The sequence below is a fragment of the Adiantum capillus-veneris genome, chromosome 7 (assembly GCF_014529385.1).
Source record: "Adiantum capillus-veneris isolate H3 chromosome 7, ASM1452938v2, whole genome shotgun sequence".
Classification (NCBI taxonomy): domain Eukaryota; kingdom Viridiplantae; phylum Streptophyta; class Polypodiopsida; order Polypodiales; family Pteridaceae; genus Adiantum; species Adiantum capillus-veneris.
In genome coordinates, this window is record NC_140937.1 from 167,130,740 (window position 1) to 167,191,687 (window position 60,948).

At 40.9% G+C, this 60,948-nt stretch overlaps 1 protein-coding gene across 1 annotated transcript; it reads right to left on the minus strand.

Annotated features, from left to right (window-relative positions):
* Positions 1-38,617: 38,617 nt before the first annotated feature.
* Positions 38,618-40,238, minus strand: LOC147455001 (cysteine protease XCP2-like). Its single transcript, XM_086516858.1, has 3 exons — positions 39,407-40,238; positions 39,163-39,294; positions 38,618-38,995 (listed from the first exon to the last, which is right to left on the minus strand). The coding sequence occupies exons 1-3, from the start codon at positions 40,187-40,189 to the stop codon at positions 38,747-38,749; spliced, it is 1,164 nt and encodes a 387-aa protein (XP_086372984.1). The 5' UTR covers positions 40,190-40,238; the 3' UTR covers positions 38,618-38,746.
* Between the last annotated feature and the right edge of the window lie 20,710 nt (positions 40,239-60,948).

Below are 60,948 nucleotides of genomic sequence, written 5' to 3' on the forward strand. Positions count from 1 at the left end.
TACCTACTTTAGTAGAATAGATCTCAAAAGTGGTTATCATCTGATAAGTATTAAGACTAAAGATATTTATAAAACGGAACAACTTTTGGCGTATATGAATTCTCGGTACTCCCTTTTGGGCTTACCAATGTGCCATATACCTTTAAAAAAATGGTGGAGAGGCTCTTTAGACCTCATCAAAGGATGACATTATCATCTATTCCAACTCTATTGGGGAACATAAGAAGCATCGTTAGGTAATATTTCAAGTTTTGAGAGATAATAGGCTTTATATTAATCAAGAGAAAAGTGAGCTTTTCTTGAAAAGATCAATATTTAGGTCATATTATCTCCCAAGCAGGGATCCAAATGGAAGCTGAAAAGCTGGAGATAAAAAAAGGATGTCCTATACCAATGAATCTACATGAATTAAGAAGTTTTATAGGAATTTGTTCATACTATAGATGCTTCATAGAAAATTCTCATTCATAGCAACGCTATTGTATGATCTAGCTAAAAAGAAAGTTAAATTTGTATGGAGTGCAATGAGAATGAATCTTTTGAAAATTTAAAGGCAAATCTTACCTCTCAATCAGTGTTATTATTACTAAACCTTTCAAAGCCTTGTGAAGTCCAATGTGATACTTGTGGACAATGCCTTGGAGTCTTTTTGCTTCAAGAAAGGCATTCCATAGTATACAAAAGCAGGAGATTTGATGACCAAGAAAATAATCTAGGAATATATGAAAAAGACTTGCTAGCTATTTTACATGTTGTAAAAGTGCATGGAAGCTTATGTCCTAGGCACTCCATTTATTTTGCCCAAATATCATCAAAGTCTTAAGTACTTTTTGACGTAAACTAATTAAGTGATAAAAAAAATGAGGTGGATTTCACATTTTAATTTTCATATTGCTCACATACCTAGTAAGCACAACCAAGTGGCAGATGTTCTTTCATGAAGACGAAGGGTGAAAGTTGTAACAATATTTACTCACAATAATTTATCCTCTATGATAGATGAGCATGCTATGGATGTAAACTTAAAAGATATATTGTCAACTAGTGCACTAGGAAAGAAAGAGGAACCATACAATGTGTAAGATGGTTATCTTCTCTATGGCAATAGGTTATGCGTTACACATAGTTTACATGAAAAGGTTATGTACGAATCTCATGTTTCACCTTATTTGGGACATAGGGGGATTCAAGCTACTTCAAGGGAGTAGAATTGTACTTTTATTGACCAACAATGAAGGCAGACATATTGGAAAATGTTGCCAAATGCATTGTATGTCAAAAGGAAAAATATGATAGAGAAATGCAGCCTGGCTTGCTTCAACCATTGCCTATACCAAATTTCCCATAGGAAAGTATATCCATGCATTTCATCTTTGGATTTCCAAGATCCATTTATGGAAATACCAGAATATGGGCAAATTTGGCAAGCAAGCACATTTTATGTCGGTCAAAAAGACTATTAAAGCACACCATATGGAAATCCTCTTTATCTCACAAGTCTTTAAGTATTATGGCTTACCAAGAATGACTAGCAATTTTTGGAAGGATCTCTTTGAGGATCTTGGTACCAAGTTGAATTTCTCCTTGGCCTTTTACCCACCACAAATGGATAGCCAAAGTCAAATAGAAAATTCAATTATCATTGATCTACTTAAAGCCTATGTTACAAAAGTAGATCAAAGAGATCAATGGAAAAATTATTTACCCTTAGTAGAGTATCCATACTTCTACAAAAAAGGCACCCTTCGAAGTAGAAGGAAAACCCAAGCTTCCATTGATAGTGAAGATACTTGGGAAGATATTTGATGTAGATGAGTATAGTAGGGACCTTAAAGCATATTTTAAGAAGATTAATGAAGCTATATCCATCAAGCAACAGAAACAAAAGGTTGTTGTTAGCTCGCCCTGTAAGGTTTCAAAAGGCTCACATGAAAGGCATTATGAGCGAGCCAACTGCTAGGTAACCTTAACTTGTAAGTTGATTCATCGATAGGCTTAAGAATTTGAAATGGGCCATAAATTTTTTTTTCTCACTTATCATAATATATATAGTGACCCATTGTGCATCCTTGTGTTGTCTTGCCTGTAGTATGGCTTAGGCATGCTTTGGAAAACTTGAGCAATACTACCCAATCAGTTTCTTTAAAGGTTAAGCATATTCTATGCTTATCACCCTGAGAGATACCCCTCCCCATAGGTTTATGCACAAAATACATAATTTTACACTTTTATACAATTTTCCATATACAATTTTCATTACATCATTTCCAATATATATTAGAGTTGCGAAAGCATTTGCATTGGGGAGGAGTTCTCAGCTTCTGACCTTCATCTAAATGAAATAGGAAACCATGTATTAATGCAATAACAATATCTGGGTATACCATAACATCAAAAAGTATAACAAAAGAACTAGAAGAGCACTGGACCTTGTGTAGGGATTGACATGTCCACCCATCCACTTTCACTCTACTATGGACGGTGAGAATTTCAATTTTCTGGGAGCAAGCTAGAACACCTCCAACCTACCTAAGCCAGACATAGGATGAGGAAACTTTGCCTCCCTCCATGAACCCGAGCTCTGAAAGGATCCCAAATACCAGCAGCAGATGGTAGGGTATCAACACCAACCTTACCAGTTTAGGTGCCACGCCTCTTTGATGCCTAGCATTGGGTGTTTAGGCAAAGCCAAGGCAAGATCCCCGATGCGTTAGCCGTGTAGGTCGTTTGACCCCCGACACACTAACCATGTAGCTGAGCCTAATAATAAATAAACATACACAACACCCCCGATCCAACAAATCCCCAGGTCAACGATCCTTTTAATTAAGGCTTAGCAATGTAGTTGATCCTAGTCTTTTAGTGACGCTACCAGGAGAAACATAACACATGAGTCCAATCACAATAGCATCTTCCATATGCACAAACAATCTTTTCCAAGAAGTCAAATTGTAGAGAGTCTCTAACCTTACATGTCTACCATAAGCCATCCAAATCGCTTCATGATCCAATCCCAAAACCATAAACCATAATCCAAACACATCACATGGGTGAGCACTCAACCCAACTCAAGGTGATGCACAACCAACCCGGCAGCATAACCATATGTAGAAAAAAAATCTAAGATCCACTTCGGCATCCACAATCAAAATCACAACCATAATCCATGAGGGATCTCAACCCTTAACCATAAATCAGATTCACACTGAACCAACTCCCACACTTGGAGTTTGACATATCCACTGTAATCAAACTGAGCTCACACACATTGCCCTTAAGACATAAACCTTTTATGCATAAAATAAGTTTGACCAGCAACTAAAAATGATATCAAAATCCAAATTTTGATAATATCTAATCATGCATAAGTGATGTACCATATCTGCACTTCATCCTTCTAGCAGATAGAGCTAGTTTTGACCTAGAAAGGTGGAAAGCAATCATACACATGCACATGAGGCATCCACATCTTTTGTGAGGTTCCATACATCATATGATATCATTCCATCACCATAAACATGAGACAAAACAGCTCCAATACTTAGGTCGACTATAAACCATAACTTCACATATATGCAAAAAACAACTTTTTGTCATTTTTGGGTGCATACATGACATGCAAATGAAAGTGTTTGAGCCCAAACCAATGCATCAAGCTCAAATCCATAATATAGACTAACACCTTATCACATCACTTTGCCCATATAATTTTCATGCAACAAACGGTAACGCAGTACTTAGCACAAAAAGGAAAAAAAAAATCTAAAACTGAACCACGTGTTCCCCTCATTCATTGGAATAAGAAAGCAGATTCGATGTTCTAAAAAGCACTAAAAATCATAAAAAGCTAAAAATAGCATGAAAACCACTCGAAAAGCAGATTTTTACAAAATTGAACCGTAGCTTCTCCAGAACTCGTAGATTAAGGATCCGGCCCTGCTTTTTGCAAGAAAGCATCGAAAAGCATAAAAAGCATGAAAAAACTTTAAAAAAGTGTTTTTTTCCAAAACTAATTCAAACGTGCGTCTGACCTACTGGAACATGAAACAACCTTGCTTTTCACTTTAGGACCTTACAAATTTCCAAACAAGCATTTTAAACCAAAATCTGGTAAAACAGATATTAGAATCCATTTTTCTTAATTTTAAAAGAGACACAAAAATTGGAGATCTTATGTCCTCCCACACTCGAAAAATTCAAGTTGTCCTCTTGACATGAATTCTAGGTAATTTAGTCTCATTATATCATCACATTCCCAAGTAGCATCTTCCTCCAGATATATAGATCATTTAACAAGGTATTCAATAATGATCCTGTTACAAAGAGGCTTAGTTCTACTTTAAAGAATCGCTTTAGGATATACTTCAAAAGTTCCATCGATAGAGGTAGTTAATACAAAATCATCAAGAATGTGAAGTGGATCATTTACATATCTCTTGAGCAAGATGACATGAAAAGCAACATGTACCTTTATGTATGGTGGTAACAAGAGCTTGTAAGCTTAATCATAGATCTTCTTATGATTACAAAAGGTCCACAATATCTGGCACTGAGCTTCTTACATTTACCCGTTGATAAAGAGCTGCGTTTGGGTTTCACTCTCAAAAATACCATATCTCCTTCTTTAAGGAGTCTAGTAGATCGTTTAGGGTTAGCATAACTTTTCTGTCTATCTTGAGTAGTCTTAATATTTTGTCGTATAAGGTCGGTATGTAGTTACATTTCATCCAACATTTCTTTGGATGCTTGAACCCGTATGAGAGGGTGTGTTCATTTTAGTGGAGTAAGACACTCTTGTCCATACAACGCTTGAAAAGGAGACATCCCAATTGAGCGTTGAAATGAAGAATTATATGCAAATTCAATCAAATACAAATATCTGGTCCATTTATCCTGCTTATGCATACAATAATCTCTTAACATGTCTTCAATGATTTGATTGGTTCTTTCTGTCTGCCCTTCATTTTGTGGGTGATAAGCAGTACTAAACGCCAACTGGATTCTTGTAGCTGAGAATAAAGCTTTCCAAAAAATTGAGGTGAACTTTGCATCATGATCAGAAATTATACGATGAGGTAAACCATGATACATGAAGAAACCTTTCACGAAGACTTAAGCTATATCCTTAGCGATAAACGTTGTCTTGACTGGAAACAAATGGGTCATTTTTGTAAAGCATATCAACAAACAAAAAAATAGAGCCATATCCCAGACATGTAGGAAATCCTGTAATGATATGCATTCCCATTTTATTTGTGGTGCATCAATAAATTGAAGCTTACAAGGGTATCGAACTCGTTCAACTTTAATACGTTGACATGTTAAACATCTTGTAGCATAGTTCAACACATCACGCTTTAGTCCAAGGCCAAAAGAGTCTTTTTATTATATTAGTGTAAGTCTTAATGTATCATGTATGTCCTGCAATAGGTATATCGTGAGCTTCCTATAGTATTTGAAGCTTGATCCCACCTTGATTTGGGATACAAAGATGTTTATTGAAGAAAATATCACTGTCTTCAACATGGAAGCCTTTGGTTTGACTTTCTTTCTTCTCCGTGCAATCATTCAAGTTCATTAAGTACTGAATCTTTATGTGCAATATATAGCTTCTCGAATGAGGTCATTTAAGGAGGTAGTAGAGGTTGTGACAACCACTACATTGCTCTTTCTACTTAAAGTATCGACCACAAGGTTTCCCTTTTTAGGATTATATTCAATTCCAAAATCATATTTGCATAATAACTCCATCCACCATCATTGCCACATATTAAGATCAGGTTGAGTGTAGATCCACTTCAGGATTTTATGATATGTATGTAATTCAAATCTCCTTCCAAGAAGATAATGTTGCCATACTTTAATAGCATGACCACTAGCCAATAATTCCAAGTCATGCGTAGGATAATTCAACTCATGCGTACATAACTTACAAGATTCATAAGCTATTGGCCTTCCTTCTCGAGATAGAACGCCACCAATTGCTTGTCCACTTGCATCAGTGAGCACAATGAATATCTTTGAGAAGTCTGGAAGTTGTAATATTGGAGCATTCACCAAAGATTCTTTGAGTTTCTCAAAAGTAGCTTGAGCACATTCATTACAAGTAAACACTTTAGCCTTCTTAAGTGTATTAGTCAATGAAGAGGCAATCTTAGCATAGCCTTCAATAAAATTACGATACCATCCTGTTAAACCAACAAAGCCACATACTTCTTTTATTGATTTTGGTGTAGGCCAAGCTACAATAGCTTTGATATTACTTGGATCAATAGAAACACCATCCTTGGGCACAATGAATCCCAAATAATCCAACTTATTAGTGAAGAAGGTGCATTTACTATGCTTAGCATAAACTTGATTATGATGCAGAAGTTTAAGTACTCGTCGCACATGTTGTTCATGTTCTTCTCTATTTCTTGAGTAAACTAGGATATCATCGAAGAAGAAAAGAACAAAATCATCAAGATGCTCTCTAAACACATCATTCATAAGATGATTAAAAGTGGCAGGAGCATTTGTAAGTCCAAAAGGCATGACTGTAAATTCATAATGTCCAAAACAAGTGTTGAATCCTGTCTTTGGTATATTCTTCTCCTTCATTAGGCTTTGGTAATACCCTGACTTAAGATCAATTTTTGTGAAGATAGAAGCTCCATCCTTGATATTGCATACTTATTCTTGATTGTTACTTGATTCAATCCAGGATAATCAATACAAAGACATTGAATAACATCCTTATTTTGATTAAAGAGAGCATGAGTACTCCATGGAGAAACACTGGGTTGAATGAATCCTTGTTCAAGAAGCTGAGTAAGTTGCTCTTTGAGTTCTACAGACTCAAATACTACCATTTTTTATGGTCTACAAGCAACTAGTTGAGCTCCTGGAGTAAGCTATATTAACTTCATGATTAGGTGGTAACTGTGAAAGTTCTTTGAAAAATAAATCATCAAATTTAGTTAGCCATTTGGGTTCAAGCGTGTCTGGATTCTTCCCTTTAGGGTTAAGCTTTACTGCATAAATTATTTCATTCTTTTTGTAACTCTTCATAAGTCTGGTAAAGTTCACTAGTTTAACTTTAGGTTTCCCCCGTTTGCCAGTAACTGTAATTCTAGAGTTTTGGTTATTTACAAAAGTCAGTGAAGCATCTTTACAATGTATGGGAGCATCATTGGCCTTAAGCCAATCCATTTCTAGGATTCCATCATAGACTCCTATGGGTAAGACTCTGAAGTTTGCAGAAGTGTTGTGACCATCCAAAATAAAATTTATGTTACCCATTGAAGTAGAAGATTTAAACTTCCTACCCATAGCCAGTTCCATTGTAAGGTCTGAATCAAGGTGTTCAAGAAAAATGAGGTTTCTAATGCACCTAGGAGATATGAAAGAATGTGTACCCCTAGAATCAATCAGTAAGGTAAAATGGTTACCTTCTTGATACTCTATTGAGGTTTGAATTACCAGAAGTTATTCGTTCACTCCCTGATGTTCAATTGCAACATAAAAATAAGCATTTTCTTAATTCCCTTTCCCTATAGCACCTTGAACTTTGTTATCTTGAGGTCCTCCTTGAGGTCTTTGATTTCCTCCTCCTCCTAGATGAGGTTGATGGTTGAAGTTATTCCCATTGTTGTTGTTGGCGGGTGGTCTGTTTCGGACAAAAGGTGGATTGTCTGGTCTAAAGTTCCCCTGGTTTTGAGGTTGTCTCTGATTTTAGTTAAAGCTGTGCTGATTAAAGATCCACTGAACTATAGGTGGTCTATGTCTAAATTTTTTGAAGTTCCGATTTGGGTTGAAGTTTCTGGGTTCATAATTGTCCACCAATCCTATGAAGCTTGAATTGATTAATAGACAATATATGGTATGATGGTCAGGATCAAGACAAGTATAACATAGATAATCTTGTATGGCCTTCATATGCAATAAGTTATCTCTTATTTATTGTGAATTTCTAGACCTTTGTTCCTCCTTGGGATGAGGTCTTTTGACTTCACGAACAAGAGTAGGTTTTGGTTTTCTCTTTCCACTATTGGATAACTCTATCTCAATAGGTTTACCTGCATTAAGGAACTTTGCAAAGTCGGTAAGACAGACTCTGGAATCTATTCTTCATAGGATTATGTAATCCTGACACAAATCAAGCTACCTTGACCTCTTGAGTCATCCTTGTTGGAGCACACTTAACAACGGTCAAGAAATGTTGATAGTATGATTCCAAATCTTTGGTTTCTTCAATACAATCAAGAAACTCATTCATACAATCCAAATGATATACTTTGTTTTGATGGTTCTTCTTGAGTTGATTCTTGAGATAATCCCAAGTTGTTGGATTAGGGGTCAACATCATTCTCTGTGCAATGGTCTCTCCACCAATGCTTAGCTGTCTTTTCTAATTTGAACTTAGCAATAATAACTTTATTCTCTACAGATGAATGAGCCAAATCAAAGTAATCATCCATACACTCAATCCAATCTTCAAAAACTTTGCCCACTTCTTTGCCTTCCCCGCTAATGTTTTTAGGTTGAGACTTGCAAACCTAGCATAACCCAAAATTTTGGGATCTTACACGCCCAAAGAACCAGTGATTGAAGAAATACCCGAGTTTGAAGGTCAAAAAGAGATCTTGAAGATAGAGAGTATTCTATGACATGAAGATAAGTTTTTAAGAACTGGTAGGACTATCCAACGATATCTTGTCAAATTTAAGACTATCCTTGCAAAGATGCAAGGTGGATACAAGACATCTAGCTAAAGGATAATGTAAACCTTGTAAATCCTTGCAATGACTTCTATCAAAGGTAGGAACTAGGTATAAACAAGTATGGTTTATAAAGAATTTTTTCTTGTTTTGACTCTAAGATTTCTTTTAAGTGTTCAAAAGTTTTAAGGGTATGTGTACCATGAAGCATGCTTGTGATAGCTTAGTCTCTCAAGCACCTAGTAGACCTTGCCAATTTAATATGAAAGATGATTAGGGCTAAGTAAGGAAGTGCTTGTAACAACTAAGTCCTCAAAGCACTAAGTGGATTTAGTCACCATTGTGGAAGAATGTTGACGAGTTAAAGGGATCCTCTACCCACTATTGAAGAATGTCACGGGTTAAAAGGGATCCTCTACCTAAAGTGACAGGACTAGCTATGAATTTATTTTCACTCCATAGTCAAGGACAACCATGATTTCAAAGGAGAGGTAATGTCATGAAAATTAATTTCTAATCTTCTAGAAATATTTTCCATCTTAATTTGGCCACTTAAGTCAGGGGAAAATAAACAAGAACAAGAAGTGTTGATTCAAGTGCTTATGGACCAGCTCAGTCAAAGACTTGGGACCAAAAGGAGAGTTTTATTTTTATCAAAGTCCATCCTTATTTAAAGGGTCTTATATTAGCAAGTAGGTTGTAGAGTGGTCAGCTTCATTAAGCCTCCAACGTGTTTACAAAGGTCTTGTACCCGAGCTAGTTAAAGTAAAGGGTAAGTTTATGGTTTTTAAAAAGTGAAAGGAAAAATCTAAATTCTAAGGTTAGATCAGACCTTATTTATTTAGAAAGTTGACTCTAGTCCTTCTTTTCTAAGCTTGACTAGACCCCATGTCCAAAGTAGCATATACTTGCTTTATGTGAAGATAGCAGGTGTGTGTGAGTGTGTGTGGTGTGTACACTTGCCAAGAAAAGTCCAAGGAAGGAGGGGCCAATTTTTCTAAGTATAGAAAGCATGGACAAGGATGTGAGCATGCATGAGTTGAATTATGGAGTGTTTACTTCTCATCGGTCAAGTTGTTTGCATTCCATTTGAAGACTACGTTCACGTTTGCATGAATATATAAGCAATGGCTCGTTAAATTTTCTCTCTCTTCTTCCTCATTCACACATTCTCAAGTGCAAAGAGTGTACAAAAAAACTCTCTCTCTCTCTCTCTCTCTTTCACACACACACACACACACTCTCTCTCTCTCTCTCTCACACACACACACACACACACACACACACACACACACACACACACTTATGGGGGCTCTAGAGATAGACTCTATTCTCAAGAGCTTGGCTATGGATGCAAATCCAAGAAAGTGAAATATTTATCTTTTTCTTCATCATCTCCTACTAATTTATTATGCTAAATTATGCTAAGAGCTTGCCCATGGAGTAAGCATATAAAGAGTACAAAATCTCTTGCTTGAAAAGTACTTCTTTCACCCTCATCTACCTCTTACCTCGTATCTCTTTCTCCTCGTTGGGGTGCTTAGGGCTTGGGAAGGAGGGTAACACCAAGTAATCTTGAGTAAAACCATCTTCTTGGTTCAAGGAAATCTCCACAACACCACAAGTTGTGTTGTAATTGAAGCTCTCTTTGAGAAAAATAATAATACAAAGACCTTTTGGAGGGGGGACCAGCTCCAAGAAAATCTAGTCCTCATCAAGTTGTCAATTTTGATTGTGGCTTTCACTTTAAATTATGTGTATGGTTTTAATGTTCTAATGTGTAAATGTGCAATGAAATTAGCCCGACACAACCTCTAGTCTCCTTTAAATAATTGTATTAAGGAAAATTATCCTCTAGTGTCCACTTAATCTAGAGTAAGTATTAGATTTTGTGATACTAGTATCCACTTCAACAAGGAAAGAAAGAACCAAGGGAATCAGATGATAGTTCATCAAAGAATTTCAAAGAAGTAAGGTAATCAATTGATAGTTCATCCAAGAGTTCAGAAGAAGCAAGGGAATCAATCATCAAATAATTTCAATGATTCAAATTGAGGTGCCAATGGACAGGGAAGGTCAGGGCTACCAACAGGTCACAAGGCACAAGAAAAGAACATAAACGTAAGCTAGGTCCATCGGAGAATTTGGTCAAGGATACTTTTTGGCTCTCGATGGATAGTGGATGGGGGAAGAGATGTTTTTGAGCTATACCTTGAGGCTTTTTTATTATGAGCAATGTCTATTTTGAAAGTTTCTTATGAATCAATTGGTTGAATTAGGTGCAGTGCAGATTGCACAAGAGGGGAGCCACTCCTTTGTTACAAATTGCCTAGATTGAATAAAGTCACTAATTTCTCCTTGACATTTTAGGAATATTGAGAGGCTGATAATATTTTGCAGAATGATTTTCTAAAATTATGTACATGGAATTGGAAAGTTACTTGAATTGAACATGCTCTTTTATGTGTGTAGTGCTAGAGTACGTGATGAAAAGATGAAATGTCTAGATCATTTTATCTGATGAATGATATGAACTTAAGACATATGTTAGACATAATTAAGGTCTGGATGTGATGGATAAGTGAATGAGAACTGAATGTGATTCTAGTGTATCAAGATTTCTATCTGGATGAGATTATTGGGGATACTATTGTGAGTGCATTAAGAGTTTTGGGAGAATGAGATGGCTGCACACGGATCTAGTGCATCAAGAGTTCTAGAGTAGATAAAAAGGCTAGCTTGAATGATTGAAACACAATCAGTGTGAACTAAGTGTGTGATTTGTGAATTGTATGCTATGTGAATGTACAGTCTTGTGGGGATAGTCATGGGCATGGTTTTCTTGAAATATGAAACGAAAGGATATGAATTTGATAGTAGCAAGATTTAGTAAAAGACATCCGTGAAAAGATCAACGTGGTCTAGATGTGATTACTAAATATGTTACAATGATCATAATTTGTATATGAGAAAAATGTCATGGATACTGATGTGTTTTTAGAAGCGTTGGATTCACACACGCACAACACCTCTGACAAGATCACAACACCACATGCATGCACCCTTGCGGTCCATCTCAACACTTCCACACATGCACAACATCTATATATCACTCTTTACAAACCACCACCAATTCACCGTGGTGTACACACTCACACATACCCAAGACCACAAAAAAAATACAAGAGCAAGAGAAGGGGGCGGGGGGGGGGGGGGGGGGGGGGGGGGGGGGAGAGAGAGAGAGAGAGAGAGAGAGAGAGAGAGAGAGAGAGAGAGAGAGAGAGAGAGAGAGAGAGAGAGAGAGAGAGAGAGAATTGGCACCAACACAGGGCAATGACAACTCGATCTCCATCCAAAAAGAATGCTTACAACACTTCACAATCCAAAGCAATGGCTAGCTCCAAGAAAACAAACGTCCCATATGGCTCCACGGGCACATACCTCCGTGAGAAACCAAAAAAAAACATTCTTCTTGGCTTGACAGGCACCCTCCTTTGTCAAAAGGCCAAAAGGACCCCTGATCTTTTCAAAGACCCCTAAAAATGATGATTTTTTTTTTTTTAATAGAGGTTTGTGTCCTATTTTGGTGACTTTCCTCTCATTGGTCTATCTCAGACACTCGACTTAGCAATTTTTGAAGGGCTAGATGCTCCCTTGGTCGACTCCATTCTCCCTCTCTCATTATCAACAAGCTTGGGGGGACACTAGCACTAGCGTTAGTTCTCCATTGTCCCCCTCGGTAAAGGGGGGGGGGGGGGGGGGGGGGGGGGGGGGCTTGGGTAACCCCATGTGAGATCAAGCCCGTAAGAGAGACCATCCAAATCTAGAAACGGGCAACAACACCATCAACTTCACCACACACCATCACATTACACCCAACGATGCTTGTCACCGCTGCCCACGCGGAGCCACCAACGTAGCGCCAAGCCTCCTGCAGGAGGAGTCCATAGCCACGCCATGAGGAGCACCTCCTCTCTTTCCCTTTGTGTCAAATGGAAGGGCTATGCCCCAGGTCAAATACCACATGCCTTTGGGCACTTCCTTCACATATGGGTATGTAGCCCCTACCACGTGCCATCACCATGGTGATCCAGTCTCCAAGACCTTCATAAGTTCTCCATTCAATTCCCTTAGAAAATCTCATGTTTGTAGCACCTTTGAACTCCTCTCATTCCCGGCCCCAGACAAATTTGAACTCCATAAATCTTTCCGCATTTCCACTTTGTAGTGGTCTCAAACAATGCATCCCAAAAATAGGAAAAACCAGCTGACACCACACCTCTGATAGCTGTATCCAATGTCAACAAGTTGTATCTTGGCAACCGTGACATTGACAAACTGTCAACTCCAACTGACTCCACATAGTGCACACTATCCTCTAGAACCTTGGAAAATGGCATGCCTACATCAATTTGGAACACAATTGGCCCCCACCAACACAACTTCCATTGGTCATAACTTGCGCACCCAAGCTTTTATTGACAATTTGAAAGGGTTAGCATGCACTACAACTTGAGAACTTCAAATCTATCCAATAACATCAACTCTGACCATCTATTTTCACTTGTTGTATCCATTGGGATCTGCAAAGCATTCCATCTTTGAACTGAGATATCTTTCCCATTGTAGCTCCATTGAGGAGTTGTCTAGACTAGCTCGTAGAGCATCTCAAACACTACATTCTAAGGTACAATCCCAATACTTCAGACACTTGAAACGATCACTCTAATTGGCCCATCATGGAAAATTTCTGGCCTAGCAAACCTCATCAAGCATACATTTATTGCAATCACTTATTTTTCAACTCCTAAAGGATGCCCTCAAAGAGCGTGACATTGTGGAAAACCTATTTCCCATTCCGTACAAGGTCAACCTTGCAAAGAAAACCACAAACAAAGATGTGTTCTCTCGCATTGGGGCATACCTACAAATTGAGGACACAATGCCAGCTTTGCTTTATGCTTCGTGAACACCAAAGGCAAGGAAAAAGATAGGAAACACTCCCTAAGCCCTTTGGAGAAGGACTTTCCTTACATAATGTGGAACAATATTTTTGTGGACCTTACAAGGCTTTAACAAGCCATGCTTAGATTCTATGAGTTACTTGAAGAAGGTGACACACTATACTTCTTTCTTTTGGTTGTGTTCTTCTTATCATAGACTTTGGAAGTCTAAGGTCTTGCCACTACTTATTTTGTAGTGCTTGGCACAAAGGTCTCTTTTGTGGTGAAACTTGATGAGTGTCAAATAGTGAAAGACCAATGGTTAGAGAGGCTAAGTATCACTCTAATTAATGAATCCCTTTTTGCCAACCAAGCCAAAAGATTCAATCCAGCCATCTCTCACCCTGTCTTTTAGTGTGCAATCAGAGAAAGAAATTTGGTGGTCGGGTGATTTTGAGGTGCTCAAAGAGACCAATGGAGTACTTTCATGGATTTTTGAGAGAACTCCATGGATCACAGAACTAATACACTCCCAACTTGTAGGTGAGAAGTTGGAGGTTGAGGGTTTTGGTAGCTTTGATGTGGAATGGCACCTAGGTGGGGACTTGAAGACCATCAAGTGTTTGCTTGGCTGCAAAGAAGGGGCTTCTTCTCTCTTGCCTTGTCCATTTTGCACTCAAGGGTATAAACTTAACAGACAAAAAGCACACAAGAACTTTGCAAAGGGTGGTTCAATGCTTCCATGGCAAGGGGATGGAGACGAAGGGTTGGATAATCTTGATGTTGGAGATGAAGGCAGAGAATGGGAAGCTTTTTTTTAAAAATATGTCCCATGCTCAATGGCCCAGATCGTACACAAAAGGACCAATCTTGGAATCCAATCTTTCATTTTCCTCTATTTTATGTACATTTTTGTACATTACATGCATTCATGTGCATTTTTGATAAGCTATTGAAGCTCCACATTGACTATGCTTTCACAATGAAGCCATTGGAAAAGTCCTAGGAAGCGATCAAAAGGGTGGAGGCACTCTTGAATTCCATTGGCTGTCACAGTGGAAATGTGTCAATTGTTGCTGTAGAGAACACAAGGGAGGCCCGCGAAATTTCCCAAGAAGTGTCAATGAGTGGAAAAAAACCCAGATACTTTTTGAATAAAGTAACCCAAGGAAATCCAGGTCAATATAATGCTCAAAACAGCTCCAACCACAAGGCAGGTAACCTTTGGGAACTCTTGAAGGAATTATGCAAAGCTACTACTGACAATGATTCGAATGGCAAGATTGCAAACAAGCACATGCAAGTTTGGGCAACTTTTTATAAAATGTTCAAGCTTATGGGCCTTACCAGCACAACAAAAAAACAATGTCAATCATTTCAAGAAACCTTGGTGGATTTCACCAAGGTCTTGACCCTTTCTTGAGGTTAAAATAACATCACACATTACATGGTAAGCCATGTAACGTGGTGAACTTATTACAAGAAATTGTTTTCATTAATATTGTGCATCATATCTCATGTGAACAACATATCTTGTCTGTGCATGGTGCATTTTTTATGCACAAATATGGTTTGCTTGAGATTTTTAGCACTCAAGGCATGGAGAAGTCCCATTATCAAACAAGGAAGGTGTACTTTAAAAATACTCGACATGGTGGTGGTATGGTGCAACCTAATTAATTGGAGGAGATTTTTCAAATGTTTTTTTTGCACGACATTTGCTCGTAAGCTCACAATGGAGTGTGCGTGACAATCCAAGATTGCTAGGGAAGTGTGCAAATTGAGTCGTCAAGAGCACATCAACAAGTGGTGAATGTCGCAAGGCTTCACCAAGCATGTTGCATGGCGTCAATGCAAAGTGCGAAAAGGGTCAAGGTGGATTCTGTGTGAGTGACTACACATGAACGCAAGGTCGAGCTCTTCTTTACATATTTTTTTAATAAAGTTTGGTGCACCCTTTTAAAAACTAATAGTTTTTTGTAAAAATTAGTGTGAACGGGCCCTTTTAAATTGGGCTCTTTTAAAATGGGCCCTTATGAATATTAGATCCACACATAAACCACTTCATTCTTTAGCACAGGTGAGCTCTTACCATACCTAATGGCGCGCACCAAAGAAACTACCAAAGAGCACTCTCCTGGCAACAGAAACACTCTCCAAGGATGTGAGAAGCCAGAGTGTCTTAAAGGCATAAGGAAAAGGCTGTGAACACCTGGCTGCTCTAAGAACTCTTCAAGAAATAGGCATGGTGGTCAAGCCCCGGAGTCATCACAGGTAGAAGATTCGTCACGTGCACAACAACTAACACCACAACGTAGATTTAAGTAACACACCGAGCACTAGTGAGAAGAGGAGGGGCATCAAACATTGGAGTTTGATAAGGAGCAACTGTCGCGCCACCAATTGCAAGCAAAACCATCTAGAGCTTGGGAGGTCCATATAGATACTGACTGAGTCAAAGACAAAGCCACCATGGCAGCGTGCCCAAATTCCGTGTACACACCGAGTGCTAATGGGGGGGAAGACCTTGCCCCGTGGCAAGGGAGCTCTCCCCACAACAAAAGATCGTGAGGCAAGGGGAGAGGATGAGTCAGATAGGTGGCAGATCCGTTGCCAAAGCATGTAAAAAGGTGCAAATCAAAAAAATTCAAGAATCCCAAACGCCACCCACTAGCAAACGTGCAAGTTCCCCCTAGACAACCTTAGCGACGTCGCAAAATAGCAAGGGTATTTGCAAAAATCTGGCACTACCAAAAGACAATCGAGCTTCTAATTCAACGAGTCCCCCTTTGCCTGCACGATGAAGGAGGTGCTCCAAAGCTATGGCAATCAATACAGAATGCAAGCAATGGCACTAGAGGCTATTCAAGAAGCTGCAGAGGCCCACACCATCTCTGTGTTCAAAGATACCAACCTTTGCGCCATACATCCAAACAGAGTGACTATACAACCAAAGGACATGAAGCTTGCATGCCGACTGCGACGGGAATTTGAGCATTAGCCGAAGTGACACTACCTTTTTGTATTACCCACCCTGCTTTTATACTCATATGATTTTGCAATGACAAAATGATTAAGAGTTTTGTATCTACTATCTACAAATTCATTTTCCTTTTTGGCTTCTTAATGTGTTTAAGTGATTTTGTGCATGGAAGATTAAATTTAAACTTAATATTAGTATTTTTTGGTGTCTTGGATTGCACACAAGGCAAAGAAAGGCCAAAAAGGGGGTGGCGACAAGGGCGTGCAGGTGGTCCAAACAAGAGTCCTGTTTGGCCCATCTATGCACCCTTGTGGCCACCCCCTTTTGGGCCTTTTCTCACTTTGTATGCACTCCAAGACACCAAAAAATGTTAATATTAAGTGAATGTGTTTATGTAGCAATATAGTGTGAATTCGACAACTTCTTTTTACTCACATGGCAAAATGATTGAGAGTTTTGTATCTACTGTCCCCAAAATGATTTGCCTTTTTGGCTTCTTAATGTATTAAGTTAAGTGATATCTATGCATTGAATAAGCTTTGAGTCTAGGAGTGTGAAAGAGGAAGGGAGTGACTATGTGCATTAACAGTTAACTTTAAGCTTTATATGACTATTTTTGGTGTCCTAGAATGCAAACAAGCCCACAAAAAGCCAAAAAGGGGGTGGCCACAAGGGCGCACAGATGGACCAAATAGGGGTCCTGTCTGACCCATATGCGCACCCTTGTGGACACCCCGTTTTTTAACTTTTCTAGCCCTTTTTACATTCCAAGACCCTCGAAATGGTCAAACAAGACCCCTGTTTGGCCCATCTACGTGCCCCTGTGGCCAGCCTATTTTTGACCTTTTCTAGCCTTGTTTGCACTCCAGGACCCCAAAAATGGTCAGATATTCTATGAATCAAGTGTTTATGCACAACACTATGTAAAACCTCCTTTGGCCCTATCTGCGGTGATCTGCAGCTCTGAACAGTAGAAAAGCACAAGTGCAGCTTCAATTCAACTTCCCAAGCATCATTTCAAGCCCAACAACCCATCCACACCCCCTTGACAATGGTCCCACTTATTCTGAGTTGTTGCTTAAAGCAAAAAGGACATAGCTTACTAAAACACAACAATAATTTTAGTAATTTACAAGATTGAGAGATCACATTAAAAAGAATGTACAAGATAGAGTGGCAATTCAACATATATTTTATGAGTTTTGAAAATTTGAATTTACATCATACATCTGAGGAGATCATAATTTTCTTTGCCATTTCTTGGCGCCTCTCTTGTGTGTAAGGCAACTCCTCAGCCAGGAGGGAGTGCACTATTGCCTGAGAGTCAATTGAGCCAATGGGAAGTGTGTATTTATATTTGGGCAAGCACTTTTCCATGGAAGCCAATGCCAGACGCTGTGCATACAAGGGATCTACACACTAGGAACACAAGATGCACAGTTTGAGCAATGGTACACAAACACAAAACCTTGCTCAAAGCTTTAGACGACCATGTCATGAAATGGCCTTGGGGAGTAAATCCATTGTGAACAATGGCAACATCGCCAAGGGGGAGTTTTCCTATGTAATGTGCAAGGTAAGACTGAGGTCCAAAGGTCGTCCATTGTCCTTGCTGCATACTCATCAGCCTCCAGGACGTCCTGTCATAAACCAATCAAGGATAGGAAAAAGACAACTAAGGTTAGTAAAAACAACATGGAAATTAGGGTAGAGTTTACCTCCTGCTCCTTGTCCTACTCCTCCCTATTGCCCTTTCCACCCGAGTCGATGCTTGATTTCATTGCATCCACGAGATTTGGATCATTAGAGGGGGGGTTTTGCAATGGAGTAGGCATCCTAGCAGCCACAACCTTGGCTTGCGTGGCTTGTAATTCTTCCTTGGCCACGTGCGACTGCTCTGCTGCCACAGGACCTCCATACACACAACTGCAATAGTGTTAGTAATAGAGTCCCCAAGTGGCAAGATATTTCTTTCAAGGGCATCTGGCACACGGCCACTAAGGAAAATTGGGCGCTAGTGCATAGCACGCTCAGGCACTCATCCAAGTGCAGAGAAAATGCTTTCTTCAAGTCATGCATAAAGACATACTCCTCCCCATCCACTACCACTGAGGAGAAGTGGCCACTTTCTATTTCTAGGATAGCCTCATCCATTAGTCACTAGTGGAAGCCACAATAATGGATTTTTCAACCACCTCCTTGAGCCCCATGGGGTCCTCGAGCGAAAGTGCTTGGCCTTCCACTATAGGGTTCATGGGGACACCCTCCTGCTCCTTGGCGTCTTTGATGGAGCTCCTCTAAATCAAGTTCCTTTTTCACAAAGAAGATGAATGCTGCCATCCAAGAAAGGTACTCCACCCCCAATTTGTGCTTCTTGAGCTCTGGCACCCTTGGGGCTTGCTCGTCCAAGAAATGGCCTGCATAGATGGAAATTTCTTGGAACCGTCTCAACCGCTTGGAGAATGGGCAATCACCTTTGTGTATGTAGCACAAGAGATCAAAAGGCACCTAGATCCCTTCATGTGGGGAGATAGATACGACATATTTTATGATGTTTTCCTCCATGAACACTGAAATCTTGGCAAATGCATCCATGTGGAGGGAAACTGTGGCGTCAAGGTAGGGGAGACGAGTAAAGAAGGTGTGGAGATACAACTTCCCCTTGTAGTTGGTGTCCTCAAGGAAGAGGATGAAGCATGACAAAGGGGTGGATGTGGGTGCAGATGCAGAGGCTGTGGAGGCATCCATATCTAGCCAGGGGTGTAGATAGAGAGTGGAGGAGCTCAAAGGTTGCAAAAGTGAAAGGTTTGAATGAGTTATGTAGCCCCCCTTTTATAATGGTCCCTTTTTTAAAGAAGGCACTATTCCCCAAAGAAAAGGCACTTTTACCAAAAATGAACTTTCGTCTCAATGCGATGGTTAGATTTCAATAATAACTAAAGATGGTTCTAAAACAAGTTGTAAGACGGCCATTGTAGAGTGAATTATTTTATTCAAAGTCTTAAATTTGCCGAAGCAAAGCAAATTGATTACATAGGCGATTGTTTCCAAAAATGCAAGAGTTACAAAGCTATAACAGCGATAACATAGTTCCATCCATGCCGCAATCCTCTTGGACCTTCATTTTGTCTTCCATTCTCGTCTCAATCTACAGACATTCCTTACAATAAGTAGACAATGATCATCAGACTTTGATGGAGTGAAAATTTGGTGGAAGGATTCTCACCCTTGTGACCTTGTAAACAAAATTGTGCTTGTTAAAGGTCCTCAAAACCCATAATAGCCAAATGTTCTCGCACATTACTAAGAGTCCAATGCTTGTTCACTTGGACAGCCTCCAAAGCATCATTGAGCATCCTCGCTGCAATGTCAAAGCTTGCAATAGCGCCATCTACACTTTGTAAGGAAGTCCACACTCCAAGCTTGCACATCCAACGATCATAGTGAAATCATATGTACAAGGAGGTGCGAGATTTTAAATAGGGCATCCCAATACCTGATGCTCCAACCTTACAACAATACCTATCCCCATTGTGAATGCCCTCCACAAAACCCCATTCATCCTCTAAAAGCCTCCCTAAATCCTCATAATGCATATCTTTCCATACAAGCATTGTGGTAGTCTCCACAAATCCAAACTCTTTGAAGATATGCATGAAACAGTGAATAGGAAAACACCAACTCAAGCCCACAGACCTAGAATCTTTAGAATATTTCATGGTGTTTTGGACATCTATTATCATCTTTTGCCTCAAAGATGCTACGGACCACAAATCTAGTTTTGGCCACTCCACACTTTATAAGGAAGATACTTTGATGGATTCAATCTTTCCAAACCCTTATGTAAAAGCAGGCACAATATAAGAGTGAGAATCGAAGAAAATCCTTCTTTGAACCAGTTTGGTTGGGCAAAGATGTGCCAAAATTGTTGCTCCAATATTCGTATGTATAGCATTGAATGTGCCGGAGAGGATATGTAGTGGTTGTTCCTCCACCAATGTGGATGGAAATATGACTATAAATGCATGGCAAATCATAAGTATGAATCCATTAGAACACTCCATAGTGATTTCATACCCAACTTTGTATTCTCAAAGCATGTACTTACAATGTATTGGCAATCGAGCTGGTCGTTGCAATTACATGCTTGAAATTGAGAAAACATGTTGCACAATGGCTACAGTCCCCTTATCTTTGCAATTCTTGAAGCCAAGGAGCTTTCCTTTCCAATGATGATCCAAGTTTGCACAATTTCTCACACGGTGAGGGCCAACAACAGATGGTTGCATGTATACCTAAGCACCTTTTGTGAACTCTTGTGTCACCCACTCACCATCTAAACCTCTTGTGTTGTGGCATGCAAGCATTGTGACCTCATCCTTTGGCCACCTTTGCGGAGTAGAGCTGGCCATGGGTGAACAAAGAAAATTAGGAGGAGGAGGACCTTGCTTATTGCTACAATGTAGGTGGGAGAAAGTGAATAAATTTGCTTGGTGTGCCAATGTGAGGTGGTAGTTACAAAGGGGGGGAGGAGTGTGGTGGAAATGGAGATAGGAGAAGGTGGATAACCCTTGCATGGTGTGGCAATGGGAGGTGGGAAGGGAGGAGAGAGGAGCTTTCTTGTGGCAGCAATGGAGATGGCGTATAGAGAGAGTGTTGGAGTAGAGGGTGAGTGTGATGGTTGCAACCAAGGAGGGGTTCTCATCCCACTATGGAGACTACATTCTTTGTGGGCCAAATTGTAAAAATTTTAGTATCTTGTAAATACATCTTCACGCTTCTGCAAAGTTTTCTTCTTTGAGAGAAAAACAATATTTGTCTGCATAATCCATGAATCATTCGTGCTCCTTTTAAGAAAACCAACACAATCTTCTCTGATGATTGCCACCTTAAATTGGAGAGGAAAAAATTTCTTAGAAACCTCAATCTTCAAAGGAGTATAAGTCTTTTCTTGAGTTACTTTTCATACCACCAATCACTTCCAATACTTCATAAGACTCATAATTACATGCCACATCTTGGACTCTTTTAAAAAGGTGCCATCGACAAAGGAACCTTCAAGTTGTGGAATGAAAGAAATGGCTTTTATCACATCTCTCCATCTATTAAAGCATCAAACCAGATTGGCTTGTTCCTAGGTCTACAGACATTCTCCACATCCTTCCAGGTTGGCGGGATTTTTTGCCTATGTTTATGAACTTGGTGCTCATGGGTATTTTGACGGAGAGGTGAAACTATGGATGATAGAAAGAGTCCTTCTAGACTCCTCTAAATAGAGATAGGGAAATTTTGCTCACTCCTCCATTTTGTAGGCTCCTCAAATTTTGTACGGTTCTCTTAAATTATCTAGGGTTCTTAAGCATCTTGCTCTTGTTTCCTTCTCAAAGAAACCCATGTATTGTTGACTTCTTGAAAATAGAAATATTCATCCAACTTTGCGAGCTTTCGTTGCAAGTCCTCAAGCTTCTTATGCTTGCTTCTCTCTTGGATTCTCATGGATTCTTCCTGTATCTTCCCAAAGTCGGTCCTCCTTTGTAGAGAAAGAGAGGAGACCTTGCTCTGCTACCACTGCCCTAAGCGTAAGTGCACAGAAAATTTCAAATAAACTGTGATAAATTGACTTTATCACTTAATATTGAAGTCAATTGAGATAGAGAGGAGGAGAGAGAAGATTGACACAATGCTAGGACCAGAAGATGTGCTGGTCCCCCCCCCCCCCCCCCCCCCCCCCCTCCCCCCATAAGGAGTATATTTATTACTAGGGAGAAGTCATCATACAAACACTATTCCCATCTTTCATTCTATATCTAGTGTACTCCTCTATAGAAAAAAATTACCCTTTATCCTTATGTCGGGAACACCAATTCCTTCCTCAAGGATCTCTATTTTTTGATTTCAACTTGAGAACATACAACTCTGAGATTGGTGGATTTACTCCTAGCTTCAAGGTGCAAAACCCTTTGGGCTGATTTTTCTTTGTTTCCACAGAGCACTTTCTCATGCACAGACAATTCCCCTTGTGTGCACCTATTCCCTCATGTAAAGGAAGAACACCTACAAAACAAACATTCATAAATCAAACAATCTAACCATCACCTGTCAAGACTTGAAACTCAGAAATCAACTCCTCCAAAGAGAATTTTGTAGAGAGAAACTTTTCTTCCAATTCCACACACTTGGAGCAATCATAGGAGTCCTCAAGAATGTCGTCTTCGTAGCTGAAATCTATAGTAGCATAAGGGGAGCTTTGGTGCTTTGTCTTTCTCTGTGTCTAAGAGTGAGAGAGGGTTTGCTTGCATAGCTCCTAGAAATTAGTACTAATAAAGGAGGGTAGAGTTTCTTTTTCTACAAGAATAGGGATGAATTGGAGGCACCTACATATAGAGAGAGAATTTGTTTTTTCCATTTGAAAAAAGAAAGAGGGCCGATTCTGTATGCCATAATAGAGGTGCCTAGTTTTATGTCTACTTTTTTGGCCTTTTCTTTTTTTACCTTAAAACTCTTGCAAAACCTTAGGGAGTCTACTATGAAGCTACTCAAACTATGGAATATTCCATACTCGATGCTCCCATCATCCACCATCTGACACCTCAAGAATTCCCATCTTTTAGTCTCTCACTCATAGAGCTTATGGAACAACTTGATGCTCTATGTCACCCATCCCATGATGCATTAGAGATGTTTGTTTTGGATGGTTGAATAATTCTTCTCGATACTTGTATGCCATTGATCCAACATGATGCATTAGAAGTATCCGTTCTTGGTGGTCAAACAAATTCCTCCTTTACAGTGCTCTTGTCATTATCCAGTATTTGTAAACTCTGGCTTGATTCCATGATCTTCACAAAATTGTTTAAAAGAATTGGAGGTAAAATTTCCACTCTTTGCTACACTCCCTCTCCACAAGTTCCAATTATCAAAAGCCTCATCCTTGTGCTTGAGAAAGTATATCCAAGTAAAGCGGCTAAAGCCATTCACCAGTAGCATAAAATAAGAAAATCTAACGAAAAAATTTTCATAAGTTCACAAAGGTTGGTGTAACCAACTTGAAAATTGTAGTAGCTCAATGCATAGTTTGAAACATTTGTGTATGTTTGGCTACGTATCATTCTAAAATGTGTAGTCTATATTGGTCTATGCAGTTCTTGGTAGTCAACCACGGGGGAATGTTATAGTTGACGATGACAACGGGCCATACACTGTAAGATGTTGATCTCTGACCAAATGGATTTACGCCATCCATAGCCAAGCCCATGCGCAAATCGAGCTTCCTCGACAAAATCCGGCCATGTATCGTCTATTTATGTTTCCAGGCTGCACAATCTACAGCAGGAATCCGTAGCACACCATCCGAAGATCTATTCTCCTCGTGCCATGATGTTAGGGTGGCCATGGACTTACATTCAAAGAAATGCTTGATGCGAGGAAGTAGAGGAAGATGTCGCAGAACCTTTTGTAGAATTTTTGTCCGTGGGAATCTACTCGATATCTCTCGGAATCACATTTCGGACACTTCTCCATGTCTATGTATTCCCCCCTGAAAATAATGCAGTCATTAGGACAAGCGTGAATCAAATTGTAATCCATCTGCAAGTTTTGCAAGATCTTTCTTGCTTCCTCCCTAGAATCTAGTATCACATTATCAGCTGGCAGTATGTGCTCTTTGAGCAATCTACACAACGAAAAAAATGTGGTACACTTGTGTAAGTAATCTATCAGATCATTATACATCTAGAGTTTTTTATTGAAGTAAACACATTGTAATCACCTGAAAAGCGCTGTGACGCTAGTGTCACTCCATCCAAACTTTGCCTGCATGTTGAGAAGAACCAAGATCGCCTTCAATCTAGACACACGTGCTCCATCATACAATGGCGTATCGGCTTCAATTTTCATATCATCATAGATAAGCCTTTCTGAATCCATGATTGTCTTCAGAGGCTACATCTTGTCACCTCATGTATGCTGCTTGACCAAAGTGCCTGGCGCCTGCGAACACATTTATTGGGTTGCAAGATTCCTGCATGTTGGCCAGCGTCAGAGTCCAATGAGTTATAATTGGCAACAACTCGATCTATAATAGATGGATCAAACTCGCTAAATTCGCAAACGTGCTGCAAAGAAACGCGTCTTATCCGTCACACAACATGTTTGCATTGATTACAAGGACATAAGATCCTTGTTGAGAGATAGGTGTTTCGGTTGGACAGCCCCACATCCTCATTACTACTCATAATGAAGGTAAAAACCTTATAACCTGGACATATATATCATCTTCTATTGGCATCCTCCGTCTTCTCTCTCTCTCTCTCTCTCTCTCTCTCTCTCTCTCTCTCTCTCTTTGTTCACACTGTAAACTACCTAACATTCTCTAGTCATGTTCAATCCCTGCACACCTCGGTCTAGAGGTACACGGAGATCAGAACCACCGGGTTATAATCTCGTCTTTATTGTTCAATGCCTATATTTGTGGATACAAGAAATCTACACGCCCAGGTCTATATGACAGTGCATGTAGTAGTGGACAAAACCCCTTTGTCTCTTCTTTAGCTGTAGCAATTCATAGCATCTTAACATCTCTTCACAACAGATCCTTGTTCGAGGGATTACTTAGCACATTACATGTTGGCCTCCAATCTGAGTATCATGCCGTTGAAAGCTTTCCAACTTAAGGTCGCATCCGTAGAGAGGAAGAGAGGGATCACCGTTCGCCTAACTCTAAGTTATTTTCATAATTTCAAAGGTAGACTTTAATATAAAAACTAAATCCAAAATCTAATCTTAAATCTAACCTAATTGAACATGGTTAGTGGGTGAGTTAATAGGTGTCAGATTCTGATGGGAATATACATATTGTTGTGTACCTAGTGTTTGCTCTTTATGCAAAGCCTTCATTGACATGCCCTAAATCTAATTTAATTTAATCTTAAATCTAACATAAATGTAGATCTAATCTAATCTTAAACTCAACATAAACCTAAATCTAATCTAATCTTAAATCTAACCTAGCTTATCTCAAATCTTGTCTTAATCTTAAATCTAACATAAATCTAAATCTAATCTGATCTTAAACTCAACATAAACTTAAATGTAATCTAATCTTAAATCCTAAACCTAAATGTAATCTAACTTAAATCTAACTTAGCTAATCTTAAATCTTGCCCTAATTTTAAATCTAACGTAAATCTAAATCTAACATAATCTTAAACTCAACATAAACCTAAATGTAATCTAACCTAATCTTAAATCTAATTTAAATCTTAACCTAATTTTAAATTTAGCATAAATTTTAAATATAAGTTAAATATAATCTAATTTAATCTTGGATCTTAATCTAACTTAATCTTAGATTTTAATCCAACGTAATCTTAAATGTAATTTTAAATGTAGCCTAACCCTAAATCTTAATATAACATTTCATTTCACATTTTTCTCTACTTTTTTTTAACTATCTCTCTCTCTCTCTCTCTCTCTCTCTCTCTCCGCGTTTTCTCCCCTTACCTCTCTCTTTTAGTTTTCTCCCCCCCCCTCTCTCTATGTGCTTTATATCTCCCTCTCTCATTCTCTCTCTTTACTTTATCTCTCTCTCTCTCTCTCTCTCTCTCTGTGTGTGTGTATGTATTCTTTGTTTATGCATGTGTGTACTCTCTCTCTCTCTCTCTCTCTCTCTCAAAGACACAATGTGTGTCTGTGAGAGAGAGGGAGAGAGAGAGAGAGAGAGAGAGAGGGGGGGGGGGGGAAGTGAACATGAGAGAGAGGAGAGGGAAGGAGCATATCTAGATCTCCTTCCTCTCCTCGTGTGTGTGTGTGTGTGTGTGGGGGGGGGGGGGGGGGGGGGGGGAGAGAGAGAGAGAGAGAGAGAGAGGGAGAGCGCAGGTTTACGGCCTGTTTTGCTAGAGCGTCGAAACTCAGATCTAAGACATGAGCTTTTGGCGCTCTCGGTTTATTTTTTACCCCTGTCGGCGTTGCTATGGGCGTCGCTATGTAACAAAGAAAATAGCGATGCTCATAGCGACGTGGTGGATTTTCACTTTTGAGCGTTGCATTGTGAGCGTTGCTAATGTGAAGTACCTCTTGTAGTGAGTTTAGCTTGATTTGGACTTTCATTTGGCTTTACAAGCTAACCTTTTGGATTTTAGTCTCGAAAAATGACTGATGGGCATTTCTGGCACTTTATGTTTTTATCAGTACTATTAGTCCCTTTTGTTCGTTAGGCTTAATTAAGTTACATACAAGATAGAAGATTTATAGTATAAAGATCTACTTCATGTATACGACCTTGTAGTCGCATGAAATGTCTGATAGGCAACATGACACTTGATGGATGCTTTCTTTTAGTCGATCACCAACTTTTTTTGTCCTTGTAGTCCATCCCGGAGTTTGATAACCATTCTCAGCCATTTTTGGCCTCATGTTGTTGTTGAGGGATACTAAGTAACACACTCTCTATTGTGTGCCTTGAGCTTCCTTCGTCTTCTCCAAGCTGTGTGCGTTTCTTTGCAACCCTAATTCCAACAATTGGTATCAGAGCAGGTTGCATCCTCCCGGGCTTAGTCACCAGCTGCTCCAGTACACGCCTGCTCACTTTCTGCGATTTCAGTGAGGTTTGGCGAGCGTTCACAGGTCGACAAATATTGCGAGAGTGCTCGTAGAGCTTAGTTTGCTCAGGTTTTCGATTTGGGCTCATTTCGGCCTCCGTTTCCACTATAGGCAAGTCTGTACAGGCAATTTTGTCATTTTGTGCAAAAATTTTGTCAGTGCCGTTTTCTGCATAACAGGTATCTTATAGTCTTCTATGGTTTGTGCTATATAGCACATGTTGTTCCCATTCTGTTTCTCCTATTTTCGGGCAGTTTTCACATCAGGTGCAACATTTACCATGGCTGACAACAACAACACGGATGTGTTCAAGATGTTTGCTGTTGAGGACAGGTTGGATGGGGATAACTACCCTATGTGGGCTTATATGATGCAACATGTTCTTGTGTCAAAGGGCGTCTGGAACATTGTGCAGGGCATTGATGTATGTCCTGGTTCTGAGGATGTAGGCGATGTTGAGGATGTTGCAGGTCTTGCTGCAAGGATTGCTACTGTTAGAGTTGTTTTGCCTACGGTAGAACAAGCTCGTTGGGATGTTAAGGATGCACAGGCTCATGCATTGATTGCGTTTTCTGTGAAGCAGACCATTGTTCCTCACATCTGTTCAGCAAAATCTGCAAAACAGGCTTGGGATATTCTAGCAGGTCTTTATGCAAGCCGCAATGAGGCTAAAATTGCTTTGTTGCGTAAAGAGCTGAAATTGAAGATTATGCATGAGAAAGATGATATGGACACTTTCCTTGCTAGTGTCAAGGATATCAATGAGCAACTTATTTCTGCAAGTGAAGTCATTTCAGACAGTTTCCTTCTGCAAAATTTTCTTGATGCCTTACCAGATTCTTATCAGACTTTTGCTAGTACTTGGAGACTTATGACCCAAGGAAACAGCAATGCAGCCACTTCTTATGGTTCTACTGCGAGTGGAAAAAATTTTGTTCCCAATGCTTCTGTTGACAGCACTTTGTCTAGCAATTCTGGTGATAAGGGCAAAAAGAAGATGCGTTGCCATTATTGTAAAGCTAATGATCACTTGATCAAGTCGTGTCCTAAGTTGAAGGCCAAAGAGGCTAAGAAGAAAGAGGGTGGTTCCACTGCAAATGCTGGTTCCACTACAAATGCAACCATTGTTGAGTCTTCTGTGAAAGGAGAATGTAATGCTGATGTTGATGCAGAATGGGCTTTTAGCACAGAGTGCACTTACAATCCTGCTATCCATGATGCATGCTTGTTAGTTGCTGCAGATTCACATGTGTGGTATTTCGATAGTGGTGCTACAAAGCACATTACCTCACATCGTGAATTGTTTACCTCTCTCGAGTCTATCCCTCATGGGAATTCTGTTATTTGTGCCAACAATGCCTCTTATCCAGTTCAGGGAGTTGGAAAGATTGTGCTTACTGCTGCAAATGGCAGTTCCTTCACACTTGTTGATGCACTTTATGTACTTGGGATCAAGAAGAATCTCTTGTTTGTATCCGCACTTGCTAGACTTGGACTTGTAGTCAAATTTGTGGATGACAGATGTACAGTTCATGATCTCAGTTTTGGTGATGAAATTGTTGCATCTAGCCTCTTGTGCCGTGGGCTGTATGAGCTCACTTTGTATGACAAGTGTGGAAAAAATTTTGCAAATGCTGTTGCAGATTCAAGGGCTATTTTAGATGCAAAACTTTGGCATGCACGTTTTGGTCATCTGAATTTTGCCAATTTGCTGCGTTTGCAAAAATCTGATATGGTTGCTTCTTTGCCGCCTCTTTAATGACCTGTCAAACATGTTTGTGAAGGTTGTATTTTGGGTAAGATGCAGCGTTCTAAGTCTCCAAAGGATGGTTCAGTTCGGGCCACATGTAGGTTGCAGCTTGTGCATAGTGACGTTTGTGGGCCCATGCAAACTCCGTCCTTGGGCAATTACCTTTACTTTGTGACTTTCATTGATGATTACTCCAGGCATGCATGGGTATTTCCGCTTAAAGAGAAGTCCGAAGTTTTTATGTGCTTCAAACAATTTCTGGCTATGGCTGAAAATGTCTCGAAATGTACTATGGGCACCCTCCGTTCCGATCGAGGGGAGGAGTATATGTCTCATAAATATAATGCATTTCTGGCTAGTCATGGGATAAAACACCAATGTACAATGCCTTATACACCTCATCAAAATGGTGTTGTTGAGAGGAAAAACAGATCACTGATGGAAATGGCACGATGTATGGTCAAAAGTCAAGCTTTACCGCATTCTTTTTGGCTTGAGGCCATCATGTGTGCCACTTATGTACTTAACAGGTGTCCTACAAAAGCTTTGCAGTCTATTACTCCATATGAAGCATGCAATGATAAAAAGCCTTCTATTGAGCACATGAGTGTTTTTGGCTGTTTGGCATATGCTTTGGTGCCACAAGTGCAGCGCAGAAAATTGGATGATAAGACTGTCAAATGTATTTTTGTTGGTTATAGTGCTGAAAGCAAAGGTTACAAGTTGGATCATCCGCAAATAAAACGTATTCTGGTTTCTCGGGATGTAGTGTTTGTGGAAGATTCTGTTCATCCCTTGCTGTCATGTACTAGAGACAGTCATGTAAGCTCACAGGACATTTATGACACTTTGTTGCCTCTTTTCAGTGGTGGAAATACGAATGTAAGTTCCAATGAGGCAAATGTACAGCCTATGGGGGTTTCTGAAAATGTTTTAGATCAGCCTATTACTGATGCAGATGTACATGATGTACTTGATGAGGAAAGGGCTGAAAATGAGCAGGCTGGAGGTATGCCAAAATGACTGGTGCACACTTTGCGTGACAGTAAATTGGATGCACCTTTGTCTAGTCGTACTCGTTCAAAAAGCTCATAGAATTCAAAAAATTGGATGGCTGCCATGCAATTAGAATATGATGCACTTATAGAAAATGACACATGGACTTTATGTGATTTGCCTCCTGGCAAAAAGGCCATTGGTACGAAGTGGGTTTACAAGTTAAAACGCAAGCCGGATGGTGAGATTGATCGCCATAAGGCTCGACTTGTTGCAAAGGGTTATGCACAGCAAAATGGCATTGATTATGAAGAGACTTTTGCTCCCACTTGTCGTATGACTACTGTGCGTTTTCTATGTGCATTGGCAGCTCATTTTGGTTGGGATGTACATCAATCAGACATTGTTACTGCTTTCTTGAATGGTGACATATTTAAGGAAGTTTATGTAACGCAGCCTCGCGGTTTTGTCATAAAAGGACAAGAGGACAAAGTGTGCAGATGTAAGAAGGATTTGTATGGGTTGAAGCAATCTCCTCGTGCTTGGTATGAGAAAGCTGACACTCATTTGGTAAAACGAGGCTTTCGTAACAGTCCAACAGAAATCACATTGTATGTAAATCGTGAGGATGATGTACTTCTCATTGTGGTTCTTTATGTCGATGATTTGCTGATCACTGGACCAAATGAGATACATATTGCTGAATTTAAGGCTGATTTGAATGCTACTTTCAAGATGAAAGATTTGGGGTTGTCGCATCATTACTTGGGTATACAGTTTAAGCAGTGTGATGGTGGTATTGCCTTGTGTAAGAAAAGTTACATAGAGACATTGCTATGTAAGTTTGGACTTAAGGATTGCAAACCTATTGCCACTCCCATGGAAACAGGTTTGAAGTTGAGTCTACATGATGCTGGTGATCCTGTTGATGTGACTCTTTACCAAAATGCTGTTGGCTGCCTCATTTATGTATGCAACACGAGGCCAGATATTCAGTTTACTATCTCACAGGTCTCCAGATTTATGCATAGCCCAGGGTCTAAGCATTGGCAGGATGTCGAGAGGATTTTCCGCTACCTTAGTGGCACTTTACATCTTGGCTTGTTTTATTCCAAGGGGGGATCATTGCCGCCAGACTTACATGCTTTTTTGGACTCAGATTGGTCTGGTTGTTTTGACACGCGAGTGTCCACAAGCGGTTTTTGTTTCATGCTTGGCAGTTCATGTATATCATGGTTGAGCAAGAAGCAACCTACTCTGGCCACTTCAAGTTGTGAGGCTGAGTACAGGGCAATCTTCACAACTACGGTTGAGTGTGTATGGCTCAGAAGCCTTATGGCTGATTTGGGTGTGTTGGACAAGACACTGTCAACACTATCTACACTGAAAGTCAGAGCGCATTGGCAGTTGCGAGGAACCCAATTTTTCATGCTCGCACAAAGCACATTGAGGTGCATTACCACTATGTCAGGGAGAGGCTCTTAGCAGGAGAGATCAACTTGGCTTATGTGCCAACACAGGACAACCTTGCAGATCTTTTCACAAAGGCATTGTCTCGTGAGAAGCTTGAAGCTTTTCGCAAAGCTTTGGGCTTACTCCCCTTTGTGGACTGATCATGTACTCAGGGCATGGCACTTCCCTTTACTCATGTGCCAGCTCTTGTTCACCGCATCACTCCAGGGGGTATTTGTTACCATATACATGTGGTAGTGATGTGTGTGAACACACTAGGACCGCCGGGGCATTTTTTCCGTCTTTAGGAGGGTTTTTCCCCCTAGCATTGTATATACGCCCATCACTCTAGGGCTATCTATCTTTCCATTGCATACTAAGTAACACACTCTCTATTGTGTGCCTTGAGCTTCCTTCATCTTCTCCAAGCTGTGTGCGTTTCTTTGCAACCCTAATTCCAACAGATTATGGATTTTTTTTCAATAAGAAAATCTCAAAAATAACAAAATAAAACCATACCAAAATCATATGAAACTTAAGGAACAACATCCCCTCACTAGAATACACCTGTCCCAAAGCCTCTACACTCAAAATCCTAACTCTAAACCCATCTGTGATAAACGTGTATGAAGAGAGAGCTGGATTTCAAAAGTGTCCAAAACTGAAATCTATTAGTACCTATCCGTAGCTTATGTCGCCATAATTCTAATGACTACTTGCAAGCAGAAAACAAACATTGTTTGATACACTTATGACCACAAATGGCTCGTAGATACGTCAGCAGGCGTGCTTCGTCTTGCATGGAATGCTTGGCGTTGTCGCGTAGCTCTCACCGAGCCTAGCACAATGGTGTTGTCGGTTCTCCAATGTAATGAGCGAACATTGAGTAGCGCTAGGATAAAGCTCACACTCTGTCTCTTGCTCTCTCACACACAGTCGACGGTAGCTTAAAACTTAGATTATGATAAAAGTTCTCCTTACAAAATGACCTTGGTACCTTATACACTAAGGCTACCATAGGTTAAACCTAAAATAGAGTTCAAGGGGTAAAATGGCTTTGTATGTACAATGTGGAAGTGCCATTGCACCCCGGATCTCCAACTACACTAGCTACTTATTTTAGATGATGTTTATAACCATAATCCATAACATTTTATAACTCTCAAGAAATAAGACTTTGCTAAGTTATGTCGTGTTGTTGACCCATGGGTCAACAATAACATAGTTGAAAATCTTATCTTCTTATCGCCCACCAATGATCAAACTACCTACTATCCTTGTCGCTTCGCTTTTGTGCTACACCTCTCTTACCACATACTACTAGCATTGCTTAACATTAGGAGATTCTTAGCCCTTCAAACGTTGTTGTGTTATATGTTTGATCCATTTGCTCTATAGCCAAAGTACCATTATTGTTACCTTTTTGTACTATCATAATGTTACAAATTTAAATAAAATAATCATATTTTATAATGTTTTTCTTTATATCATGTCTTCTTCTTCTTATCTATAATTGCATATACATCTGCACTTGTCTACTTTTTTCAACATCTTGGGGTCTTTTCTCAAAATCAAAGGCTTTTGTAATTGTTCTACATATGGCAAGCCATGTGAAAAATGGTAAAACATAAATGGCAAGTGCACAACTTGCCATTTGTGCTTATTGGTTTGTATATGGCTTTTCCATTTGCCTATCGTTGAAATGGGCAAGCTATAAGCTTTCTTGTTAGCACAAAAGGCAAGAGAGCAAGTCGTTTCTAGAGTCTGTTTACATTTTTTCTCAAAAAAACAATAAATAGACTTCAGAAACGGCTATCGTTTGTGCTTGCTACTTTGCACACGACTTGTTCAAACCATCAATAGGCACACGACTTGTTCAAACCATCAATAGGCACAATGTTAAGCCGTGTGCAAAGCGACAAGCAAAAATGGCAAGTATGCAAGTCGTTTCTAAAGTCCATTTGCTATTTTTAAGAGAAAAAACACAAACAAAATTCAAAAACACCCTGCACACTTAACATTTCTGCTTGCCGCTTTGTATATGGCTTGTCCACTTCTCTATTGTTGATTTGGGAAATCCATATAATTTTTGTTAGCACAAATGGCAAGAGGGCTAGCCGTGTGCAAAGCAACAAGAAGAAATCATAAGTGCGCAAGCCGATTCTGAAGTCGGTTTGTATTTTTAAGAGAAAAGACACAAATGGACTCTAGAAACAGCTTGCCCTTTGGGCTCTTGCCTTTTATGTTTTCCATTTTGCATATGACTTTCCTAGACCATCACTAGGTACAAGGGTAGCAATTTATAAAATTGCAACATTGGTTCATTCGATTTCTAAAAACAAAATCGACTACATCGTCTCCATACCTTCCGCAAAGCAAAACGTTGCAGAGTGTGTTTGCATGATTGCATCAAGTACATCTCCTTGTACACATAGTTGAGAGGTGGAAATAGCAAGCACCATACCTTCCAGATGGATATTCTTCCTAGAGTGCTTCATGAAAATGCTTAAGAGATATGTGCGTCAGAGGTGCACTCAAAGGGAAGCATGGCAGAGGGTTGGCTAGTTTCAGAGTCATTAGTGTATATTGGTGTGTGACTCTCTAGGTATAGATACCATGCTTTGGTGGAAAATTGAGTATGAGTGCTTGACTGGGATTGTGATGGTGGGCCCGAGCGTAGAGAAGAAAATGATCGTAGACTTGGAAGCAAAGATCAATCAATTTTACATGCTTCACAATCGTGCGATCCAAAAATGGCTTGGTTGAGATGATGATGTAAAAAAATTATGACTCATTGCACAAAATGCCTTTAGATTGGAAAAGCGACCATTGGTGCATTTCCCTAAAGATCTTGAGAGCTTGCCATCATTCATGAGTCTAAGATGGTTCCATGATGCCATGGAAAGGGCCACACAACAAGGTGAGCATGTAATAGACGAGGAGTCAGAGTATTCACGGAGTTGTACCCCAAGGTAAATCTATAAACTTTGTTGTGCGTTTTGTGGTGTGATTTGTGTTGATGCTCATTTCTCCATTTTGCCACAATAAGTCGTACACGACAGCATGATGTAAAGTTTGCCATTTTGGGGTAGAGCTGATTGACACAAAGCGATGCGCTTTTGATTACAAAATAATGGCAAAATTTGAGCAATCTAGCTGATGATAATCCTTTGAATTTTGATGGTGGATTATAGAGATTTCAAAGTGAAATTGTTTCTTGTCCAATGGTTCAAGATAAACATGCAGGGCCATGTTGCTACCATGCATATAGAAGAGTCCAGTTTTCTTGAAATGGAGTCAACAAAAAGATGGACCGATCTTTGATACACATCCGTATTCCTTGAGCATTGCAAACAAGTAGGCTGTATTTTTTTTAGACTCTTGCTGCATCCATTCCTCATGCGGTATAGTTCCTCTTTTTTAGGTGGTTTTCTATCCCAAGGCCTTGCAACCAAGTTGGTGGTATGTCATTGAAGTAGCTTAGAAAATTGCACGAGTCTATTAGGGCTACAATTTTCTAACACCAAAAAACTTAGCGAAAAATGCAGATAAAAATGCAAAAGAAAACACTCTAGAGAATGCAGAGGGAAATCTAGACAGAAAGGATGAAGAAAACCTAGGAAAAAATACAGAGATAGCAGTGAATGAGTTAGGGGATATAGAGATAGAAGTGAACGAGCTAGAGGATGTATCTTTACGAAGAGAGATCTTCATAGATATAGGAATTTATGTTAAGTTGTGTCAAGATGAGAGAGAGGCTCTTTAAAGTGCAAATACAATGTATTTGAAATATTAACTAACTAAACATGTTAATTACGTTTGTTTCTTTGAGTAATAAGTTAAAAATATTAGTGCAATCCAAAGTTTTGTTTGAGTAATGAGTTAAAACTATTAATGCAATCGAAAGTTTTGTTAATTATTTTTCCAGAGTTTGAAGTAAAATGGTTTTTAGCTTTAAGTTTACATGTTTATTACACAAGCCTTGCATCATTTTTGCACTTTCTTTTTACTTCTTCTTCTTTTTTTGCACATGTTTCATTGTTCACACATGTTCACAAATAGGGAGCTGTGGTCAAGGGGGCATGGGGGCATGGAGGAGTTTTTAACATCTTTGTCACTCTACCCCACGTGAGGACATTGATCCATCATAGTTACCATCACATGGTGTTAGAACTTTACACCAACCATTCCTTCAATTCACACTCTATATCTTTAGAGCGATCACAACGCTTTGAGTCATTCGTCTCCACTAAGCACTCACATGAGAAATCACGAATTTGACACTCCAATGGTGGAGGAGGCGGATGTTATGGTGGTGGCACCATCGATGCTTCCACACCACCTCACAGTCGTTGAGCACCTATTCTTGCCCCCTTGTTTGATGCTCCCACACCTCCTACACAATCGCCATCTACTTCGGCTTTTGCTTGACATTTGGCTCATGCCTTCACACCATGCCTACACTGTTTGCCACTCTTAGTCTCATCCCTGCCAAAACTCCCATTGTGATCCCTTGGTATAGCCAAGTTACACGGTTGGACCTCCCTTACACCATAGACCCTACCACTAGTGAGATTTTGGTAAATGAGAATGATAGAAAGGTGACTACTACCATACACAGCTTCTACTTATAGCTATTTCATCACCACCTCATGAAGAAATGAAAAGAAATACTAGCTATGCTTAAAGAAAAGGTAATACAAGTGCGTCACAGTGCTTTTTACGTGGAGAGTGTGGAGCATTGTTTCTCTATCAAATGGATGCACACATGAATACGCGACTACTTGAAGCACTAGCGCTCGGAGGTGTACAAAGCATTAAAGATCCGCGTGCCCAAGCCATGCTAGTACCTCAACAAGGAATATTGGAAGAAATCAAAGAAAGAATTATGTGAAATTATCAATAAATACAAGCACCAAAAAAAACCACGAAGGTGCGAGTAATGGAGTCGGGGAGTTCGCATCCCTTGGGCAACGATGGATAGGTGAGCTTTGGGGAGACTTTCTAAGTACTATTGCATTGCATTTATGGTTAGTATTTCCTCAATTCAAAACTTCTTAATTTAATTTTTGTGTTGCTTTCAATGCTTTTAAACAATGGACGCAGATGACAAATCAAGAGTCTATTTGTTCGAGTGCAATTATGTGCAAGCCACGATGTCACTAAGCTAATGGAGATTTTGAGATCTTAATAGCGAGGTAAAATATTCATTTATGTTTAACTATATGCAATGTAAGAAAATCTCCTCACCAAATCACCAAATGGTGCACGCATAAGCTACCATATCTTTTAGTTCTATATATCTATTTTCAAGATATGTTCTATGTATCTATTCAAGATCCTTTACAACTATATAACGCATTTATATCAATGAAATACACTTTCTCTTCAAATTTCATATCATCTCAATGTTTCCAAGTTAATTTTGTGTTGGAAAAAAATTTTCAAATTTGTTTACAATGATTATTGTCAATCCTATTATCCTAAAATTTTTGTACTTACAAACGTTGATATACGCATCGATATATATGATAATGTAGCATTGTTGATATATATGCACAGCGATGCACATATCGATGCTTATGACGAAGCATATTTTGACAATTTGTTTGTGTCTACCTTGATATCAATGCCCCGAAAGAAAAAAACCAAGTTCATCCAAGTTGAGAGGGCATCATAAGTGTGAAGAATCCCTTGTTGTGCTCTCTATTCACTTCACAAGAGCTAATATCTCTCTCTCTCTCTCTCTCTCTCTCTCTCTCTCTCTCTCTCACACACACACACACACACACACACACACACATGCATGCGCACACATGGCTACACACGCATTGGAAAGAAGTGTAAATGTTGGGAAGGAGCCACAGCCTACCATTCAACCATGGAGGCATCGAGTCTCTCTCTCTCTCTCTCTCTCTCTCTCTCTCCCCTCGTAAGGGCAGTGCCACCTACTAAATTTTGTTACACACACTATTCCTTTCCACCCATTTGGGGTTGCGCTCACGTTCGAGTTTGTGTTTGCGTGTGTAGGGGGGGGGGGGGGGGGGGGGGGGGGTGGGCAACTACACGACCCATGGCACCTCTCCTTGCACATTTTATTTAGAAGTTGCACGACCCATAGTCTTTACATATTCCTCTACTTCACTTTTATTTAGTGGAATCTCCACATATTCCCCTTAATGTTGTTAAGTTTCCCAAGAGAAATTTGAAAACCCAAATAGAGTGTTTGAACGCGAGTAAGTGTGTGTATGAACATCGAATGCCTCAATTCCAACTCACATAGCCACTCAGGCTACCTCCAGTGCTGCTTCTCCTGGTGTTTTTGCTTCAAAAGGAAGAAAGAGCATCTCCAACCCTTGCCATGTACATTTGGGCGCTTCACGTTCAACGCTCCTTGTCCTCTTACCATCATGCACCCCACCCTTTTCCTCACCGCCACGTGACCACTTCGCATCGACGGCTCTCGCCGCACACACGCTAGGATCCCCCCCCCCCCCCCATTTTTCCGTTTTATTTCATTTGCTTGAGACTTTCGCTCCCCTTACAATTCCTTTTTTTTTTTCACCATACTCACAATTGTGAGTTGATAGATTTATATTAACTCAAACATAACACAATTGCCCACAAGCACTACATGTGCCTTGGGGGGACTACAGTTCAAAGAGAGGCTTGTACACAAGTAAAGATGTAGAATGAGAGGTTACCAACCTACACTCGTGAATGTTCTAAGCAACTCATTGCATGGGTCCAATCTTCACTCTTATCCGCGCAGACCCTCTTCTAGCTCCAATACCATGGATTAGCTCAGTGCTCATGTGCACAATATCATCAAAACAAGATATCGCCAGCTTGGCCTCAAATACTCGAAGATTCCTAGACTTCTAGACCCTGATTCAAGTAGCAATCTAGTAATCTGGATGCACACCAAAATGGCATGGCTTTGGAATACATGCCCTCCCAAGATCAAGTTATTATCTTCCAAGTTCTCCGTATCCATTTGCATATCTCAACAGCCAGCCCCCGTGAAGTAGGGTGCATGATGAACAAGTGAAGGGGGTATTCGGAGGTTGACCTACAGCCAGAGCAAGTGTATGAGCCGAGCCCTCCTAGCTGGCTACAATTCCTACCAAATTCGTCTTAAAGAAACTTTTATGAAATGAGTATGACATACACTAGATTGAAAACAAACTGGTTGTGTAAAGCGATTGTTGTAACAATTTGGATGTATATTTAAAGAGGTACACGAGGTGTTGATCATTTTATTTTAGGTGAGGTACAAGGTGCTGAGTATGAATATGTCATCTTTGAGGAATGGGCTGATTTATTTCAATTTTTGCGTGGAAGCGGAGCCTCTCTGAATGGTGGGGTAAGAGGCAAAAGTGTTGATGCCGCATTTGCCCTCGGGATCGGACGTTCCACGCCGGATGTTGACGTAGCCTTGGTCGCCCCAATCGGGTCCCCACGAGTTCTTCACGATCCAGTAATCAGCGCCCGTCTCGCTGTCGCTTCCAAACCCGACAATAGCCACCCCATGATCCAGCTCGCTGTTGCACCTCCCATCATACACACCCTGCGCCCATATTCATCCTTATCATATCTCTCTCTCTCTCTCTCTCTCTCTCTCTCGACTCACACATGCACGCACAGAATAAACATTAGCAGGCATTGCTGCTAACCATGTCTGCAAGATCCTCGTGTTACCAAATTATGCAAAGTTGTTAATGCTTAATCAATTACCCCGGCGTAGAACTGGAAGTCCCTGTGGCTGGCATCAATACCCACGCTCACTGGTTGCCTGGCCACTGCTCGCAGTAGCGCTTGCTCGTCATTAGCGGGCACCTCCATGTAGCCGTCGATGCTCACCATGTTCTGTCCGAGTACTCAGGCAAGAATATTAAGCAATAAGAAGAAATGAAAGGCTGCAGCAGCTAGTAGTAGAAATAGAATTAGGAAGTGACGTGCAGGACGTACTAATTATTACCTGCAGCGAGGACGGGGCGGGACAATCCCCCTGGGCCGCCCGGTAGGGATAGTGCTCCTCGGTGTCCAGGCCGCCATTGTTGACCAGGAAGTCGAAGGCGATGGGCATGGAGCCGCCGTTGCAGCCCTTGTTGTCGGTGTTACAGTCGACGAGCTGCTGCTCCGACAGGGGCACCAGCTCGCCCCGACTGATCTGGTGAATCCCCTCCACGGCCACCACGGTGGAGAAGGCCCAGCAGCTGCCACATTGACCCTGGTTCTTCACATTTGTCACCGCGCCCCGCTCTCGCCAGTCAATCGCTGCCGGAATATTGTCCTCATCCTTGCGCCCTCCATCATCACCGCCATCCTCATCAGTTCGGTCGTGGTGCCTACGTGATCGCCGCCCAGATAAGCTGCTACTTGACCATAGATATGCTGCTTTGAACTCTTCGTGCGTCAGGTCCGCGAAGCTGTTCAATCCCAGCCAGTAGCTGCCGCCACCGCTGCCCTTATTGTGCTCGAAGATGTGGCGGAAGTTGTCAGTGAAGACCGCAAAGCGACGCAGCTTCTCGAAGGAGCGGCTGCTGGTGTCATCGGCATATGGGCGCGGATTTTTGTCCAGCCATGCCAGGAAAAGCGATGACAGCTCCTCCGGCGATGGAAAGCTGTCTGCTTCGTCAGGAGCAGGCCGTGAGAATTGCATGGACAGACCCTGCGCATCACCCATCAGGCCACAGAAGCTCATGACTGCTAAGGCCACCAGGAGGCCGGATGGACGACGAGCACGCGCAGAAGCAGCCATTATAATATAGGTTGGATGGTTATGTTGTACCAGCTGGCTAAATAATTAGCTCTATGCATATGCAAGCTACGCAGAGGAGGCCCTTCTTTTATACTTATATTAGAGCCGCCCACCAGCCACGTCGCTACGCCAACAGATGAGAATGCTTGTGTCTCAATGCTGCTGCCTTCAACGCAACGTTTCTTGTTGGGACCCTCATCAGATATTCTTGCGAGATCAGCGAGACCCTGGGGCCCCGTACCCCAACGCGCTACATTAATGCCTTAGGCTAACCAGGGGTAGTTTTAGCAATACGCCTAATTAGAGCCCGGGGGAGAAAGACTTAGGCTCGGAGAAAGACTTTTAGGCTGGGTTCATACGAGGGTGGTGGCAGCAGAAAGAGAATAATTATATATATATATTTTTGCAACGAATCAGCAATGCCGCATTGGATTAACTGTTGGCTCCCAAATCGTGGCCCTCATCACTTCACCTCCCACAGCTGCAGATGCAGGCGCATATAAAAAGTAGGGTGGAAACTCTTCTCTTCCGAGTGGGGGGGGCTTGCCCAAAATTTTGGTATGCCCTGGAACCCACCTTCTCCTTTTCGTCCAATCCATGAATGCCACACCAAAAGAGCACCCCTTCCAACATTTCTATCGTTGCCCCGTATGAACTTGGCCTTAGTTTAGGTTTACACTCTACATGCTAAGCTTATGTGGACCAAGCAGTTGAGATGCCTGATAATATGTAGTTCACACTGCACATGTTTCAAGCAAGGCATTGATGGTGTGGCATGCTGACTCACACTCAAGCATCAAGTTTTGTGTTCCGGCTTGGTTAAGATGCCCAAGGGTGATAAATGCTTGAAGAACCAATCTCTAGATGGAGCAATCTGTGCAAAAGCGCTTTTTGTAGGTTCTATGCTATGCAATGTGAACATCACCAGAGGGCTTGCATTTCACGCTTGAAAAAGCTGTTTATAGGAGACATCTAAAGAGAAACGAGAGTCTAAATGCCCCATGTGTGTGCACTCGTTAGTAAATGGGTTCACTAGTCAACAACTATAGCATCAACATTAAGATACTCTCTAGCTCACACATACATACACACAGAGGCAACAAGTTTCATGACAATATCTCTCACACACACATCCTCCATTTTCTTTGTATAGCTTCTCGGCTCAGCCTTGGTGTCCATCTCCGCCCTTGTCACCACGATTGGACTTCAGAACTACCATTAGCATCATCGTTGCCTCCGTTTATCCTCTTGTCTTGCATGCAAAATCTCTCTCTCTCTCTCTCTCTCTCTCTCTCTCTCTCTCTCTCTCTCTCTCTCTCTCTCACTACAAGAGGTTGTGTGCTCTTGTGACGCTCTTAGCGACGGAAATACACTGGGTTTTTATAACCCCCGGCGTCGCTATAACCGTCGCTAAAAGCGTCGCTACGAGAGCGTCGCTACGAGAGCGTCGCTATCTGCGTCGCTATCGGCGTCGCTATAGGCGTCGCTATATAGCGACGCTCATAGCGACGCCGATAGCGACGCAGATAGCGACGCTCTCACAGAAGAGTATAGCGACGCATATAGCGACGCTACAGAGCCATAAATAGCGACGCTTATAGCGACGCCTGAGAGAATATTTTTTTGGTGGCAGGGCATTGAATGCCCTGCCACCCATCAACCATATTGTACTTGATTCACTTTTTAAAAAAAGTGCAAAGGTAAATAATAGACCCAAAATAGTCACCCACAAGACGCATTGTTTGCAAAATTGACAATTGTACACATCATAGACAAACTGAATTGATTGGCAAATGTAATAATGACAATTGTACAACATCATAGGCATAAAGAATTGATTGGCAAAAGGAATTGCGGTGACAAATGTAATAATATACATGGTTCAAAAAGACGTATAAAATCCGTCTCATGATACATAAGCTATGAGAAACCCTAAACTAATGCTATCTAGCTACGGCTAAACTGACGTCGTCTAATCAGACGTCTCATCGCGTCCAAGCGGCGTATCTGTCGGATTCTGCAAAAAAAGACAATAAGACAGTTTTCAGTAAATATAAACATATAACGACATTTATAAAACAATACAAAAAATAAAAAAGAGTAAACCCTAATACTAACCATGCCGCCGCGAGAACTGAGAATGTCCATCAGGGCGTTTAAGCCCTTCCTGCCTGCGTACTCGCGCTCGTACGGTGTGGGATCACGTCCTGTCATCGACCACTGTCAAAACATACAAAGATTTCATTATGTTAGAACTAAAAAACTCATAAACCCTAAACTATCGAACATGCATAAAAAGCAATGTGAAAAGACTTACAAAATCGGCCTCAAATGATGCCCATCCACCGCTCCCCAAGTGGTGCGAGCTCCCTGCCTCTACTCGCGCTCTGGCTGCATCCTTTTGTTGCTTCCACTTGTCGGGATTCTCGCGCGCTGCTTTCTTCGCATTCTTCCAATCTTCTTTGGCTAGCCAATCTAGCCTATTCCACCCATTCTTGATTGCTTTTTGCACTTCGGAACGCTTGTGTTTGCAGTATTCGCGCATTCGAATCTTCATCAGGTCTTCATTGAAGCGCTGATCCCGTGTTGGAACGGGAAACTCATCATGAAGTATGCTGATGACTCTGTTTTTTAAATCACTTGGTACTTCACTCCATTTGTTTAGTATATAGTGTCTAAACAGCTGAGAGCAAAGACCACGCATGCGCGAGATCACCTTCTTGCCGTCATCATCCATGATGATGCCGCCGCTGATGTCGACGGAGTAAGGCAAGCCCTCTGGCCGGTGACGCGTGAACCTGGGTGTCCCGGCAGGGGTCTCTAGCGGCGTGTCGATGGGGGTACGGACGTCAGGTGTCTCCACCGGCGTCTGGGCCCCGAAGCGAGGAGTGTCGAGTGGGGTGGCTCCTAGCGGAGTAGGTAGAGGTGTGTAGCTTCTAGGAATAGTCAGCCGTGCAAAACCTGGCGTAGATGGCGATGCTGTGGCTGGTGTGGGGGCGGGCAAAGAAGGGGAGGGTAAAGAGCCTCGTCGAACACGAGGCGGTGTGGAGGCATCGGTGGCGGAATCCCCACAACAACCGCCACCGCCACCACTAGAGCGCCGGTGTCTAGACGAGTGTGACGCTCGTCTCGTCGACGCGGAAGCTTCGGAGCGCGCCGAATGCTCCGAAAGAGAGGGAGATGCGGATGGTGTAGGAACGCGCGATGATGCGCCAGAGCGATGACGCTCCACGTACCACTGTCTCTGCTGCGGTGACAAAGAAGAAAGAAACTCCTCATCATCCATACCTGCATTAAACACACGAATATTTAAACTTAATATTGAATGAATAGAGTAGACAATGACGCAAAGACCATTAAATACAATGACGTAATGACGCATATAAATACAATGACGCAATGAATCGAGTGGTAGAAGAGGCAAGTCGAAAACTCAGAATTTTCAATCAAAAGATGTGGGCGCGAGTAGAAAAGAGCGTTACACACCATGGAAGCTACTTAGAGAGCTAGAGCTTTTACAGCACGGAGCAAAATTGTTCAAATACAATATTTGTGGCTTTAAGAGATCTCTCTCTCATCCTCGCATAACTCAGCATAACTTCCTATATCTATATAGAGCTCTCCGTTTAAACACATATCCTCTGTTTCATTTTGTAGCTCCTCTGCATGCACCCCATATAGAGTAGTAGCATCTTGATGCTCGTCTGGCACCACCGCAGCGGCTTCTGATTGAGCATCTTCTCTGATCTCCTCCATTGATGTCGTTGTGATTGGCACATGGTAGCCTTCATACGTCCTTGCACTACGAGGGGCTACCTCTATGACGTACCACCAGTTTGATGTAGACTTTGTAGGATGAAATACTACCTGCCAGAGCCACATAACTTACATGAGAGCTTTCAAGCACATAACTTGTAAAAGGGGGATGTTAACTATTTATATACTTACTTGTTCACAATGCTCGGGTAGTACGAAAGTGTCTCTTAGGTCAGTCCATTTCTTAGTAGAATCCACCTCAAGAAAACCAAACTCTCCTCTACGCACAGTAGCGTTTCGACCCTCCATGATTATCTTGAACCATTGCACGTCGAACAAGTTGACAAAAAATCCTCTGTAATCGATCCTCAAAATCTCTTGCAGCGTGCCGAAGTAAGTGAGTTCCGCCACCACGGGATCTGCATCAGAGGAACGTCGTCGACTAGACTGTTCAAATTTTGCCATGATTCCACAATCTTGAGTAAAACGCTTTTTGTCGATTCGTTCCACCCTAAAATGTCGACCTTTACACCATGCTGCTGTGTATGACTTATACTACAACGAACAAAGATTATGAGTGGCCGTTCAAACGTTTATAAATAAAGTCACTTGCTAGTCGTACATTGCAAACTTACCTTGGTCGCGCAACCCCGAGAGTACTCCCACTCTTCTTCAGTCACTTCGTCACCGCATTGTTGTGCGCTTTTCAATTGGTTGTGCAACCATCTTAAGCTCATGAAGGTTGGTAGGCTCTCCAGAACCGCTGGATAGTGCATCGGTGGTCGTCTTCCCCGTCTCCACTCGATTCGTGCCCTTTGTCGCTCTTGCTTTGCATCCTCATATTGTGAAATCCACTTTTGCATCACTGGATTGTGAAGCATGCAAAATCGGTTGATTTTAGCCTCTAGATCTTCCGTCATCTTCTTCTCAACACCGAGATTGCACATGACAATCCCAGATATGCGCTCATCATCTATGGTTCGCCATAGCGTGTCCCGGGATTTATCAAATCCGTCTAGCCACTCTCCAATGTACACTAGGGACTCTGATACCAACCAACCTTCTGCCATGCTACCCTCCAGACGTGCCTTTTGACGCACATATCCCTTAAGCGTTTTCATGAAACGCTCTAAGAAGAACATCCATCTGGAATGAACTGTGCCAGCTATTTCCACCTCATCAACTATGTGAATAAGAAGATGCACCTGAATGGTTAGCATTGTAGTAGGAAAATGTTTCTCAAACATGCACACAAGCTCCGCAGCATTTAGTTTGGCGAATGGTATGGAGTCTACGTCGATCTCCTTTTGTGAGATCCATTGCACCAGCTTTGCAAGTTTGTAGATTGTGTTACGGATGTCGAGAGACAAACATCCCTCAATGGCAACCGGTAAAATAAACTGTAAAGTATGTGCAGCAATGATATTAAAGTCCACATTTTATGCAATGATATTAAAGTCCACTATGAACGTACCTGACACATTTTATGCCAATCGTGTGACTTCAAACCGGTAAGCTTTCCTTCTTTAGTAAAACACGTTCGGAGCGAGTGCATTACGCCAGTGGGGGTCCGCAAAGATCGAATGGCCTCTTTTACTTTGCGTTCTTGGGCTCCTGTGAAAATCCATGGTGCTTTAGGAAGTTTTATCGATCCATCAGACGCTGTTTGCGGCCAATATTGCTCCATACGATCCACATTTCTAAGGTCAACTCTGGCTCCCAAAGTATCTTTCTTGCCGGTCAAATGGTCCCATAGTAGATTACCCACATTCTTGAATATGTGCATTGGATCGAGCAAGTGATTGATCACGAGTCGGGGCCAGTATGGTAACTCGTACCATAGAGATAGTCTCTTCATCCCTGGAGGCAATCCGTCATCGCACATCTCCTTCTGCTCTAACCATGCTTGTGCAGACATCCTTGGTGGCTCTCTTCCCAAAAAGCCGTCGCGTAACACATGATTCTCCGGAAGATACGCTTGATGACCTTCGTAGATTTGCTTCTTCAGTGAGGGTGCCCTACGTGCATTCAGTCTAGGTCCACATGTGACACATGCTCTGTATCCGCTTGTTTGAAGCCCTGCATGTATACACATGATAATAGATCAACTATGGGGAAAAACAAGATTTACAGTGTCTGAGAGAGGAGTGTCAATAGATCACCTGAGCATTCTGTTAGCCCGGGATAGTCATGCATGGTCCACATTAGAATACCTCTGATCAAAGCATTCCGTCGTCCTGTGTGTCGGCTCATATCCACCACCTCTATGCCAATCCACAATTGTTGTAGCTCTTCCAATAGTGGACGAAGATACACATCCATATTCCCCACTTTATATCGCCCTGGCACAATCAAGCTTAGCCATAGGTGCCCCTTCTTCGTAGTCAACCACGGGGGAATGTTGTAGTTGACGATGACAACGGGCCATACACTGTAAGATGTTGATCTTTGACCAAATGGATTTACGCCATCCATAGCCAGGCCTAAGCGCAAATTTCGAGCTTCCCTGGCAAAATCCGACCATGTTCCATCTATATGTTTCCAGGCTGCGCAATCTGCAGGAATTCGTAGCACACCATCCGAAGATTTATTCTCCTCATGCCATGATGCTAGGGCGGCCATGGACTTACATTCGAAGAAATGCTTGATGCGAGGAAGCAAAGGAAAATGTCGCAAAACCTTTTGTGGAATTTTTGTCCCGTGGAGATCTACTCGATATCTTTCGGAATCACATTTCGGACACTTCTCCATGTCTGTGTATTCCCCTCTGAAAAGAATGCAGTCATTAGGACAAGCGTGGATAGAATTGTAATCCATCCCCAAGTTTCGCAAAATCTTTCTTGCTTCATCTCGGGAATCTGGCATCACATTGTCAGCTGGTAGAATGTGCTCTTTCAGCAATCTACACAACATAAAAATATGATACAGTCGTGTAAAAATCTATCAGATCATTATACATTTAGAGTTCTATTAAAGTAAACTAATTGTAATAGATCACCTGAAAAGCGCTGTGACGCTAGTGTCACTCCATCCAAACTTTGCCTGCATGTTGAGAAGAACCAGGAGTGCTTTCAATCTAGACATACGTGCTCCATTATACAATGATGTATCGGCTTCACTTTTCATATCATCATAGATAAGCCTTTCTGAATCCATGATCGTCTCGATCATTTCATCAATCTCGGGCTCAAACATTGTCTCGTTGGGAATGTGCTCTGCATGATCATCCCCCGAGCTGTCAGAGGCTACATCTTGTGGCCTCACATATGCTGCTTGACCAAAGCGCCTGCGAATACGTCTATTGGGTTGCAAGATTGCTGCTTGTTGGCCAGCGTCAGAGTCCGACGAGTTATAATTGGCAACAACTCGATCTATAATAGATGGATCGAACTCGCCAAATTCGCGAACGTGCTGCAAAGAAACACGTCTTGTCCGTCGCACAGCATGCTTGCATTGATTACAAGGACATAAGACCCTCGTTGAGAGATAGGTGTTTCGGTTGGACGGTCCCACATCCTCGTCGCTACTCATAATGAGGATAAAAAACTTATAACCTAGACAACAAATTTAATATTCTATTGGCATTCTTCGTCTTATCTCTCTCTCTCTCTCTCTCTCTCTCTCTCTCTCTCTCTCTCTCTCTCTCTCTCTCTCTCTTTACCTCACATTCTCTAGTCATGTCCAATCCCCGCACACCTCGGTCTAGAGGTGCACGGAGATCAGAACCACCGGGTTATAATCTCGTCTTTATTGGTCAATACCTATATTTGTGGGTACAAGAAATCTAGACACCCACGTCTACATGATACTGCATGTAGTGGACAAAATCCCTTTGCCTCTTCTCTAGCTGTAGCACTTCACTTCATCTTAACATCTTTTCACAGTAGATCTTTTCACTGTTCGTCTAACTCTAAACCCTAAACCGTAAGTAATTCTTGCGTGGACTCGATCTAACGTAAATAAGCGTAAATCTAAATAAACGTAAATCTAACTAAAAATAAAGCTAAATCTAATTTAACGTAAGTCTAATGACTAGAGGTTGTCTAGATGGTCATTGTGTCGGGGATGTAGTGACTCTTGCCGCCCTGAAGATCCACCTTCTTCCCTATCTTCTGAAGACATTTCACTAGTACTTTTGGATCGACGGAGCCCACCATGAGTGAAGGCAGCAATACCCTATATTCCATTGAGGGCTTTCTTCACCCGCTTCATGCAGGCATCGCAGTCTATGGAGACCCGCATCTAATCTAATATAACGTAAATCTAAATCTAGCTTAAATAAACGTAAATCTAGTTAAAAATAAACCTAAATCTAATTTAATGTAAGTCTACATATAACCTAATCTTTAACGTCTTTTAAGATAGTTTCCTACGATGTTATAACTCTCTTCTTCCTGTGTGTGTGCGCGTGTGTGGATGTGTGTGCCAATAAAAAGAGATAAATGGTATAACCTTTCTATCACCCATGCCAAGTATGATAGATTGATTATGCCATTTCTCTCTTGAATAATAGGTCTTCAGTTCAACTCCTCGTCGGCTAGATCTTTAGGTCTTTTAATTTTAATTAGTTTCCTACGACGCTCCCTTAGTTTCTCTTTCTTTCTCTCTCAATGTGTGTGCGTTTTTTTGGATCGTATGCATGTTTTCTTTCTCTTTTCCTCTCTCAATGTGTGCGTTTTTTGTTTATACATGTTCTCTCTCTCTTTTCCTCTCTCAATGCGTGCGTTTTTTGTTTATGCATGCTCTCTCTCTCTTTTTCTCTCTCAATGTGTGTGCATTCTTTGTTTATGTATGTGTGTGCGTTTTTGCACTCTCTCTCGCTCTCTCTCTCTCTCTCTCTCTCTCTCTCTCTCTCAAAAACACTATGTGTGTGTGTGTGTGTGTGTGAGAGAGAAAGAGAGAGCGAGGGAGAGAGAAAGAGGGGAAGGGAACATGAGAATGAGGAGAGGGAAGGAGCATACCTGGCTCTCCTTCCTCTCCTCGTGTGTGTGTGTGTGTGTGTGTGTGTGTGTGTAAAAGAAAAAGAGAGAGAGAGAGAGAGAGAGAGAGAGAGAGAGAGAGTGAGGGAGAGCGTTACCTGCTCTTTGCTTGAGGGCGCCGAAAAACTCAGATCTGAGATCTGAGTTTTTGGGCGCGCTCGGTTATTTTTTTTACCCCAGCTGGCGTCGCTATGAGCGTCGCTATAAGCGTCGCTATGAGCGTCGCAAATTTACAAAGAAATTTGCGACGCTCATAGCGACGCTTATAGCGACGCTCATAGCGACGCCGGGAATTTTTTTTTTTGAGCGTCGCTGTGTGAGCGTCGCTAATGTGAAGAGCCTCTTGTAGTCTCTCTCTCTCTCTCTCTCTCTCTCTCTCTCTCTCTCTCTCAGAGGAGTGCATAACATGCTACCTGAATGGATGAAAGATGAGATTGGTAGTCCCGCTTGCATGGACAAAAAATGAGACTGATAGTTGGATTCACGATGAGATTGAATTGTGGTAGGGGCAAGGAAGTCACAGGGAGGGAGGACGAGGTAAGTTCAGATAAGAGGATTAAATACATATAAGGAAATTCTTGGGTTAATTCTTTTTGGCTTTCTAAAAGTGTTGTTTTGGGTTAGGCAGACTTTCATTGTTTTCAGTGCTATGATGAAGACTTACTTTAAATGTTACAGCTAGTACGGACGGCTACCTTCGATAGTCTCTTTTTCTCTCTCCCTCTTTATTACGTGCACAGGGAATTCTCTCAGTTTTGAAGTTTAGCCTTCATGTCGCAAATTTTGACACGTGTAAAGGACTCCCCCTTCCGCCATATTATGTTAGTTTAGATTTCTATTTTAAAATATTAAATGAATCTTCCTTTTTTAGCTCTCATTTCAGATCCTTATACTGCTTGCCTTCACTTGCATTCTATTCTTTTAGAATGCTAAGATGAAGTTTCACCTTGCATAATTCTAGTAAATTCTATACCTATACATATACATACATATATCTATTTATTTTACACACACACACACACACCATGATAAAGTGAAAAAAATGATGAAATATGTGAAAACTTAGTTCAAAAATTTTGTGAATTCAAAAATTCGACTATTATTTTCGATTTGCTTCTTTGCAAGGAGAGAACTCAGTCCCTTAATAAAAGAGATATTCTTTAACGATGCTTTACCTTATATAATTCTAATTAAACGCAACCTAATGATTTTATCATTTTTTGTTATTTTAGAAAGCTACCGTGACCCTTTTACTTGTTTATAAAACAGCCAAAAAGAGAAAGAAGTACAAATATTTGAATGATTTTTTTATTTTGGGCTCGCAACTGGCTCAGTAAAACATTAAACTCTTAATAACAATTGTTGACCGTTGAATAAAGCTTGCATATTAATGTCAAATGATCACAAACCTTTTTTTCTTTATATCTCTCAAGCAAGAGAGGCATTAAGTAAGCATGATTTACATTCCTTTTCCTGTTTCTAAAAGAGGACATTGAGTAGTGGGTCACTTACACTCTTTCTCGTACTCTTGTGCACTCCATTGTAACTTTTTATCTTATTCACGTTTGTAAATGGGTCCATTCATTTAAGGGCTCAAGTCTTCATTTTCAACTTTTTATTGTTGTGCAAAAAGGGAAGAGCTTTAGCATTGCTTCATTCTTCTGTCCACCCTTAAACATTTCGAAGCCACAGTGGCCCCATTTCATGAAGGTGTTTTTATGGAAGGTGCTTTGGGGAGCCTGCCGTCGATGGACGTCAAGATTCAGGCACGAGGTATAGGATCCGATAGATGCTAGTGAAGATCTGTCACACCTTTTTATGGAATGTCCAACCATAAGAGGTTTGGCAGGGAAGGTGTGCAAATGGATTCAAAGAACGTGGAAGCTTGGTTTCTTCAAGAAGGATCTTTCTTTGGAGGAAAACGCTTTCGAAATCCTGCCCTTCTTATCTGTACCCAAATTGTCAGGAACTGCCGTGTCTTCAATAATGAAGTTTCTGTGGCCAGTTTCTTAGTAATTATTCAAGAAAGCAAAGAATTGATATATACAATAAGTAAAAGTCATGACTCGGATGATTGAATTTGGGCAGTACAAGCCATTCGATCAAAGCCTTTATGTTGTAAAGTCTGATGTAATATCCGCCTCTCAAGGCTCGGCCTAGGCTTGAGATTGATCTGTAACTTTTTGTTCTCTTTCTCATACAATCACTCACAATTGTGAGTTTTGCCAAAAAAAAAAAGCATTGCTTCATTCTTTTTTGCTTGGGCTAAAAAGGGTTTTGCTATATTTTCAAAAAGAGAAAATCTTGATTGAACGAAGAGAGTGAGCAATGAATATAGAACCAATGGAAAGAATAGAGAACCTTTTGTGCATTATTCCTTGATTCTAGCATTGCATTGTGTGTTGGCAAAATGTGTTGCTTAAGCAACTTGCATCAATACAAGCAAAGGAGATTTTCAAGAATAGGCTGTTCAAAAAGTCATTGAGCAAAGCATCCAGTGTCACTCCAGCCGAACTTTCCTTGCATGTCTAGAAGCACCAAGAATGTCTTCAATTTGGACACCCTTGCTCCCTCATACAATGGGGTGTCAGCCTCACGTTTCAAGTCATCAAACATAAGACCCTCCATGTTCATAATTGTGGAAATCATGTCATTGATCTCTTAATTGCTCAAACATCTTCTCCTCCAAGGACCGTTGCCAACCATGACCAATTTTTGCACTCAAAGGCAATTAAAGGATGGACATCCTATTCTTTGATCGAGTGGATTTCTTGTGAACGTGCAATGGTAGGTTACAAGATTGCTATCCAAGCTCCACCATTAGAGTCCTAACAAATTGAAAATAGATAAGATTTGGTATACAACATGTACAATGCATGTATAAGGCACCAAATATAAACAACAACAAACCATCATTGCCCAAATGTATCGATAGATTGTTCGATGCAGAGTCCACTATAGACTCAAATGGTATTCTATGCTACATACAATACTTAGATGTGTTGATTGAGCCAAGCTCAACAAAGCACATTGCTCCATGCATTTGGATAACTCCTCCATGGTTACCTTTCCCAATAGTGATGACACAACTACACACATACAAAAAAGAAATAACAAAGAAAATCCAAGCCATACCTAGTTTCCTCACCCCATTGATGGGAAGCCTTGCACATTTGGCCTTTGCTCGGTCTGAGGTTGCATGTCTATTGCCTAGGTTTTCGAGCTCCATATTGTCCCTGTTTAAAGCCTTCTTATCCCACCTCTCTCTTTTGACGTGCCCTTTTACCCTTTCCCCTTAGGGGGAAGGGCAATGGCAGTCCAAGACGCCCTCATCAATGGTGTCGTCCGGCTCTGCAGCCCCAGAGTTCTCTTGGACCCTCTCACCTTTCTATTGTTGCTCTACCCAGAGTGGCCATGGCAATGCAAAGTCCTCATTATTTTGCTGAGAAAACTTCTCTGACAAGGCAGCATCAGAACAATCAAGGTGTATTGGGTAATACTTTGAGAGGGTGGAAGAAAGACCAGACCAGCATCATCATATGTATCTACAAGATCAGGTTCCCTCTTATGCTGACATTACTAAATCGGCTCTAAACTAGAGCTCCTTGAATCCTCCTTTCAAGGCGACCTCTGAGAATTTGCAAGGTATGACTCTTTCCCTGAATAATATGGATAAAATTTTTTGGTCTAGCTGTTTTATTAACAATGGGGGTGAGTAGTCTCAGGGAGGAATTTCCCTCCCCCCTCAAGTTCAGCCTTTGAACAACTCCCCAAAACTGACTGAGCGCGCCTGCTCAAATTTCTCCTAAATCCCCGTAGCATGTCCCTCCCCCCTCAAGTTCAGCCTTTGAACAACTCCCCAAAACTGACTGAGCGCGCCTGCTCAAATTTCTCCTAAATCCCCGTAGCATGTCTCTGGAAGATCTGTTTTTGATAATTCCTCAGCAACGGAAGGGGGGAGCAAACCCAAAACGAACAGTCGCCTCCTCAGGAGGATGCGTTGGTGATTAACTCCCAAGAACTTGAGAAGTGTTTTGACCAACTTAGTGATAAAGTTCTCATTGGGCCGTGTCATGGCCCGAGGTCGCCTCTTGATGCTCTGAAGAAATGGATCTCTACCAATTAAGTGAATAAAAATGTCAACCCTTATCACATCCAATATCTTCCTAACAATTACTACGTATTATTTTTTGCGGATTCAAACAGTGCATTACAGGTTTTATCTAAAGGACAATGGCTTATAAAGAGCACTCCTCTTCTGTCTTCAAATGGTACAAGGGCTTCAACCCCAAGGGGGATAAGCCCTCTTGTGTCCCCATGTGGGTGGACTTCCCAGATCTATCCATTGAATTTTACCCTTGGCTGAGAAACATTGGGAATATGCTTGGTAAAGTGCTTGGTTAGAAATCAAGAGAAGGGATTAATCCTAAGTGGGATCCTCAATTGTTGATTGAAGATATCACTAAGACTTTGAAAGATTCAATCCCTATTAAAGATATCAATGGTATCCTCCTCCACTCTCAAAAGATCCTATATAGAAATTTACGTAATGCATGCTTCCACTGTCATGCCCACGGCCATCTCATCAAAGACTGCCCTGTTCTCAACAAGGACAAGGGCCCTGTCTCCTCATCTAGTGAAAAGCCGCAATTTTGATAGGTACATAAGAGAAATGCTGGTAAGCAGAACAAAGCCCTTAATCCTTCTCTCCCCATAAATAATAACAGGTTTACTGTGCTTTTAGAAGATGTCTTTGATCCTTTGATAGAACTAGCTGAGGAGCTAACTTAAAAAGACCATAAGAGGATAAAAGCCTTGCAAAAAAATGCTCAACAACCTAACCAGCAAGTCAAAGAACCAGGGCACAAGTGCCCATCTTCCTAGTGCACCCTCCTATTAGCCCCATTGTCCAAACTAGAGGGTTTTTGTCTGATAGCACTATCTTGAATGTTTATGCCTCAAACTCCATCTCTGACAGGTGCTCAAGATGGTTAGAAATGTATCAATTCTCTAACTTTGTTTTGTTGGAACTTGGTAGGGGATTTCAACATGGTGGAAACGGTATCAAACATATGGATGCACAAGGGGAAACGTCTGTATGGAAAGGAGAAATAAGTTTGGGAAGAATTTATTTCTAAACTTGATATGCTAGATATTTCAGAGAACTGTGCTTGCACCTGGAGTAACAGACAATCCAGGACATGCTTCAGAGCTTCTAGACTGGATAGGGTTTATTTGTCAGTAAGTCTACTACATGATCACAGGTCAGTTGAGTGTAAAGCTGATTCTCTCTTTTGCTGTTTAATCATAAGCCAGTCATCTTTGAATATATCAGATCTCAGAACAATCACAGAGCAGGATGGGTGCATATTGATCAATCTTTGTTGAAGCTTAATGTTATTAAAGAAAAAGTTAAAAATATTTTCTGTTCTGAGTTTGATTCTTCTCGATCCCCTTGTATTTCATTGAAAAAAGCAGTGAAAAAGATTCAACATCTTCTGCTTTCTTATAAGAAGATTGCTAAAGAGATTAGGGCTAGGAGTCTAGAATGATGATAGTTGGCCAAATTCTTCAGATTGAAGAAAGTCTTAGTTGCTCAGATCCTGCTCTTGCTGATTTGATTGCCCCGAGAGAAAGGTCAGACAGGAAGAGCTCTTAGAAGCTAGTGGAGCCCTTGTCTATACTAGAAAGTTTTGGGCTGGAAAGTTGGATAGGCCTACAAAGAACATGTTTGAACTTCTGAAAAAGAAAAAGTCCAAGGAATTTATTCCTTTTCTTAAAAATGAAACTGGCAATATTGCCACCACTCATCAAGAGAACTTGGACATTGCTCATAATGTTTTTTCCAATATCTTCTCTGGGCCCCCCTAAGAGAACCAGGGCTATGCAGGAAGTAAGAGCTCAAATTGCTCTAAAGAGAAAGAGAACTTTTTTTACTCAAAGTGCCAAGCTCGTGGATCAGCCCATCTCTGAGGGGGAGATTGAAGAAGCTATCTCTAAGCTTAAGACTGTAAAATCTCCTGGGATAGATGGTATACCTCATGAGTTTTTTTTGGAATATCAAGATTTTTTCGTCCCCTACCTCTCTAGTATTTGGCAAGAATCCACTAGGAGAGGAGCTCTTCCTGCTAGCATCAACACAGGATTTGTTAAGCTCGTCCACAAAAAAGACAGCAAGGAGGACCTAAGCAACTGGAGGCCTATAACTTTTCTGACAGCCCTCAACAAAAAATTTACCCATTGTCTGGCCAAATTATTCTAAAAGAGCAAAAAGGTTTCGTCAGAGGTAGATTTATATTGGATGCAATAATCACTCTGTGGGAAGGGATGGAATATGCTGCTGACACTGATCAAGCCTATTATTTCTTCAAAGTTGACTTTGATAAGGCATATGACATACTGAAGTGGGATTTTATACTTATCCTTGCATGAAATTGGCATTAGGAAGATGTTCGTTAAATTTGTGCATGTTCTTTTTGGTAATGCTTATGCAAGGATTCCTATGAATGGTGATCTTTCAGATGAGATCCATTAGACAGGGATGTCCTCTTGTCCCTCTGCTAGGTTAGAATATTACATTTAGAATTAGGTTAGATTTAAGATTAAATTAGATTTAGGTTTATGTTAGATTTAGATTTAGGGTTATGTTAGATTTAAGATTATGGTAAGATTTAAAATTAGGTTAGACTTAAGACTAGGTTAGATTTAAGATTAGTTAGATTTAGGTTTATGTTAGACTTAGATTTAGGTTAGATTTAAGATTAGGTTAGATCTAGGCTAGATTTCAGATTAAATTTTGGATTTAGTTTTTATACTAAAGTTTACCTTCATGATTACGGTTTAAATTTAATGTTTGGCCAATGGTGATCACTCTCTTCCTCACCACAGATGCGGCATTAAGTTAGAAATCTTTCAACGGCATGATACTCAGATTGGAGGCAAACATGTAATGTGCACAGTAATCCCTCGAACAAAGAGCTACTGTGAAGAGATGTTAGGCTCGGGGTTTTCCCTTGTTTTAGCTCCTATTTATGCTTCTACTATGTTATGTAGTATATTTGCAATGAAAAATCAATGTGTAATGTTAGTGGAATTTAAAATAAGTGCAAAACAAATTAAGACATAAAGACTTGAAATGTGTGTATCTAAAAATAATAAATTATAGCAGTCTTTAACTTTTGGCGTGATTGGGATCTTTCTCATCAATTCACTCCACTTGGTGTAATCATATACATGCTACTTGTACTTATCTATTAGAGCTTTTAGGGCATGTCAATGAAGGGGGAGTTCCAGCTAAGCTCAATGCTTTGCCCAAAGAGCAAGCAGTAGGTACACAACAATATGTATATTCCCACCAGAATCTGACACCTATTAACTCACCCACTAACCATGTTCAATTAGCTCAAAAAAAGGGCAGGCAATGCCATATTTTGAGAGATTTTTTGGGCCAATTTGATCTTTCCCTACCTATAAATAATGCTATATACAATTGTGTACCTTAGGCCTCCCATTGGACCAATGACACTAATTGAACTTATGCTTTCTTTAGTTAATTTTTCATATTCTACAAGGTGACTAATGACTCAAAGATTGATGCTTTTTATGTGAAGAGATGTTAAGCTGTTGTGAATTGCTACGGCTAAAGAAGAGGTAAAGGGGTTTTGTCCACTACATGCATTATCATGTAGGCATGGGTGTGTAGATTTCTTGTACCCACAAATATAGGCATTGACCAATAAAAACGAGATTATAACCCGATGATTCTGATCTCCGTGCACCTCTAGACCGAGGTGTGCAGAAATTGGACATGGCCAGAGAGTGTGAGGTAGTTTACAGTGTGATCATAGAGAGAGAGAGAGAGAGAGAGAGAGAGAGAGAGAGAGAGAGAGAGAGAGGGATAAGAGATGGAGGATGCCAATAGAAGATTAAATTTATGTCCAGGTTATAAGGTTTTTATATTCATTATGAGTAGTGACAATGATGTGGGACCATCCAACCGAAACACCTATCTCTCAAGAAGGATCTTATGTCCTTGTAATCAATGCAAACATGATGTGCGACGGACAAGATGCGTTTCTTTGCAGCATGTTCGCAATTCTGGCGAGTTTGACCCATCTATCATAGATCAAGTTGTTGCCAATTACAACTCTTTGGACTCTGACGGTGGCCAACATGCAACAATCTTGAAACCAAATAGACATGTTCGCAGGCGCTTTGGTCAAGCAGCATACGTGAGGCCACGAGATGCAGCCTCTGTGACAGCTTGGAGGGTGATCATGCAGACCACATTCCCAACGAGGCTATGTTTGAGCCCGAGATCGATGAAATGATCAAGAGTACGATCATGGATTCAAAAAGGTTTATCTATGATGACATGAAAAGTGAAGCCAATACACCATTGTATGGTGGAGCACGTGTCTAGATTGAAGGCACTCCTGGTTCTTCTCAACATGCAGGCAAAGTTTGGATGGAGTGACACTAGCGTCACAACGCTTTTACATGATCTATTACAATGTGTTTACTTCAATTAAAAACTCTAGATATATAATGATCTGATAGATTACTTACACAAGTGTACCTGGAGTGAAGTGCCAAATGAATTAAAAGACAGAGTCATCAGCATGATGCATGACGAGTTTCCCGTGTCAAGTTGGGATGAGCGCTTCAATGAAGACCTAATGAAGGTGCAGATGTGCGAATACTGCAAGCACAAGCATTTTGAAGTGCAAAAAGCAATAAAGCATGGGTGGAACATGCCAAATTGGCTGGCCAAAGAAGATTGGAAGAATGCAAAAGCGAGCATCACGTGAGAATTCTAATAAGTGGAAGCAACAAAAGGAGGCAGCCAAAGCGCGAGTAGAGGCACGGAGCTTGCACCACTTGGGGAGCGACGGGTGGGCATCATTTGATGCCGATTTTGTAAGTGTTTTTGCATTGCCCTTTAGGTTTGGTAGTTATGGATAATTGTACTTTTAAATTCTAACATAATGTATTCTTTGTATGTGGTTGATGATAGGGCGTGACCCCACACCGTACGAGCACAAGTATGTGGGTAGAAAGGGCTTACATGCCCTTATGGACATTCTCACTTCTCGCTCTGGCATGGTTAGTATTTCACTTTACTCTCTTACATTTGTTGTATTTTAATGCTAAGCTAAGAAAATTGATTTTTTTGTAATTATATGTTTATACTTACAGAAAGTCTTATTGTTTTCTTCTGTAGAATCTGACAGATATGCCGCTTGGACATGATGAGACGTCTGATTAGACGACGTCAATCTAGCCGTAGCCACATAGCACTAGTTTTCTTTTGTCATAGCATGTATATATGATGACGTGTGTACGTCATTTTTATAACTATTGGTCAACGATGTATTTTCTCAATAATGACAATTGTGTTGTAACTATTACATCAAATGATTTTGCCTAGGATCGGTATAATTTTGTCATTGTATTACTTTCGTCAAAATACTTTTGTCTGTCAGTTTTGAACAATGTTCAATATGGTTGATGGATGCCCTGCCACCCAAATTTTTTTATTCTCGAGCGTCGCTGTAGGCGTCGTTATATAAGGTTTTGTAGTGCCGCTATATTCGTCGCTAAATCAGGATTGTTTGTGTCACTATAGGCATCACTATATGCATTGTTAGTTAGAGACGCTTATAGCGACATAGATACTGACGCCAATAGCGACGCCTATAGTGACGTTCCCGTTTCGATGCTTTTAGCGACGCCGGGGTATATAAGAACCCTTTGTAGTTTCATCGCTATAGGCATCACAAGTGCACGTAACCTCTTGTAGTGTAAAAGCATTAATGTCCAAGGGGCCTACTTTGTCCTTTGTCTCCAACAGCTTGCAGATGATACAAATGCTCTTATGCATGCTGATAGTAACTCAAATGAGGGATTTTTGGACTGTCTTAACTTATTTTGTCTGGCTAGTGGATCTGTAATTAACCACTCTAAGATAGGGTTCAAGTCCTCCAATGGGGATATATCAGTTTCAGACAGGAATGAAGGCTGTCAAACTATTCCAGATGGGCCAATTTTTAGACTACTAGGTATACCTATGGGATTTAGGGTTTTGATGGAACAAAGATGGAAGTGGGTTCTTGATAGATTCACAAGGAAAGTGTACCGATGGCACAATATGCAACCTACTCTCTACTCTAGGGTCTTTGTGCTCAACCACTACGTGCTACCTTCCTTAATATACTACATCTCCTATTGGGAACCCTCCAAGGAGCAACTTAATCAATCCATACAATTAGCCAGAAGATTCCTTTGGGGTGGAAATGATTTGGGTGCTAAAGTACCTAAAGTTTCCTGGGAGACTTGCTGGTTGCACAAAACCAAAGGAGGATTGGGTGTCGATTATAGAGCTCTCAACAAAATCACCATCAAGAACAAATTTTTGATTCCTAGGATTGATGATATTCTTGACCGACTACCGGGATCCTTGTGCTTTCGTAGGATCGACTTGAAGAGCAGATGTCATCATATCCGAACCGCGTCGGGAGATGTGTACAAGACAGCTTTTTGGACAACTTTTGGGTTATTTGAGTTTTTGGTGATGCCCTTTGGCCTAACCAATGCTCCTGCGACATTTAATCGGATGATGGACATGATTTTTTGAGAGTATAGACTATTTGTTGGCACTTTTTTTTATGACATCATTGTTCTCTCCAAGGATGAGGCTGAACATACAGAGCATCTGCTACAGGTCTTTCAGGCATTACGAGATCACAAGTTGGTAATTAATGCAAAGAAAAGTGAAATTTTCCTACCAGAGATACACTTTTTGGGACACATTGTGTCAGCAGAGCAGGAGAGCAGATAGACTCGGCCAAGATAGAGACTATCCGTGATTGGCTCAATTTTAAGAATGTCCATGAAGTTAGAAAATTCTTGGGCTTGTGTTCGTACTACAGGCGGTTCATTAGAAAGTTTGCAGAGGTTGCTTCCCCTTTGCATATCTTGACACAGAAAGGAGTCCCTTTCTTGTGGGGACCCACAAAGGTGACTGCCTTTCAGACACTGAAAGAGAAATTGACTACAGGACCAGTTTTGACTTTGTCGGACTTGCAGAAGTCATTTAAGGTATATTGTGATGCTTGTGGTCGTACTCTGGGTGCGGTCTTAATGGAAGAAGGACATGCCATTGCCTACGAGAGTCGATTGTTCTCACGGCCAGATTTGACAGCACAAATTTATGAGAAAGAGATTTTGGCGCTTATCCATGCTCTTACTCAGATGCGGCATTACCTACTCGGAGTGGATTTTACTGTCTTCACAGACCATTAGAGTTTACACTACTTCTTGTCACAGAAGCAACTATCAAAAAAGCAGATGTGGTGGGTGAACATCTTGTCACAATTTCACTTCTAGATTGTCCATGTGCAGGGATAGAAGAATTTGGTGGCAAATGCTTTGTCCCAAAAGCCATTGGTTCAAGTTATTTCTTTGATTCATTATAGGAGCTTTGAGGATATGGTCGATTGTATGCCACAGATATAGATTTTGCAGATATTTTCACTCGGATATGGAATGGGGAGAGAGTAGTGGGATATTCCATTCGGGATGGCTACTTGATGAGGAAAACCATGTTGTGTGTTACACAGCCATTGAGGGAAAAGGTTATGACCGAATGCCACTGTCCACCTTTTACGGGTCACCAAAGCATTGCTACCACCTTGAAAGGGGTAGAGAGATACTTCTTTTGGCCGAGACTCAAGAAGGATGTGGACAATTTTGTGCACATTTGCTTGGTATGCCATAAGGTCAAGTTTGACAGGCATAAAGCACAGGGATTGTTACAGCCTTTACCCATACCCACCCGCCCCTGGGAAAGTATTGCAATGGATTTCATTTTTGATCTCCTAAGAACACAAAGTGGTCAAGATGGTATCTGGACTGTTATTGACAGATTTAGCAAGCAAGCTCATTTCATTCCGATGAAGAAAACAGTCATGCGGGATCACTTAGCGAGACTCTTTGTGGCCCAGATCTTCAAATTACATGGCA

Coding starts and splice junctions, on each gene's coding strand:
- LOC147455001 (XM_086516858.1), bottom strand. CDS start 40,189: ATGGCTGCTTCTGCGCGTGCTCGTCGTCCATCCGGCCTCCTGGTGGCC. Junction 39,295..39,406: donor CCGCCCCGTCCTCGCTGCAG/GTAATAATTAGT, acceptor GTACTCGGACAG/AACATGGTGAGCATCGACGG. Junction 38,996..39,162: donor ACTTCCAGTTCTACGCCGGG/GTAATTGATTAA, acceptor ATATGGGCGCAG/GGTGTGTATGATGGGAGGTG.